The 61,444-nt window shown below is 42.6% G+C and overlaps 10 protein-coding genes across 13 annotated transcripts; 4 read left to right on the top strand and 6 right to left on the bottom strand.

The window, feature by feature from the left end:
- The first annotated feature begins 725 nt into the window (after positions 1 to 725).
- LOC127775458 (cryptochrome DASH, chloroplastic/mitochondrial) lies at positions 726 to 4,104 on the top strand. Its single transcript, XM_052301703.1, has 12 exons — positions 726 to 1,140; positions 1,277 to 1,416; positions 1,548 to 1,766; positions 1,850 to 1,994; positions 2,119 to 2,306; positions 2,377 to 2,423; positions 2,633 to 2,709; positions 2,881 to 2,956; positions 3,049 to 3,118; positions 3,225 to 3,348; positions 3,499 to 3,548; positions 3,751 to 4,104. Exons 1-12 carry the CDS (start codon positions 732 to 734, stop codon positions 3,952 to 3,954), a joined length of 1,749 nt encoding a protein of 582 aa, XP_052157663.1. The 5' UTR covers positions 726 to 731; the 3' UTR covers positions 3,955 to 4,104.
- Positions 4,105 to 4,371: 267 nt separating this feature from the next.
- On the bottom strand, positions 4,372 to 6,955 carry LOC127775459 (uncharacterized). Its single transcript, XM_052301704.1, has 5 exons — positions 6,730 to 6,955; positions 5,556 to 5,638; positions 5,343 to 5,463; positions 4,951 to 5,005; positions 4,372 to 4,861 (listed from the first exon to the last, which is right to left on the bottom strand). Exons 2-5 carry the CDS (start codon positions 5,596 to 5,598, stop codon positions 4,682 to 4,684), a joined length of 399 nt encoding a protein of 132 aa, XP_052157664.1. The 5' UTR covers positions 5,599 to 5,638; positions 6,730 to 6,955; the 3' UTR covers positions 4,372 to 4,681.
- A 2,793-nt stretch (positions 6,956 to 9,748) lies between these two features.
- LOC127775456 (uncharacterized) lies at positions 9,749 to 14,170 on the top strand. Its single transcript, XM_052301702.1, has 5 exons — positions 9,749 to 10,129; positions 10,546 to 10,649; positions 11,183 to 11,359; positions 11,716 to 13,388; positions 13,819 to 14,170. The coding sequence occupies exons 1-5, from the start codon at positions 9,993 to 9,995 to the stop codon at positions 13,963 to 13,965; spliced, it is 2,238 nt and encodes a 745-aa protein (XP_052157662.1). The 5' UTR covers positions 9,749 to 9,992; the 3' UTR covers positions 13,966 to 14,170.
- Positions 14,171 to 14,809: 639 nt separating this feature from the next.
- On the bottom strand, positions 14,810 to 16,759 carry LOC127775460 (diphthamide biosynthesis protein 3). 2 transcript variants are annotated; one of them, XM_052301705.1, is made up of 2 exons: positions 16,388 to 16,759; positions 14,810 to 14,977 (listed from the first exon to the last, which is right to left on the bottom strand). In XM_052301705.1, exon 1 carries the CDS (start codon positions 16,635 to 16,637, stop codon positions 16,392 to 16,394), a length of 246 nt encoding a protein of 81 aa, XP_052157665.1. In that variant the 5' UTR covers positions 16,638 to 16,759; the 3' UTR covers positions 14,810 to 14,977; positions 16,388 to 16,391. The 2 variants fall into 2 exon arrangements, with proteins under 2 accessions (XP_052157665.1, XP_052157667.1); XM_052301707.1 differs by having other exon boundaries at positions 14,810 to 14,974.
- Positions 16,760 to 16,938: 179 nt separating this feature from the next.
- Positions 16,939 to 18,267, top strand: LOC127777656 (uncharacterized). Its single transcript, XM_052304266.1, has 2 exons — positions 16,939 to 17,518; positions 17,963 to 18,267. The coding sequence occupies exons 1-2, from the start codon at positions 17,047 to 17,049 to the stop codon at positions 18,016 to 18,018; spliced, it is 528 nt and encodes a 175-aa protein (XP_052160226.1). The 5' UTR covers positions 16,939 to 17,046; the 3' UTR covers positions 18,019 to 18,267.
- Positions 18,268 to 18,305: 38 nt separating this feature from the next.
- Positions 18,306 to 22,502, bottom strand: LOC127777655 (putative clathrin assembly protein At5g57200). 2 transcript variants are annotated; one of them, XM_052304264.1, is made up of 15 exons: positions 22,016 to 22,502; positions 21,804 to 21,873; positions 21,576 to 21,673; positions 21,267 to 21,405; positions 21,049 to 21,176; positions 20,848 to 20,940; positions 20,714 to 20,764; positions 20,539 to 20,604; positions 20,379 to 20,444; positions 20,191 to 20,271; positions 19,789 to 19,866; positions 19,514 to 19,690; positions 19,363 to 19,441; positions 19,038 to 19,156; positions 18,306 to 18,879 (listed from the first exon to the last, which is right to left on the bottom strand). In XM_052304264.1, exons 1-15 carry the CDS (start codon positions 22,100 to 22,102, stop codon positions 18,478 to 18,480), a joined length of 1,734 nt encoding a protein of 577 aa, XP_052160224.1. In that variant the 5' UTR covers positions 22,103 to 22,502; the 3' UTR covers positions 18,306 to 18,477. The 2 variants fall into 2 exon arrangements, with proteins under 2 accessions (XP_052160224.1, XP_052160225.1); XM_052304265.1 differs by lacking the exons at positions 21,804 to 21,873; positions 22,016 to 22,502 and having other exon boundaries at positions 21,559 to 21,673.
- A 4,144-nt stretch (positions 22,503 to 26,646) lies between these two features.
- On the bottom strand, positions 26,647 to 27,824 carry LOC127777370 (B-box zinc finger protein 32-like). The gene has a single exon (XM_052303951.1). The coding sequence runs from the start codon at positions 27,616 to 27,618 to the stop codon at positions 26,893 to 26,895; it is 726 nt and encodes a 241-aa protein (XP_052159911.1). The 5' UTR covers positions 27,619 to 27,824; the 3' UTR covers positions 26,647 to 26,892.
- A 10,940-nt stretch (positions 27,825 to 38,764) lies between these two features.
- On the top strand, positions 38,765 to 40,007 carry LOC127777046 (uncharacterized). The gene is made up of 5 exons (XM_052303554.1): positions 38,765 to 38,821; positions 38,897 to 38,992; positions 39,067 to 39,480; positions 39,562 to 39,653; positions 39,929 to 40,007. The coding sequence occupies exons 1-5, from the start codon at positions 38,765 to 38,767 to the stop codon at positions 40,005 to 40,007; spliced, it is 738 nt and encodes a 245-aa protein (XP_052159514.1).
- Positions 40,008 to 47,638: 7,631 nt separating this feature from the next.
- LOC127777219 (protein STRUBBELIG-RECEPTOR FAMILY 3-like) lies at positions 47,639 to 54,267 on the bottom strand. Its single transcript, XM_052303778.1, has 16 exons — positions 53,891 to 54,267; positions 52,743 to 52,872; positions 52,598 to 52,666; positions 52,379 to 52,444; positions 52,227 to 52,298; positions 52,068 to 52,139; positions 51,917 to 51,988; positions 51,770 to 51,835; positions 50,740 to 50,805; positions 50,101 to 50,576; positions 49,658 to 50,016; positions 49,283 to 49,551; positions 49,062 to 49,200; positions 48,518 to 48,657; positions 48,212 to 48,368; positions 47,639 to 48,055 (listed from the first exon to the last, which is right to left on the bottom strand). Exons 1-16 carry the CDS (start codon positions 54,012 to 54,014, stop codon positions 47,972 to 47,974), a joined length of 2,361 nt encoding a protein of 786 aa, XP_052159738.1. The 5' UTR covers positions 54,015 to 54,267; the 3' UTR covers positions 47,639 to 47,971.
- A 3,369-nt stretch (positions 54,268 to 57,636) lies between these two features.
- LOC127777860 (ubiquitin-conjugating enzyme E2 22) lies at positions 57,637 to 61,108 on the bottom strand. Of its 2 annotated transcripts, none has more exons than XM_052304480.1 (7): positions 60,746 to 61,108; positions 59,255 to 59,342; positions 58,988 to 59,132; positions 58,759 to 58,836; positions 58,551 to 58,663; positions 58,345 to 58,448; positions 57,637 to 58,182 (listed from the first exon to the last, which is right to left on the bottom strand). In XM_052304480.1, exons 2-7 carry the CDS (start codon positions 59,255 to 59,257, stop codon positions 57,867 to 57,869), a joined length of 759 nt encoding a protein of 252 aa, XP_052160440.1. In that variant the 5' UTR covers positions 59,258 to 59,342; positions 60,746 to 61,108; the 3' UTR covers positions 57,637 to 57,866. The 2 variants fall into 2 exon arrangements, with proteins under 2 accessions (XP_052160440.1, XP_052160439.1); XM_052304479.1 differs by lacking the exon at positions 60,746 to 61,108 and adding an exon at positions 60,383 to 60,725.
- Positions 61,109 to 61,444: the final 336 nt, after the last annotated feature.

The raw sequence follows: 61,444 nt of genomic DNA, 5'->3' as shown, positions 1-61,444 counted from the left end.
TATCTAAGCTCTATATTTATACTCCCTTTGTCCGAAAATGAGTACACTTCTAGCAATTCTTATTAAGATTAGTAATATTAAGAAATGTCAGGATCTCTAATTAAAATAGGTTAGGTATAACAGCCTTAGAAACAGTGCCACATGCACGGCAGTTGCTGCAGCCGCAAAGACTGGCTACCAAACAGCCTCAACAAGTCAATGAGAGAAGGGTACTGGCTTGGGACAGGTATGGAATTAATGAGATAAGCCTCATCATGCTAGCTAAAAATATAGTCTCTGTAAGATAAATTTTGAACAAATGAACCTTTTTTGAGATGTAGTATATCATATCCTCTCATTAAAAAGGAGTACTATATCATGTTAGAGACAGTTGTTGTCTTAGACCCTATTTGAAATTTTAACTACCAATTTGATCCTATTTTCTCAACTTTATTTATTTTATCGTCTTTTTCAAATGTATCATATATCCTAGTGAAATTTCTTCCAATTTCCTGCGTAAATAAATATATCTCTACTATCCTTTATCCATTCCAAAATACTGTACATCGACCTTTGGGTAATTGGGTCCACCCCTCACGGGCCCACAGAATCCATTTAAACCCGTTTCCTCAGGCCCACGAGCGAGCCACGTAGCACCACTCACATCCCTCCACGTGGCACCCCTCCCCACTCTTCCCTCCACCTTTCCCTCCCTCCCGCCACGTCTCGCAAACCAACCTCCCATCTCAAAAATGCTCCACTTCCTCTCCTCTTCCTCCCCTCTCAATCCCCAATTCCTCCTCCCGAGGCAATCCGCGAGGCTGCGCGTCCTCCTATCCATCCCGGTCTCCGCCATGAGCTCCTCGTCGTCGTCGTCGTCGTCGCGGGGCGCGCTGGCGGCGGCGGCGGTGCCTTCCCTCTCCGCCGACGAGGCCGGCGCGGCGGCGGACGAGGCGTTCTTGAGGTACACCTCGCCGAGCATGCGGCGGAGCGGCGGCGGCGGGGTTGCCATCGTGTGGTTCAGGAACGACCTCCGGGTGCTCGACAACGAGGCGGTGGTGCGCGCGTGGGCCGCCTCCGATGCCGTCCTCCCCGTCTACTGCGTCGATCCCCGGATCTTCGCGGGGAGCACCCATTACTTCGGTTTCCCCAAGACTGGAGGTGAAAGAATTGGGCATCAATCTCTGACTGAAATTCAGTTTGCTTCGTGCAGATTACTTTGTGTTTTGGTGTGATTTTGGTTGCATCTTCGTTGGGTTCATGAGGGAAACGCGTTGATTTGATTGGTTTCTTTCAGCATTGAGGGCGCAATTCCTGATAGAGTGCTTGGAGGATTTGAAGCGCAACCTGATGAAAAAAGGTCTCGACCTTCTCATCCGGCATGGGAAACCTGAAGACATCCTCCCTTCAATTGCAAAGGCTGTCACTGCACATACGGTGAGTTCGTCCGCCTAATCGTGCCCGTGACGAATTCTTAGTAGATTTCGATGTGGGATTTCGGGCCTTGGAGACTTGGAATTCTGAATTCAGGAGGAGTTTTAAGGCAGTAATTTGTGGTGTATCTCCAGGTCTATGCTCATAAGGAAACCTGCAGCGAGGAACTCCTGGTTGAACACCTTGTGCGCAAAGGCTTGGAGCAAATTGTGATTCCTCAGGGAGGAGCATCTAACCAGAAGAAGCCTCGAAATCCCAAGTTGCAGCTCATCTGGGGAGCGACATTGTATCATGTCGATGATCTTCCATTCTCCGTGAACAATTTGCCTGACGTATATACACAGTTCAGAAAGGTGTATAAACTTTCTTTATCTAGGTTGTCTTGTCCCTTGTTTTATTGGCATGATAGTTACTGTCAATAAAATGTTTTTACCAGGCTGTTGAATCTAAGTCCTCGGTTCGGAATTGTAGCAAGTTGCCACCATCACTCGGGCCGCCTCCTAGTTCTGGACTGGATGAGATTGGAGGTTGGGGAACAGTGCCAACACTGGAGTCACTAGGCCTAAGCATGACAAAGGCAGGTTCAGTGATTTCAGTTAACTGTGTTGAGCTAATTTTCACTGATCAACTGTACGTTGGCAGATAAGCTTTGAAAACTTCACTTATAAGTTGTAACTGTCACTGTTTGCTTCTCTCTATAGTCAGAGAAGGGAATGCATTTCGTGGGAGGGGAGAGTGCAGCTCTGGGAAGAGTTCATGAGTACTTCTGGAAGAAAGACCAGCTGAAAGTCTACAAAGAGACCAGGAATGGCATGCTAGGTCCAGACTACTCCACCAAGTTCTCCCCTTGGCTTGCTTCTGGCAGTCTTTCGCCTCGTTATATTTGTGAAGAGGTAATGAATTCATGGTAATCTCTGGAGATCAGTACCTTTGTCTCATGCTGTATTTTTTGCCATGGCGCAGGTAAAGAGATATGAGAAGCAGAGAATAGCAAATGATTCTACATACTGGTATGCCTTCTCCAGAGTTTTATCACTTCTAAACTCTGGTTTTTCAGCTCTCGTTTATTATACTATTTTAGAAATGAGAGTTATTACATATGCTATAAAGTTTGTAAGGAATGTGAAATATTTATAAATTATTACAATTAAGGGTTTCCAACTTCCTTATAAGTCAATGGTGAAACTGAAATACTTTCTTGATATGACAATGTTTTCAGGGTTTTATTTGAGTTGATATGGAGAGATTACTTCCGGTTCATATCAGCAAAATATGGGAACTCCATTTTTCACCTAGGTAAAGATATAACTCTCTCTCATGTCCCTAGATAATACATGAAAAACAAGTATCACTCTGAAATTCACTTTTATTGTTTATCCTGAAAATACACAGTTATTTCAGCTAAATATATGTAGAATAGTTAGATTTGGCTGGAAAAAAGGTATAATCCTCTTTAAACTACTGTAGGGGGTCCAAGGAACGTAGAGTCCAAGTGGAGCCAGGATCAGGCACTGTTTGAATCTTGGAGAGATGGTCGAACTGGGTATGGAGTACTCCAAATTGTTCTAAAATTTTCTCAGATTAACTCATAATTCATCATGTAAACCTTCTGAATCTGTTGATGGTGACTTTCAGGTACCCTCTTATTGACGCCAACATGAAGGAGCTTTTAGCGACTGGTTTCATGTCCAACCGTGGCCGTCAGGTAACCATTGGCATCTTATCACATAAGCAGAAATGCAGAATGACCGCCCAAGGGTACACCCAAGGCCATTTGATCCAAGTATTCATCTCTCATTGCTTCTCTACAGATTGTCTGCTCATTTCTGGTCCGAGATATGGGTATTGATTGGCGAATGGGAGCTGAATGGTTTGAAACATGCCTATTGGATTATGACCCAGCTTCAAATTATGGTAATTGGACATATGGAGCAGGTTAGTGTTTATTTCCTCATATACAGTTACTTATTCTTGAAAGCATTTTATAATCATTAGTCAAAGCAAACAAATGACACAAAAGTGGGAGCTCATTTACATATCATGCCAGACTCTGAGACTGAACTGCTACTACTGTAATCTTGACAGGAGTTGGCAATGATCCAAGAGAAGACCGATACTTCAGTATACCTAAGCAAGTAAGCCCCAAAACTAAATATTGGACTCTTTCTTACCAGACTAAACACTTAAAAAGGAATCGTTCTATACTACTAGAAAGAATCATAGCTAGAGTTCTAATCTACTAGCAAGTGACACGGCAAGAAGAAATAATAAGTTTTTAGGCACCATTCTCACCTCGACATTTTCTGACCATGAGTGAAACTGTACATTCTTCTGCAGGCCAAGACATATGATCCTGATGGAGAGTATGTTGCCTACTGGTTGCCAGAGCTCCGATCAATTGCAAAGGAAAGAAGGAACTTCCCAGGAGCCTCGTACATCAAGCAGGTTGTCCCACTGAAATTTGATGGTGGACATCAGAAGAGAGATCAGCAGTTCAACAGGCAGAGAAAGCCAGGCCACATGTATAGAAGACAAAAATAATAAGATGCATATATGTATTTATAATTTACACCATATATCAATACGAATTGAAGCAGATTTACAACAGAAAGCTAGAGAGCAAACATCGGCGAGCCTTTGTATGTTCTTGTGCAAAATTTCAGTTTCAGGGGTGTAAGAGGTTGAGCATGATGTTGCGAAATGTTTAATTTGCGAGCTCAGAAGTTAGAAATACTGGCAAAATTTACGATAAGAATTAGAGCGCACCCTTTAACCTTTTAAAATGGAGATAAATCAAATTGTTGAACATGAAACATTGGAGAGAACATGACTGATGTAGCTCTCCTCAACAACAGTATAGGGGCCTTTCAAAACAAATGCAGCACTCAGAAATAGAAGGCCAAAACATTCAATCATCCACCAACAAATCCAGCACAGTTCAACATGGTAATCAGAAACTAAAGGAAAACAAATTCTCTTTCATTCAGGTTATCTCATTTCTCAGCAACATAGGTTTGACAGACTTTATTTGCCAAAACTAGCTTCACAGCCGACAAAACTGAACACAAAAGATATGTACACCACTGCCGATGACAACGATACAAAACTTGAACACGGCAGCTTCTAGAGGGTGATAACTCATATGTACAAATTGGCCTTGAAGAGGCAAGCAAAGTTACAACTACAACTAATGTCAAAAGCCGGAATGTTCACCAAGCATGTCCTCTTAGGTCTGGATGCCAGCGGCATGAAGCTCATAAATGTAGCTTCAAGCCTTTGTAATAGATCCTTCCCTCACACAGTAACGAACATTGCAACCCTTTGTTGGTATAGGAATGCTAAGCGACTGATCAACGTTTTGCAGCTTCCATGCACAGAACTGTGTATCATGTACAAGTGGATTGCTTGCTCGAACTGGTGGAGATCCCGTAAAATATGGAGGAGAAGCCTGTAGATTGCATTTCTAGCTTAATTTGGAAGCACATTTGAGCAACAGCCAAAAAAAATGTGGGGTAAAGAGAAAAGAGAGAAGCTAACCTTGCTCATAATGAAATCAGAAAGATCCTGTGTTAAATCATACTCCTTATATGACCTGAATAGCAAAATAAATCACAGATGCTATGCAGTTAAAATCAAAATACCCGAACTTATCTGAATATGAAAATTCCAGATGAGAAGTGAGTGTGTCAGTATAGTCAAATTGAACATGCAGAACACAAATGACAATGTACTCAGCCAAAGCAAGATGACTTAAGCAATCCGACGCAGCAATAGACAGTTAGACTATGATGGGATGAATTTGATAACATGTGATCTATTAGGATATTGAGGGTATTTGACAATGTTTGTTTATACCACAATTGTCTTGTGGACAAAGAAATTTAGATTTAGAATCATATTAAAACCAGTTAACCGGATTGTAAGTATACCTGCCACTCTTGCGTGGTACTGGACATCTGATCGCTCCAGCCCTGCTTGTTGTGCTTTGGCAGGATTTCATCATTGTTTCGGTTCTCAGCTTTTCTAGCTCCCTCATTTCCTCAATAAAGCCTTTTGGGTAAGATGTAACCAAAGTATGTGCAGTCAGGAGTGGTTTCTTGTACATTGAAACAATGCATACCAAGTTAAAGCATGGCTACAACCTGATGAAGGATTCGCGGTGTTCAGCAGATGTTCCATGCCCATGACAGTCAGTCAGGAATAAGATCTAAGATCAGCAAAGTCCCTGCACAATCAATAATTCCTCAAAATATAGAATAAATCAAGAGTAAAGAAATACTTTTGAGTCTAATTGCAGCATTAACATCAAATAATCAAAACGACTTAAGAAAATATTTTTCCACTGTATTTTTACATGCCAATAAAAATAATAAATCTCTGAAAGGAATAGTTCAATCCCAAGAGTTACATGTATTCCATACTAATATAAGAAATTTCATCTTACTTTATCGGGAGTTGTCATGAGAAATGCAAAAATCTTTAATGCAGCGTAGTCGCGCCCATTGCCCAATTAACCCAAAAATAAGCGCTCTTCTACAGAAGCAATTTGTAATACACATAGGTGAATTGGGAATTGATTGCCTATACCAATATGTAAGATTTTTTTTCACTCCAAATCTTGCTAATTTTGGACCATTCAATTGAGATCCAACGTTTCACCCCTACTGATTTCCCCACAGCAAACTCAACAGCGAACCCGCCGCCGCCGCTCCATGCGCCGCCATCTGTCTGCCTCATAGAGACACCAGTGAGGCCCTCGGGAGTATGGTTGCTTCGGACGCTGCTGGAGCAGCCTCACCGCCCCGTGTTCCCTCTTAGCGAGGGCTCCCACCACCCAGTAGCCACCCAGTAACCTTAATCTTGCTGGCCAATGGAGCAAAGGCGGATTTCGTCGAAGGTCACCAGCCCACGAATCATCATGGGATAGATCCAAAAAGATGAGAAATTTGTAAGATTCTGTGACAATATTCCGCAACCAATCCTCTGATAGGTCCAGATACACACACAGCAAAAGGCCCTAAAAGAAAATTCATACTTTTATACACAAAATCGTCAGTGCAAGATTCTTTAATCTGGCGATTTTGATTTGCACCGCAGAAACTGAACCTCGCGCCTTTCTCCCCCAACATATCCCTACAGATTTGAACCCCGTCAACCCAAAATACCTCAATCCTACGGCGACACAGCGATTAATCTACAGAAATCCACCGAACGCGCAACGCCTCCCCGCGCAAAGCACTAGATTGGTTACCAATCTCATCTCATATCCTACAAAGAAGTAGTCAAAAATCACCATAGGAGCGCAAGAGAACTGACCTGAACAGCGGGAATCGAGAGGAGGGCGGAGAAAGGGGAGAGGAGGGGAGAAGAGACACCGAGGCGCACAGGCCCCCGGCCTCCGGCTCGCCGCGCTCCCCGCTCGCTCGTCCGTTCGTTGGCTCGCTCGCGAGGCGAGAGAGAGGAGAGGCAAGGGCTATATTTATGCGGCGGACGGCGGCGAGGATAAGCGCAAACACGCAGCGCCCCGCGAGAGAGAAAGAGAGAGAGAGGGGGAAAGAACGGCAGGTAGGAGGCCTCGCGTGCGCGTGCGTGCGTGCGGTTGTGTGAATGTGTGTCATGTGCGGTTTGGTTTGGTTTGGTTTGGTTTGCGCGCGCGACGCGGGGTGGCTCTGGCTCTTGGCGGTCGGCATCAGCCGCGCGGCGCGAGACGACGGGCTTTTTTGCGGTTGCGTGCGTGCGTGCGCACGCGAAACCGGGGCCGTTGATAGTAAGATTGTTTACGGGACGCGAACCGGTGCACGGCGACGTCGAGATGCGGCTGCGTCACGGGTCGTGAAGGGGTGAACGAGATGTGCAGGATGCGGTGCGGGGTGCGGCGTGGGGTGGGGTGGCCCGGGGGCGCGGAGTCGTGGGCATTTTTTGCAGTTTTGCACGCACGTTTCCTTACCTCCCTCTGGCGGGGACCGGACCACACGTACGGAGGAGGATACACTCGTACACTGTACACCATACTCCCTCCGGAAAAAAAAAAAACAAACAAACAAACCCTAGGTCAGACTGTCCGTCTTATATTAAATTTTTTTATAATTAGTATTTTCATTGTTGTTAGATGATAAAACATGATTAATATTTTATGCGTGACTTGTCTTTTTAATTTTTTCAATTTTTTTTTAAAATAAGACGGACGATCAAACGTTGGACACGGAAACTCAGGGTTTGTCTTTTTTTGGACGGAGGGAGTACATCCATACCTGCGATAGTCACTGACTCATCCTGCTAATGCTGGTGGTTCTCTATCAATGTCAAACTTTGTGAAATGACATGTATCTTAATGGTTGCAGTGACATAAGTAGCATTCAAAGATCCTGAGTTTAAATTTTCATAGGAGCGAATTTCAGATTGGGTTATTTGAGGGCTAAGCTAAATTCCATGCTTGATAGGCTAAATTTCTAATTTAAAAAAGCTGCATATATCCAGTTGGATGTAGAAGCCGGGTAAAAAAATACCCTTCTAAAAATACAATTTAAAACACTAGAGTACCTTCTCTTTTTTTTGACATATGGGGAACCGATTTTCTTGATTCAAACCAAAATATAGTACTTACATATATTCATAATGAACATCTTTAAAGACTAGGGTGTCAAAATCATCGCACATTGATAACAAATGTTTTAAAGAGACACAACTTTCGAAAAATTATTGATTACAACATGGATAGCCCACTCCATGAAACGTTAAATCCCAACGATCGAAAAACATTACAAAATATGTAATCAAAACTTAAATAGATGCAATAGAGCGGAATTCAAATTTAATCATTTCATTCCTACACATGAATCACCGAATTTGGAATATTGGAATAAAAAAATACCCAAAAAATAATATGGGCCTTCACCCTCATACAACAAATAGCTTGTTCTAAAAGTATATCATCACAGGTGCCAAGCAAGCAGAAGAGAATGTTGGCAATAATGCAGTGAGAGTGAGATAGGAATCAACTCCATTCTAGAAGCAACGTGCGTTCAAATCTGACAATATATGTAGGAACCAGGATCAAACAACCGATAACAAGCGTTATAGTTCAACTACACTTTATTTTTTCAGAGTTTTCCTACAAATAAAAGAATGGTGGAATCTGATCCAATCATCCAAACTTCTTTGTTCTTTCTAAGTCTTCTTCTTGGCATTACATAGTGTCCGCATCCATTTGAAAACTTATAAACTTTATACAAATTGGTTTATTTTATCGACAAACGGAAAAATCATCTACACTTTAAATTCTCAGTGGGCCCATCAATCGACTGTAGTGGGAAATGGATCCTCTGATATAGCTGCTCGCTAAGTCAGAGGGACATCGGGTGCACCAGTAACATCCATTCCACATCGGTTGATACAATAAGCAAGACGGACGAACATGCTCGTGTTTGGCCTATACCAGCAAAATCAAGACGACCCATTTGAAGAAAGAGTTTATTGTAGAAGCCATAGCCACCGATTGCTTGTTGTCACTCACCGTCTCAGGTGAAGCTTGCAGAAGCCATGGCTACTGATAGTTCGTTGCTGCTCGGCGTTGGCGTGGTTGGAGCGGATCTCCGAGGAGGAGGCCCCTCCCCTCGATGGCGCCCTCCTTCCCATCCCTTGCACCCATGTCCCTTACTTGCGCCCTTCTCTCCATGCTTTCACCACCAACCACATCAGAGCTCTACCATTTGCCAAAGTGAAGGAGGCAAAGACTTATATACATTTCTGTTATTCAATCTTTTGTTTATTCTCTATGGTGGAGTTTGATCAATAAGTTAAGGCCCCGATCGAAAGTGAGGGAAGGGGAACAATTCCTCCGGCACGGAAAACGGAGCAGGCCATTAGCGTGCGATTAATTAAGTATTAGCTAATTTTTTTTCAAAAAATGGATCAATATGAATTTTTAAGCAACTTTTATATATAAACTTTTTTTAAAAAAAAAACGTACCGTTTAACAGCTTAAGAAGAGTGCGCGCGAAAAATGAGGTGGCGAGGGCTGTTGCCCGCGGGAACAAGCGCACCCTAAGACTTGCGCATATATTGGATTGCAGAAGTTCCGCCAAAACAGTGAGCCACAACGAGCTATCGACGATCATGACTTTTACGATAAGCTCTTTCATTGAATGGGACATCCCAATTTCACTGGTACGGCTCAAATACAAGCTCATTCAGCTGCCTTACTCGTTCTATCCATCTGATGTGAACAGACGTCGCTGGTATACGTAAGATGATCCAGTTCCACCGTAGGGGCACATGACGGTGAACATAACAGGAATTGAAGGCATCAATGCATCATCACAGCGACACAGCCATTTGGCCGATCGAGGGTAGGTCGTCGAACACAAGTCACCCAGAGAGACGAGACGCTTTCCGCCTTTCTTCTCCCAACGCTTTCCCTTCTTCCCTCCCTCCCTCCTTCCTCCCAAATCCCAATCCCACCTCCCAAGAACGCTCCCCCCTTGTCCTCCTGATCCCAATCCTCTCCTCGTGCTCGCGGATCGACCCACCCAACCCAGCTGATGATTTGTTAGGAGGCTGGAAGCCAAAAGGCAGCGGCAATGCCGGAGTGTCCAGCGAGGGAGCGGTTCTCCGCGCTCCGCGGCGCCCGGTGGCGCGCCGATCTCGGCGTCCTCCCCGACTGTGCCTCCGTGTCCACCGAGGAGTTCCGCCGAGCCGCCGCCGACTCCCGCCGGAGGTCAGGGCCCTTGGAGAATTCCGCTCCTGTTCTTGGAATGCTTTGGTGACCCGGCGATGCTTTCTTTGCTTGGAATGCTTAGCTATGCAGCGATTCTTTAATTCGTTTTGCGATGAATCGTTTCTTTAGATCATTACTCTTTTCTCTTATCCCCGTTAGTGTGTTGATTACGCTCAATGGTACTAATGAGCTGCTTAGCTATTTGGAGTGTGTATAATTGTACTGAAGATACAAACTTATGCTTTACATATGCCAATTTGATGTTTCATTTCTCTGGGCATTCGATGACGGTGAATGTTGTATGGTATTATACTGTTATGAATTAATCTACTTGTGTTAATATGGAGGCAAAATAATTCAGGTTTGTTAGGTTCGAAGGTTTTTACTCCTGGTTTTGTATTTTGTTTTTGTTGTAGGTATGCTAATTTGCGGCGGCGGCTGTTAGTAGATCCCCATCTCTCTAAGGATGAAGAAAACGCTCCTGACCTTGTTGTGGAGAATCCACTATCACAGAACCCAGGTGGGTTTGCTTTTGCCCTTCAGTAAATGTTACTTCTCTGAGTTGCCATTACTTGCATCACCAGGCATAAATACTTGTTGATTTAGTCTGTTACATAAGATGGTCAGTGGTGTTTTGTTAGTCCCACAGTGATTGCTGAAACAATACTGCCAAACATCCTGTTATTAACTGTTTGTTTATACAGTTGGTGCTAGAATAACATAGGAAGGTCAGGGTGGATGAGGGGAGGAGGTGGTAATATGTTAATTCAGATACTCTAAGCATAGGTGATTGTTTTAAGTCCGTTGAGCTGCCAGAAACCTTGTTTTGTTGCTACATCATCACAACTTCAGGTGATAAGTGATAACTGATTGCTCACAATTAGCAGAACTCATCAGTGGGACATTTTCTTGATTCAGCACTATCCTAGGTGATATAATAAAGTGGCGTCAGTCGCATGTTTGGTGGCTTCTTTCTTCACAAACTGATCACTATTTAGTTTCATTATATTGTGTTATTTGGTTCTAATCATTATGTATGTATTGTGAATGCAGAAAGCACTTGGGGCCAATATTTCAGAAATGCAGAACTAGAGAAAATGTTGAACCAAGATCTGTCCCGGCTCTACCCTGAATTGGGGAATTTCTTCCAAACAACCATATGTCAGTCCATGCTTGGACGTATACTGTTAGTTTGGAGCCTTAGGTACCCAGAGCTCGGTTACAAACAAGGTAAGCCATTGATGTGTACACTTCCCATGTGACCTAACAATCACAGATTCCATCTAAAGACACAATCTTGCAATATGATGTTCCTAAACCGAGGCAGCAGCTTTGAAATAGGACAAGTGAATTGGTTACTAGGTTTGGCAATTGGTAATGTAATATTGTTGAAGTCCATGGGCATAGCACGTTGAACATAAGTTTGTTTGGACTATAGAAGTAATAATAATAATTTCTTCCATATAGGAATATAAGTCTTCATCAATAATCAACATTTGAAACTAGGTACTAATGTTCTAATTGCACTAAAGATCCATCTGTCCTTTTAAATTTGTCGACATCAATCACATTCCTTCTTTCTGCAGGAATGCATGAGCTCTTAGCTCCTCTTCTCTATGTCCTCCATGCTGATGTGCATTACTTCAAACAAGTCAGGGAGCTTCATGATGAGCTTTTTAGTGATGATTTTGATGGCCAAACATTTCCAGATAGGATAAAACTGAACAGGAGTGACAGGACAAACACAATTGAGGGTAGTGCAGCTAAAATAAGAAGTTTGGAGGATCTTGATTCTGATACGAGGGACCTTTTCTTGATTAATGATGCTTATGGAGCAGAAGGGGAGCTGGGTATTATTTTGTCTGAAAAGTTCATGGAGCATGACGCTTATTGTATGTTTGAGAGTTTGATGCATGGTTCGATGAATGGTGCACAAGGTGTGGTTGCTATTACTGACTTCTATTCTCTCAGTCCTGCACCAGAATCAAGCACAGGTTTAACACCTGTAAGGGAGGCATCATCTGCAATATATCACTTGCTTGCTAGTGTGGATTCCCCTCTTCACAGTCATTTGGTGGAGTTGGGAGTAGAGCCTCAGTACTTTGCGCTACGATGGCTGAGAGTTCTATTCGGTCGTGAATTTTCACTTGACAATCTTCTGTTTATTTGGGATGAGATCTTCTCATCTCCTAACCATTCATATTGTGCAGACATAAAGAATCAATCAGACTATCAGTTTAAGATTTTATGTTCTCATCGTGGTGCCCTGATTTTGTCAATGGCAGTTTCAATGATGCTCCATCTCAGATCTTCCTTGCTAGGAAGTGAACATGCAACTTCATGCCTAGTAAGATTGTTAAATTTTCCTGGAGACACTGACTTAAAGAGCTTGATTGATAAAGCCAAATTATTGCAACCTTTTGCTCTTGAAGCAAATCTTCCTTCATCTCCTCTCAGAGGAAAATCTCCCTTGAATCCACCCAACTACTGGGAAGAGACATGGAAGATACTCCAGATGTCAGAAGAGAAAAGTAGTGGTGGTTCAATTAATAGGATGAAGGTAAGAGGTTTGTTCAGAAGAAGTTCCCCCAACACTGAATCAAATGTTTCGAGAACCAAGGATGCTAATTTTGAAGATAGCAATTCGACTTCAGGTACACAATCTACTGCTGATGAACATCACAGATCTGGTATAGTTCCAGTAAATTTGGTAAATGGTACACTTCACACGCCTATAAGAGAACGAACAAGTCATGTTGAACAATGTACTGCAGAGAATATGATCACCACCTCAAACAATGTATTGGAGGCAGGACAGCCTGAAGTTCACCGCTCCAGTTCTGTTGATGTTAGAGATGCTCTTGGAGTTGCATGTGGAAATTTATCAAGAGACAGCAGTACCTCGTTATCATGTGGTACGGAGTATGACCATGAGACTCATCATGCAGATGAGCCATGTGCTTCCCATGATGATAAGGTGGTTAGTGAGCCTGATCCACTCCCTGTGCATAATGATAAGATTGATGAAGTGACAATCGCAGCCATTCAAACATGTGCATTGGTCGATTATCAGCAATCACAACAGAATAAACCGTGTTCTGTTAATGGGAAATCAGAGGTAAAATATCAACAAAATTTTGCTGTGCATGAAGTTGGCCGCAAAGAAACATTTGAACTAGGTTCAAGCTCAGATGTGGCTGATAAAGAGCTACTTGGAACATTAAGGTTACTTGGGGAATCTATGGTTGAAAACATTGAGGTAACCATGCTTGACAGGAAGTTCTTGATTTTAAGATTTAAAGTACAAAAATGTTATTTCCACTTGAGAGTAATTTATTGCTATATACCCTACCACTTTCTGAACAAAGCACCGTGAGCATATATGTAATATAACTTAACATGGTTGATGCATTTTCATCTTAAGATCCTACTTTATGTTGGTTGCGTGTATAATAATCCCTATATTCTTCTACTTAACAATTGAGTTGGCAGTATAGTTCATAATCCCATATATAGATTCCTTTATTTCAGTACTGTCCTCCTGTTTTTTTCTAAAGAAAAAACAAAAGATTAAAAAAAAACATGGTGGTGTAACTTCAGACTATAAAACTATGCTCAGACCATGAGAATGTTATGCTATATACTTTCCCTTTTTTGTTTTATTTGTCTGATTTTCTGGCTTTTGTCAGGTTATTGACTTGTTGTTTCAACCAAATTTGCACTCTACCTCACTGGATAAATCAGAGGAAATTGTTCTTGGTAGTATGGAGCAAGCTAAAGCAAAAGTAGCTCTAGAAGGTCTCAAGAAGATTAGTGAACTTCTACGACGAATCTAACGTGTATATTTGTGGAAACTCACAAGAGTAGCTCTAACTACCTGTTCCATACTTCCATGATATATTTTCATTTTTTTTCACACAAGTTTTAACTTGACAACAGAATTGTACTGAACGAACAATGGATAAATGGTCCAATTGCTTTGTAGATATTTTGTACATGTTCCATGTAAGCTGATGAAATCATCACTGTATATTTGAACAACTCTTGGCTGATTTTGAAGTGCTGCTGGCCTTCCGATTTTATATGGCTTTGCTTTTAGCATTGGCAGACCCAATGATGGATAAGCAATGTTTGTTCATATCCTTTTTCCGGCCCCATTGTTTGGCAGCATATTTGCAAACTAGAAGTAATTTGTAAATAAAACTTTTATATACATGTTCTTAGTGACCTAAAAGCAAAGGCTGAAAAATAAACTTCGATGAAAAAAACTCAAAATCAGCTTCAAATTTAAGGTTGAAAATTTAAATGTTAGCTGATAAGCATAAACGAAAGAGATGGAGCCATTCATCTGTATGTTTTGATAACGAGGAAACACACATGATTGGTGTCCTCTCATGTGTTGAACTTTGTTTACAATATTATGCTCCTTTTATCCGGTTAGAATTTTGATCTTGATCGAGCAGCAATGTAAAGATCTATGCATTCAACATCAATAGAAGAGTTATACCGTGTCAGCATACTTGCACTGCATAAGCTTCATCAACCCCATTTTTTTCCCCTGAAGAAACCTTCATCAAGATTTTTTACATGGCACAGAGCCACAGACAGATCATGGAACCGTGACCGAGATTGTAAATCTGTAAGCGCAAGATCGTGTAAAAAATATGCAACAGCAAAATCTCCAAGCAATAGTTATTCATAATGCCCTGTCAACACGTTGTGGTTTTTTTTTTTTGTAACTCCGTACATAGTGAATTCAAAAGCCAAAGGTCGATATAACTACTTTCTCATCTTAGAAGTACAAAATGCTCCCGTTTGGTTTCCAGCTTTAAGCCTGATTCCATCCTGCTGCAAGCAATGAATGATGTCAGTCAACAATACCCAAATGACAGCAAGAAGAAACAAGCATTCTGAAACTTAAGTAGTGCTAGCAAATTGACACGAAAATACTACTAATGCAGCGAAGGTTACAAAAAAATGTACTCGAATATCATACAGTATGAATACTGAAATTTGGCGTTAACCAAATCGAGTAAAGATTTTCTAAGAAGTTCACAATACAGATCAAAGTACAAAGAACCATAGGCTCCCCTTGTAGCCTTGCCAATACTCTTGACAAGACAAGAAAAAACTTGCACACCTAAGACAAGCTCATCCTCCCAGTTAAAATGATGAATAAACAGCTATGAAGTCACTATAACCTAAACTTCAACAAGCTTCCTCACCATAGAAAAACTTAGTTGCCAATCTACATCATCAGTTACTCTAATTCTAAAATACTCTTTTGGAAAGCATGCCCATTGGCACAAACAAAACCTAATTTTTCCATCAACAAATAATCCAACAGGAGACCTATCACTCGCGAAAATAAAGAGAGAACCTATCATGCCACATTGCCACATCAATTAACAAATTTCTCCAATTAGTAAACAACCGAACCAAGTAAACACCCCCAAAGCTCACATTAACCAATCGACTGACAAAAATTCCTATTTACTTATTCAAGTTGCACAACCGTTACCCTATTTACTTTCTGGACCAATGCCATAAGAAGAGGCTGCCAAATTTCTTTGAGGTAGGCTCATGCCAAAACATAGCAGGTAATCAAATTGCACCTAATTGACCACCTAAATATGTCTTAGTACAAACAATGAAGTTAGGACAATCTCACACCTGTTACAATCAAAGCAATCAAGCCCATGCGCCATCATGTACGAGGAATTCAAAATACAAACATCTGTGGTTTCAGGTTGTACTCAATCCTGAGCATCAATATCCTACTCCATTTTACCTATCAATATTATCAGCCAACCACACTCTCAAAATTACATAGGTCTACTATACTATACATCAATTCCTAACTTTGCAAACCGCTGAATTGCTTGTACCAAGGCTGCATAATTTTTTCCCACTTTGTCCAAAATAAAACATACAACAGAGTTCAAAAGGCATCCAAAAGCTAAAAATTCAGAACTATTTATTGGATCCATAATCAGGAATACGAATCGCATGCTTGTACGAAGGCTGCATATTTTTTCCCACTTCGTAAAAAATTGAACATACATCAGAGTTCAGAAGGCATCCAAAAGCTAAAATTTCAGAACTATTTATTGAAACAAATCAGATATACAGCAGATCGATTAATTAATACTCCGAATTACACAGAAGCAATTCAAACTTATAACCTAACAAACGAGCACGCTTCACCGACAACGGATTCCAATTGCGCAAAAAAAAAAAAAAAAAAAAAAAACTCACCGCCTCAGGCGACGGCGACGGGGCGCGGGGCCGGCTTGTGCGGGGGCTCCTTGGCGTCGGCGAAGTCCTCCTCGTTGTAGACGACGGTGAGGAAGAGGGAGCAGGAGGGGCACCGCGCGATCTCCTCCCCGAGGCGGAGGTCGGCGAGCGTGATCTGGAACAGGTCGCCGCAGGGGCACGGGTACGTGTACGCCCCGAGCTCCGCGTTCCACTCCATGTCCTCGATCTCCACCTCGTCGTACGCCGACATCTCCCGCCGCTCGCCGCGCGCCCAACCACACACACAAACCCTAGCTCCTCCCCTCTCTTCCTCTCTCCCGCGAAAGCTTCGGATTTTTCGCGCCGCCGCCGCAAGTAGTAGGAGTCGCGTACACGACAAGGGTAAAGGCGGCGGGTAATTTTCACATAAACCCCTTGTAAATATTTTATTTACGGATAGGTCCCTAAGCCGACTTGGGGCAAAACCGGCGGAGGCAGCATGCAGTTTTCCGAAATCCGAACCGGATACCGTGCAATTTGCGGACAAGCCCTCGGATTACTGCTATATTTACCATCGGCTCCCACACTCTCCTCCTCTCAAACTTTCGCGACACCACCACGCGTCCGCGGCGAGCGCCACCGGTTTGCGAGCTCTCCGGCCACCGCCGCGTCGCGTGTCCATGTCGGCGTCGTCGCGCGCGCTCTCCCGGGCGGGGTTCCTGGCACGCCGCGTCGCGGCGCGGCGCGGCGGGGTCGGGATCCTCGCCGCCACCCGGTGCGGCTACCACACCCGGCGCCGGCTGCCTCTCACGGCGGCGGAGGTGGTCGAGGGCGGGGGCGCCGCCTCCGCGGCGGGGGGCGCGTCGACGTCGGAGGAAGCCGGGTCTTCGTCGAGCGCGATGGCGCGGCGGATGGAGGAGGCCATCGACGGCGCCATGGCGCGGATGTCGGAGCCCGAGTGGGCGCCGTTCCGGCCCGGGACGTCGTACTACGCGCCGCCGCGGCCCGCCGGCGCCGCCCGCGGGTTGCTGGCGCTCGTCAGCCACGCCGCAGCGAGGATGGGGCCGGTGCCCCGCGCGCTCTCCGCCGACGAGGCGCGCGCCGTCGACGCCGCCTCCCGCGGATTCCCCTGCACGACCTACTTCATCGATGGTAGAGTTCTTCAGAATCTAACCATTCTGGGATCTCGATTTCTCCCATATTGCTCATGCTGCCCAATCATGAAATTTTTCAACAAGCTCGCACAAGAACTACTCGAATTCAGAACAAATTTGTGACTATTGTCTATTCATCGTTTCCTTATCCCTTCGGCAATTCCTAATCATGAAATGCTTGAACAAACTCGCACAAGAACTGCTCGAATTCGGAACAAATTTGTGACTACTAATTGTTTTCCTTATCCATTCTGCAATTCCTAATCATGAAATGCTTCAACAAACGCGCACAAGAACTGAGCAGAACAAATTTGTGTATTTCATTGTTTTCCTTATCTCTTCTGCAATTCTAATTTGGCTTGCCTATTTAGTATCTACTCTACTGTTCTTGCACTTAATTTTGCACCCTTACTCATCTTTGGCTTACTTAATGATCATGCAGGACACTTTCCGGATGAAGTGGAGCGCTCGGATGTGATTCCAGCTGAAGATGAATGAGCGAAATTCCAGCTGAAGATGCATTAGTGGAAGCCAAATCAGCCGAAGATGAATTCAAGCTTTGCCTGTTTCATGTGCTAGTATTTGTTTTCTGCTGTTGTACAAATGTAGAATTCAGAAATTCATGAGCTACTGTGAGGGAATAAAAACGCAGGAATCCATGTAGCTCATCTGGTTATAATATGTAAGACTCATCAAACAAACTATAAAGAGATTAATAATTACCACCCTTTTCTTGGTATTATCTGAGTTGGTTGGTGAAATGAAGAGTGGAGCATAACATGTGATGATTTTGGTACATCGGCACTTGAATGATCATATCAGTTTCCAAATGTGAGTATTACATTGCATCGTCAGGATGCAGTATTGAAAATCGTCGGACTATACAAGCTGCTCCTCAAAATTGGAAAAGGATATACGATCAAAATCGGAGGGCGATACAGAAAAGAATGTGCAAATTCAGACTAAATTTGAATTGTTTTGCTTTGGAGGATTAGCCATCGCAACAAGGCCACCGAATGGATCACCAAATGGATTGGATAATCCATCATGAGAAGGAACAGCAGAATACTGTGTCTGCTGCTGCTGATGGTATGTTTGCGGCGGCAACGTCACCATTTGCTGCTGTTGCTGAATCTGATAATACTGCTGCTGCTGCTCCTGATAATACTGATGCTGCTGTTGCATCATGGCTAACTGAACATTCGACGGTGGCGCGAAGTTATTAGACATTGCAAATGGATCGTTGGGATCAAATGGGTTTCCTGCAACGCTGCCGGTGTAGGTTGCACTGGCTATTTGCTGCCTCCTTGCTTCATCTTCATACAGGCTGTCTAGCAGTAGCTTGTCAAATCCTCCAGCCTGTTGGGCAAATGCAGATAAGTTATTAGCTCTTGACTGATTTTAGTAGTAACTTGATATCAGCTGCAAATTATGATTATCCTTCTTACTAGTATTGAGCTATCTGAAATCCTGTATAGAGTGGTAAAAAATACAGCAACTAGAAAGAACATAATTACCAACTGATTGTCAACTGGTCGACTTGTGTGGGTACTTGGTGCGGTAACCAGTGCCAATTCCCACCCAGACTTGTCCAGCGCAAACAAATCTTGTGAAGCTGAGGCCTTGTTTTCATTCCCTGAACCATCCATAGTACAATATTTAGTAGCAGATACAATCTTTAGAAACTAAAAAACAGTATCCGCACATGAAAATAGGATCGACGATGATAAAATGCATTCAATGCTGAGGTGTTGTCCTTATCAGCTACTTAGCCAATTATCCTATATGACAAATATGAGTGAAAGTAGTATATCTGAACCAGAGATTGCATCTAGTATATACCTGGTGCCACAATTGCAAGAGCCAGTGCATTACTTTCTTCAATATTTGCAATCAGGGGGTTTACTTCTTCGTCGAAATTCTGCACGCAACATAGAAATCAGCGTGGAGGATGCGATGAAATAGGCACTGAGATGGAGGAGATGGAACTTACTAACAGATCCCCAGTAGTTGCTAGTGGTACCGGCTCTGTTTCTTCCACGGGCTCAGCTGTAGGCTGTGGCTCTTCTTCAGGCTCTGAAGGTTCTTGTTCCTCCTCATCCACTGGTTTCTCTGTTTCCTGTGGAGCTTCATCTTCGTTATCACTCGGTGAATTCTGCTCCTCGCTTTCCTGTTTCAGCAGCAGAAACAAATCAACAGAACTGCTGTGGAATCTTCTTTCTGCTATGACCTTCTCTTTGTAGTTATACCAACTGTTAACGCACTCACCAAACTTTTACTTGCTATGCTGACACGGGGTGCTTCTCTGATGTACTCTTCCATTGTTATAAGGAATGAAGGGGGAGGCTGCATATGGGTAATCCATCAAAACACCATGAAATCATTGTAACTGGAGATTTAGCAGATAGGAAGTAACTGAAGTGTAATATTTATACATAGGGATAGGCAAATAGCCAAGAAAAAAGTAAAGAAAACCGTAGGCCATTATCACGTAAATGTGATTTTGACAATGGGTACTAATTAGGAATGTTTGGTATATCAGGATATTCGTGCTTCTTTCCACGTCCGATAAAACTATTTCGTTTTATGTAGAAGTAATGAACCTACTGAAGTCAAGATTGGGAAGGATTCTTCAATTTAAAACAGGGAAGAATCACTGAATGAATGTACCTGCCTCAAAGTAGGAAACTGGAAAGTCCTTGCCAATTCAAGACGTTTGCAGTGCTCATAAAAAGCAGAAAGCTTTTCTGCCTGTTGAACAGGAAAAATCATACCATAGAGTTAAAAAAAAATAGTAAGTTGACGTAGCTATATGCTACACCTCGCTACAGAATATCACAAATGAGAGCTTTATGTACCTGATAGCCAGCTCGTTTATAAATTTCAAGTGCCTTGATAGCATCATATTTTTGCATATCGAAATACTACATGAGATCAGAAACCAAGCTTATGTTCACAAATTGTTGCTCCACATATGCAAAACACTTGGGAGGATATCAAGAAGAACTGTCAGTGTACCATATCAACAAGATTGATGATGCCATCATTGATCGAACAGTATATTTTGAAGCTCTCCTTCAAAACCTAAGGCCAATAAAAAAAACCTCCACAATAGTAGTAGGAATCACGCACTTGCAGTGAATTAAAATTGTAATGAAAAGGGGATATCTTTATGACAAAGTTTGAAACTTACAAGGGCCAATGCATATTGTACAAGATAATTTGTGCAGGCTGCACCTTCAGGCTGCAACAACAAAAATGATGGACTTGACGAGATAATAATATTGGAGAACAGGGTAAGTGCATGTGAGCTTAATAAAATTAAACCTGACAAGAAATGAGCCTGAGTAGTAGTCTCTGCAATGCAGGCAAGTGATCTAAAAGATCTCCACATGGTAGAGTTCTTGTTCTGCTGTGTGCCTGGAATTGATTTATCAAGATTTCAACATTACAACCATGAAATCAGCCAGTCAGAATTCTGTTAACGCTGTTCAACTATCTGTATCCAACTTAGAAATCTGATGTCACCTTGCCAGAAGCTTGGGGTAATTTCACCAGGCGATCTGCTTCAACATCATATTTTAGAATTCTAAAGCATTCGACCCGTTCATCTAGATAGGATGCATACGTGCGCACCCAAACAGAGCAATCCCAAGCTGACTTAAGTAGGGCGGAGAGCATCAGTTCAGATGTGAAACTAGGATAGAGAGATCTCTTATAGTTCAGAGAAAAAAAAAATCACAAACCTAAAGGGCTCGAATCATCCTTGAATTGTGGAATCTGCAAAATAGTTCCTCTATAAGAATAGTTCAAGAAGTCTTCTTTAAATGTCCCATCACCTTCTCTGAGCAATCTATGTATCACTATCAATGTTTTTAATGCGACCTACAAAAACAAGATAAATAGCTGTTAACATCTGAATTTTTTTTTCTCACCCTTATTTTGAAAATTCCAAACATGAGCAATTCTCAGTAGCTATTCATTGGAAAACAAAAGAATGAACAGAACCAAATGGAATATGCTTAAAAAATCAGGGACCATCAGCATAAACCCACAATCCAGTTCTTGGTCTTGGATAATCTCCTAGCCAATGTACATATTGAGTAACCAACATCGGATCGCGGGCGATTCGCCGAGGTCGCAAAGAGTATCTCTGCATCCAGCAATAAATAAATAAATAAATAAATAAAATAAAACCTAGCAACATTTGGTGAACCAGAATTGGATATGGCCATATGGGGAATTTGCTTGCATCCCACCCCCCAAGAACAGAAACCACTCACTCCTGAGGTATCGCTCCTTGGGCGGGCACTCTACGTGGTTGGTTGCCTTCACAATGGCGATATCCAAATCCTGCCAAAATTCCATCAAGAAAACAATGTAGGTATCAGATCGATCAGGGTAACAACCAAACAAATCTGAAATGCACATTACGCAGCAGTGTTGTGGCGGATCGATGGAGGGGATAGGATTTGGGGAGGGAAAGGGGGCTGACCTTGTACTCGCTGTTGAAGTTGGCAAGGCCGACCTTGGTGGAGTCCTTGAGCGCGCCGTAGGCCTTGCGCCAGGTTCCGGGCCCCATATGCTGCCCTCGCCGTCGCCGTCGCCGTCGCCGGCCGCCGCCGCCGCGCCCGCAGCCTCGCGCAGGGAGGGGAGGGGGGGTGGATCGAACGGTGTGCCAATTTTAGCTGGGAGACGAAGAGGAAGAGCGAGACGAGGGGAGGCGAGGCGCGCGCGCGATGGTGGTGGTGGTGGTGGAAGCTGGCCCGGCTACTTCGGCGGTTGCTAAAAATGAGAGAAATCCATCGGCGCACCGCGCCATGGGTGCACTCGATTCAGCACAAGCGAGCGCACGCGCGCACTGATCATGTCCTCCGGCGGCGGTGGCGATCGCCGTTGCTTGTGCCGAGATGATGCGCCGCCTGCGTCCGGCGAGTGAACCGGACGCGGAGAGCTTCCCAGTTCCAGTAATAAATCGAACACTATCGAACCAGAGTTCAATTTATTACTACTGCTTTTAATTTTATTAAATTTTGATGATATTATCGGTATCATCTTATCAAAATTTGGTAGTTTTGAAAATTTTCTCGCATAAAAACATTATCGAATTTTGTAAAGAAATCAAACTAAATTCATCCAAAACCAACAAGATTCAATAAAGAAATTTTGGTTGGGATGATTTTGGCCACAAAGTGAATAAGCCCGTAACAACCCAGAGTAGGGTCTTTTTGCAAATAATCCAGGTAAGGGCTCATTTCCAAATAGTCCTGACGAAGCAGGTAGTCATTTGCATAAATTCCAGGTACGTCAGGCCTATTGTTATTCCCGGCCCAGCCGATCATTGGGGGGATGCTGCCGGCGCGGGCGCCAGCGCGTCCCTACGCGTTTCTTTTTTTTTTTCTCTAGGTCTTCTATTTTAACGTCACTTTTTTTTCCTTTTTTAGATCGCTTCTTTTTTTCTAGATTTTTTAATCGCTTCTTTCTTTTCCACACGGGCGCATGAATTTTTTTACATTTTATAAATTCAATCTTTCACCTTCAATATCAGTTGAGAGTTTTGAATTTGAATCGAAATGTTTCTAAAATTTAAGTTGAATGTTTTGAATTTTAAGATGAATGTTTTCAAATTTTATCAAATATTTTGAATTTTGAGGTGAAAGGTTTTAAAGCTAAAAGTTTTCAAACCTGAGTTAAGTTTTCAAATCTTGACTTGAAATTTTTAAATTTGAATTGAGAGTTTCAAATCTTTAGTTTAAAGTTTTCAAGTCCGAGTTGAAAGTTTTCAAATCCGAGTTGAACGTTTTCAAATCCGAGTTGAAAGTTTTCAAATTTGAGTTGAAAGTTTTTAAATCTTGACTTGAAAGTTTTCAAATCTGAGTTAAAAGTTTTTAAATCTTGATCTGAAAGTTTTCAAATATTGACTCCTACTCTTAGACGTGTGTGGTAGTTAACGGCAAAAGAAAGAAAGAAACACAGTAGTTGCGCCTACCAAAAAAAGGGAAAACAAGAAAAAAGAAGCGCGCAGGCTCGGTCATAGGAGGACCGGCCACGTGGCACGCTCGCGACTTGGAGAAGTAACGCGTTGTTGACAAGAAAATCGAACACACCGGCCTGGGAGATCTGCTTAGCTCCTGTGCAGGTCCAAATCTTGATTAGATGTGAGCGTGCCAGTCAGTTTGATCCTGCAATTGACAAGATATGCAAATAGTAGATCAAAACAGCCGATCGGCTGACAAGCCGATGGAGTAGTTCCAGCCGATTGCCGATAATAGCCGATAATAGCCGATGCCGATACCAGCCGATAGCGATAGGGTTTAAGCAATCGGCTATATGTCCAACGTAGATAATGATATGAAGGCAATCGGCTGATGAGGATGTAATAAAATAACAATAATATAATCCGATAGAAACCAATCGGCTAGAAACAATATATAATAAGCACTGATCTGAAGGTTAAAGCATACATCGGCTGGAGGTCCGATGTCATTAAATCCACAAGATTAGATTAAACAGTGAAATCTATGTTGCGATCGGCTAAATCCAACTTATATGTATATGCAATCCTTATGAGCAGATGCAACGTCCAGATAACTCATCGGCTGAAACCCCGATGAAACCCTTATTGGCAGTCAAAAAGCAAGCTAGAGATTATGGTTCTAAGCACGACTTAGTAGATCAAACTTAACTGATGCAGCACTAAGTATAAAAAGAAACACAATATCTAGACAATCAAGCCGTTGACTGATTTTCAGGGTAGTAGATGTCTAGGCTAATCTAATCTAGCAAGGCGATTTAGCCGATACCGACAGAAACCCTAAAGCGAGAGACAGCCGATAGAGCTAAGTTGAGATGCTAGGACTAGATTAACATAGACATATGATAAATAGCCAGACAAATATATTATCCAAACCAGAGTAATCCAAGAGGTCGAATGTACTGATGCAGTCTTGAACGACGCCGACGTAGACGATACAATTGCCTGGACCGATGGAACATTGGACTTATCCCTTCGTCGGAGATCGAACACCGATGTAGCCCCGCGTCAAGTGCCAAGTCCCGCTGGACGATAAAATAAAGTAGAAAAGGTAAAAGGTAGCGATGCACCGAATTGTATTGATCGTGGAGATAGATTACATAGACCCCGGGTGTACATATTTATACCCATGGGTTGATACAAGTCCTTGTCGGACAAGAAAGAAACTAACCTAAAGATAAAAGGAAAACATAAAGTCCTTATCGGACACTAAACACACCTTCCTAAAGATAAAATGAAACTAACAAACTATTCCTAATTAATAGATAAACTGCCATGCCGCATCCTCTTTAAACTCGGTCACTTAGGGATAAGCTTCCTTTAGTAGATTGATTTCCTTAACCGAATATAGCAGGAATCCGACTATTGGCTACTTGATAACTTCCATCGGCTGATTCCGAGATACTGCAGCCGATAATGATTCTAAGCTGATGACGTCTTTGCCGATTACCAAATTTCACTATTAACACGCGTAGGCGCGAATTAGGATTTCTGCGATCATTAACAACGAAGCTGTCCGTCCCATGCGGTGGCCGTGTGTATTGGAGTGGGCCAAAACTGGATTGCGGTGTCCGCACAACCCATACTATTTGGGCCGGAAACGCGATTATGGCGTACGTGCGGCCTATAAAGTTGGGCCAGAACGAAATTACGTGGTAATTTATACTACTATATTATAAGTAGCGTTGATTTTTCTATGTTAAACTTCTTTAGTTTGATTAAGTTCATACAAAATATAGTAATATTTTTAACATAAAATAAATAAACTATCAAAAATACATTTATGCTAGATTTAAGAAAACTAGTTTTGCGCTATTAATGTTGGTATATTTTTCTATAAGAGAATCTAAAACATGTCATTGACAAGCACACAATTCTAAGAAATGCAATCGATGAGTACGAGTTCCATGAAATACCATTGTACAAGCGACTTTATCTTAGAAATGTCACCACTATTAGGTTTCCGTTAGTAGTCCTTCGTTAAAGTGCTATAGGATGAACAGTGTGCATTTTAACGACGTGGAATGGACATAATCCTATCGACGATGGTATTTCTAGGATAAAATTGTTTATATGATGGTTTTATGAAAGTTGCACTCGTTGATGGCATTTATTGAATTTGATGTTTGTCAATGGTATTTCTTAGATTTTTTTCTTTTTATAAACTTGATTAAACTTTCAAGAAGTTTATCTTTAAAAAGGCAAATCGATCGATAATATAAAACGAAGGGAGTATTATAGTGCTTGTCAAGACTCAAGAATGATTTATACACTTGTGCAGGTAACAACTAATAATATCTCTGCAGCAAACCTGTTTCTCTGAGAAGCATTGAGCAGTAGGACAATCCACTTATCTTGGAGGATACTTGAATCAGATGTATACGTGTGAATGATCGAGAATTCAAGATATGTGCTAGTTTAGTTTAGGGTTGGAAATTGGTTTGAGGTTGCATATTTGTACTCAGCGAGGACGATGAGCAGCCTCTTCTTCCATCTTACTGACGCAATGAACGAGAAAGCCGGTGCTTCGGTGGTACGGAAACTCTGAAAGTGATAGTCTGAACTTGATCAAGTCTTCAAGATCAGCACATTCACCCAGAAAAACACATACTCCTAGTACAGTACATTTCAACTACTAATAAGTAAATACTGCTGGAGATCCAATTCATGTTTAGTCATTGCTTAATCAGTACATATTCGTGTATTGTGTATTCCTTTATGTGAAAAAGATTTCTAGGAGCTGGAAGTGTGGGCAAACTCCTCTTTTAACTTCCAAGTCATAAACCCTATATCAATCCATCATGCTCTGATATCCAATACAGGAGGCAAATATAAAAATGTCAAATCTCAAATTACACAAGGTAGTGCAAACTGTAAGCTTCTGAATTAATCTCAAATTAAAGTCATCCATTGCTAACTTCTGCATGATGACATAAGCCACTAAGGCTGCATGCTGATCTCTGACTCCACAACATTAAACTTTGCAAACAGTTTATGACTTTCAGTTATTCTGTGTGCATGTGCTATGATCCACAACTCCAGATATTTTCCCCCACACGACCAAACAGCATGTGAATGATGTGAGCCACAAATTTGTTCACAAGTCTAATCAAATCACCAATAATTAATTAGACCAATGTATGGTTCCCTATAGCACTATCATCTAATCACATATTTGGAGTTACAGCATTGGTAGCCACCTCTTTTTTTTCAAACAGAAAGGGAAGAAAATCTACTACACCAATATTCTTGAGAGGCTAATCACGAGATTTAGCTCTACTTAACACTCTTTGTAATGGGAAAAGAAAAAGAGATCAAACAAAGCCTCTGCATAAGTATCATTTCTGACGAGCTGTGTCACTGACATGTGGGCCACCCAAGGCGTTGGGCGCTTCAGAACACGAGCACTCGTCCCAGCCCTCCTCGTTGTCCGCGGCGGCGCGCCGCCTGGCGCGCGCGCGGGCCATCGACGACGCCACCGCCGTGAGCAGCCTCGCCGGCACGTGCGCGCACGCCTCCAGCCGCCGCAGCGCGTCCGCATGGCCGGCGCCGGAGACGCCGGAGACGCGGTGGGCCGCCACCTCCCACCACAGCGCGGCCGCCATGGCGACGCGGAGCGGGACGCGCGCGGCGGCGACGTCCCCGCCGCACGCCCGGAGCGCGCGCCCGGCCGCCGCGGCGCGCCGCCGCGCCGCCCCCGCCGCGAGGCCCATCCGCTTGCCCCACCCCTCGAGAACCACCTCCGCGCGGGGCCGCGCCGCCGCCCTCGGCCTCCTCCTCCTCCCCCGCCTCGCCGCCGCCGACGCCGCCACGTCGGAGTCGGCCGTCGACACGCACGACGTGCTCGACGCCGCCGACGCCCCGGACTCATACCCCTCCTCCTCCTCCACCTCCACCACCACCACCGCCCCGGCCGCCACCCGCCTCCGGTGGTGCCGCGACGCGAGGAAGTTCGCCCCGTGCACCTTGGCGTCGCACGCCGCGCACAGGAACGCCGCGTCCGCCTCGCAGTGCACCGCCGCCGCCGCGCCACAGAGCGCGCACCGCTCCGCCTCGCCACCCATCCCCTCACCTCACCACACGACACGAGCTCTCTCTCTCTCTCTCTCTCTCTCTCTCTCTCTCTCTCTCCGATCGCGTCGCGCGCCGTGACGATGCCTAACCACCCCGCGTGGCGCGGCGCGCGTATTTAAAGCGCGCGACGAGCTTCAGCTCACCGCCTCACACACAAACACACAAAAAAGCAGCGATTTTTCTCTCGATCACACGTGCAGCAGCGGCGTACATGGAATGATGGGAAACGGAATGTGACGACGAAAATCTTTCGTAAGAGCAAGTTTAATAGGATAGCTAGCTACTAGCTTGAAATCATCTAAGGTCGATTTATACAATAGTTATATACAACACTACTAATACCTGATCTCACCTATCACATATAAATTACGTCTTTAGAGTCTTTGCTATATCTAGCTACAAATATGTAGTATGCTATTTTTCTCTCTACTCTTTTATTTTTTTAAAATATGTTTACAGTTGGTTTATAGTGTGCTGTTGTACCTGCTCTCTAACGAAACAGAATTCGCAACGTCGCTGTGGCTGTCACACACACATAAACGTACACCGTTGGATCGGTGGATCGATGGGTGGTCGACACTTGGAGGGATTTCCATGGAGGAGTTGGGATACTTTATTAGCAGGATCAAATCAGGCTCACACATTGACACAAGTGGTTATGGGGGGCTAATGGCCTAAAATTGGTTAATTGGAGCCGCTCGTTGGGAGATCGTAGAGGCGTTGGTGGCCACACAAACCTCGTATCGTCCCGGGTCGAATTCAGCGCCCACCGGCCGGTCACTTCCTCCCCTGGTCGTGGTTTTGTTTTTGTTGTCACGATTGGTTATTGTTTCTGGTGTTTAATTCGTCTTCTTCTTTCGCCTGTCCTGGATGGGAGCTGATCGACGGAATTGCTGTTTCCTTTCGGTTGGGGTTGGATTTGTTTAATTCCTAGTTGGGGGCATGGATTTATTTGTTTGAAATTTCGATCTGCCACTTGTGAGTTTGTTTAGCGTCTGACGATTCTAGACGCACGGTGTTATATATTAGGATCAAATTAAAAAATCCTTTCCATCCCCTTCTCGTCGCACTGCAAATTGCGGTTTAGTTTAGTAAAATATTGCCGTGGCTAGAGAGAACGATATGCTTGGGGTTCAGCTTGTTTGCTGACGAGCTGTTAAAAGATTTGGGCGATCGAATCTAGTCCCCTCGTTTGTTTATGCCAACACGAACGTCGTACGTTGCCACCACTGGTACTACTCGTCATCCTCTCCTGGCCTTGCAATTTTAATATGGTCACAATCGTAGAATATTATATACTCGTGGTATGAGAAGGAGATCGATCCGTATTGGTTGATGACCACATTGTGGGTATAAATCGCTGTGACTATCTCGTGGTTACGTCGCGGTAAAGCAACCCACCATCAACGGAGAGGAAAATATCCTAGTCCACTTTCGTTGAGGGGTGGAGATAGGCGACACCGCGCCACGCTTCGAGAGACCAATTGTAAATTGTTGATTAGTACTTAAAAAGAAGTGTTAGAATCGTCCTAGCCACCGTTTGGATTTAGACACGGCGCTTACCCAAAACATCTGAAGATGCTGAGCCCCACTACAATGCTATTTCCTGATACTTGAATATAATCTAAACCGTTAATCTTATTTAATCAAAAAGTTTAAATTTGTTTGTACTACTATCCCTGCTAATGAGAGTATAAATATAAAGGGCAATATGTAAAAAATAGTTATGGAAAGGTATAATCAGCATTTAGCAGTGGCTAAAACTTCCAACTTTTTTTTTTCGGAATATGAGTGATACCAGCAAAATGAATGACCACATATCGATCTAGAAAGAAAAAAGTATATGACAAAGTTATCCCTAATTAGTCTTAATAAATTACTTCCTCCATTTCAGGCTATAAAACGTTTTGACTTTAGATAAAGTCAAACTACTTTAAGTTTGACTAATTTTATAGATAAATATAGTTATATTTATAATACCAAATTAGTATCATTAAATCAATAATTGAATATATTTTCATAATAATTTGTCTTGTGTTGAAAACGTTATTATTTTTTTTCTATAAACTTAGTCAAACTTAAAGTAGTTTGATTTTGACCAATGTCAAAATGTCTTATAACCTGAAACGGAGGTAGTATTAATTTACTTTTAGTAACAAACGGTTCAGATCATATCTACTGGTAGTATAATACTACTGGTAGAGAGCACCGGAGTATCACTTCAAAAGACCAAAGGTGAAGTTAGGATAAAAGAACACTTTATTTATTACAGATTTGAAAATAGATTGATATGATATGTTATAGCAATTTCGATATAATTTTTTCCCAAGAAATACAACGTTTAACCGTATCAAAAACGAAAACCGGAATAAAATATGTATCTTTATTAGAATTGAACACCCCTATCAAACCATTTGAAAAAAGAAAACCAAGATAAAATATGTATCTTAAGCACGAAATAAATAGCCCTCACACCGTTTAAAAAGTGAAAATCGTGATAAAATATGTATCTTAATCGGAAACGATAAAACAGCCGTATCAAACATGTGTGCTGCTTGATCCCCGCGATGACGGCGTGGCCGGTGTTGGCGCCGCGCGCGCCCTGTCTATCAACGACGCGAGAGCGCGGGTGGCCACGTACGTGCGCTGCGAGCCAGCCAGCCGCGGGCGCGCGCGCGGGGAGTGTGCGCGTGGGCGTGGCGGGTTGGGTTGGGTTGGCGATCAGATCGCCGGGGGCGACGCGTCCCGTCCCGCGAGCCGCGAAGAGATTCTCTGCCGTTGCCGTGCCGTGCCGTGTGAGCTAGCGCCGCGCGCGCGTCGTCTCGCGCATCACCGCGTCCGCGTGCGTGTGGCCCTCGCGCGCGCGCGCGCGACACCGTGTGCGTGTGTGGTTGTGTGCGTGTGGTGGGCGATGTGTGTTGTGTTGATCGATCGGTAGGCCACCGTGGGAGATCGACACCGCATCGCCATCGCGCGCGTCGTGGGTTCTCTGGAGATCAGGTGATTCAGGTGCTTCGCTTCGCGAAGCTACCGCGCGCCCGCTCGATCGCCCGGGGGCCCGAGAAAAAAAGGAGTGACCACACGACGGTGTGTGTGGCGCGCAGGTATACGTAGAGCGAGCGGCGCGCTGCCGTCCACGGCACGAGCGGTCACACGTACGCGCGCGAGTCGCCCGGGCTCGTAAACTGCATTACTGTACGTAGATCAAAGATGTGGATTTGACTGCTGCCAACTAGTCTGGGTACGCAAGAATTCAGAAGCTTTGCAGCACACTGAGGAATTATTATTACTATATGCTGAATGTTGAATACTCCCTCCCTCCAAAAAAAAAAAAAAAGCAAACTCTAGATTTTCGTGTCCAACTTTGGCTGTCAGTTTTATATAAAATTTTTTTATAATTTGTATTTTCATTGTTGTTAGATAATAAAACATGATTAATATTTTATGCGTGATTTGTCTATTTATTTTTTTATAATTTTTTCAAATAAGACAGACAATCAAACGTTAAACACGGAAACCAGGGTTTTTCTTTTTTTTTGAACGGAGGGAGTAGATGGATACTCTCGTGGTAACTTTTCGAGGGTACAAATTAATTGATTAACTATTATAAAATAAAAAATAAATTTAAAATGATTATTAGAAACCAATTCACATATATTTTTTTATGAAAATTACACCGTTAGCCGTTTAGAAGCTCGGAGATTTGTGTTGCATTAATAAATCCACCATTTTATTGATCGGAGAAAGACACACCTAGTCAGATATAGGGTTAATCAATAAGCAAACACAAAACCAATAAGGCCTTATTTAGATTAAAAAAATTGGTTAAAAAGGTCACATCAAATATTTAGACACATGCATGAAGTATTAAATGTGGATGAAAAAAAACCAATTACACATTTTGCATGTAAATTGCGAGACGAATCTTTTGAGCCTAATTACACCATGATTTGACAATGTGATGCTACAGTAAATATTTGCTAATGATGAATTAATTAGGCTTAATAAATTTGTTTTGTAGTTTACTTGCGAAATTTGTAATTGGTTTTGTTATTAGTCTACGTTTAATACTTCAAATATGTCCGTATACTTTAAAAACTTTACACCCAAATAACAAACACACAAATTCCAGACCCTCGCAGGCTGGACCTCCAAAAGATTCGATGATTGTGCTGTTATAGTGTCAGGCTAGCTGCAATGTCCTGGTCCAGAAACTAAGGCATGGTTTAGGTGGTGTTTGGATCTAAGAAATTAATGTAGAGTATTAAATTTAGAGTATTAAATATAGACTACTTATATAAAACTAATTACATAAATGAAAGCTAATTTGCGAGATAAATTTGTTAAGCCTAATTAATCCATAATTAGAGAATGTTTACTGTAGCATTACATAGGCTAATCATGGATTAATTAGGCTCAATAGATTCGTCTCGCGAATTAGTTTAAGATTATGGATGAGTTTTATTAATAGTCTATGTTTAATATTTCTAATTAATATCCAAACATTCGATGTGATAGGGACTTAAAAGTTTTAGTCTCATCTAAATAGGGTCTTAGTTCCCAACTTTTTCTTCAAACTTCTAATTTTTCTATCACATCCAAACTTTTCTACACATATAAAGTTTTAACTTTTCTGTTACATCGTTTCAATTTGATTCCAATTTTGACATGAACTAAGACAGTTAATATTAATGGTACAGAGGCAGTTCTATCTTCATGGTTCTGAAGCTTCTGCCCAGTTAGTATTTATCAGTCTCTTAACATGGACAGGTGGATCACACAGCTGCACAAAGCAAACCTAGCTACATACTACTGAAATTTTTATGAAATTATACTGTTTATCGATTGATTGTGCAAAAATATACCGGATAGCGAACGATTTGCGGAAATAAACCATCGGTATCGCTTTTTGGAATAGCGATACCGATGTTCGCTCGTTGAAAGTGCGATAGTGTGGCGAAATCGCGATCTGACAGAGCGATAGTGAAGTTGAGCTGGCGCTCTCGTGCAAGCGAGACGCGAGACCGAAGCGGTATCGCTTTTCCCACGAGCGAGAGCGCCACGAGTACCTCGGGCGGAGCCATTGCTCTCGCACTTTCGTTACGCGAGACCGATGCCGGTTTCGTAATATGAAACCGCGAGACCGGTTATGACGCGACGGGGAAGACGTGGGCACGCGGTATCGCGCTTTGCGCGCGCGAGACTGCTGACGCGGCATGCGCGAGAGAGAGAAAGCCTGGGGGAGGGCAGTGGGCCCGCGGCGTCGTGCTTTGGGAGCGCGAGACCGAACACGGTGTCGCTATACGCGTGTGCGAGAGCGAGGAGCGAGGTGGGGCAGCGCTGTCGCGCTTTGAGGGCGCGAGACCGAGCGATGTCGCGGTTTGTGCGCGCGAGACCGTGGGCGAGAGCGAGTGCATGGAGGGCGCGGCAGCAGGCTCGGTATCGCGGTATGCACGCGCGAGACCGCCCTCGGTATCGCGCTCTGCATGCGCGAGAGCGTCGCCGCTTTTCTCCACCGACACCTTTGTTTCCCATCTCTATTTCTTTTTTGCTTTTTGCACGGGTTGTAGCCATCTACCTTAGCTTTTTAGGGAGAGGTGGAAGAGCTCTGTGCATTCTCTTATCAGTTTACTGTTGCAGTCACATCATGCCGGCCATTTGTAACTGCTAGCGTTAGAATCCAATGCGCTCACGGGCTTAAATTGAGAGGAGAGGAGATGGTCCTCACAGAGGAAGACAGAAGGGAGTGAACTGAGGAGAGGAAGAGCAAGAGAAGAGAGGAGGCAGTGCATGCAGTGGAGAGAAGGAAAAAAAGACACGTAAGTTGATTAGTTTTCTATTAGCACAAATTCGTACGATGAGGATTTAGAAAATATTAGTTCACGTAGTTAATATTTGTTTGTAATTATGTCAGAGAAAAATTTAGGTATGTATTAGTTACAACTACATTATATTTTGTTAGGTCGTATGTAAAAATAGAAATGTAGAAAGTTAATAGAGTCGATTCGGGTTAAAAGATAGATAGACATAATTAATTTATAAGGTACATAAGTATAATATAAGTTAGAATTAATTTGTACGTAGTAGTAATTATAAGTTATAATTAATTAGTAGTTCATGTGATGTTTAATTTTATATATACGACCAATATTATATGTAAGAAATGAAAAAAAATATTAATAGTTATATTTGTAGTTATTGATCATTGATATTAATAGTATTGATAATTATTAAATGTGGTACAAAAAATTAAATTAAAGTTGTAATTAATTTGTAGTAAATTTAAGGTACAATTACTTAGTAGTTCATGCATTTATTTATTTTGTAAGAAATGGAAAAGGTATAAATATTCGTTAAGTAGCGGGAAATATATATGGTGTGCTTAAACATGTGCTTTACATTGTAGGTTGTTACGAACGAACAAATAAATGCAGTAGTACGAAGAACTTTGAAATTGGGACTTTTATATGAGCAAATTGGTTGAAAAGAAGAAGGCAAGACAAGGTATGGTACTATAATGGAAGACAGTTTGTAATTAATAGACAGTCTATAATTTATTTGGTATTGTAATTAAAGTGCAGTTAAATAAATTTATGTCGCTGCAAATAGTTTTATACTATAATAAATTGGTAGTTATGATTAATTTGATTAAGTAATTAATCAAGTGAAGTTAAACTTAGTTCTATTAATTTATCATGTTATGATAAATTTATAGATAATTTTGTACTAACTGATAGTTACAAATATTTTGTATTTAAGTAAAGTTACGGTCCGTTAGATAATTTATAGTTAAAGTAGTAATATATTAAATGTACTCATCCAAATTTGCAATAGTAGTATTGTTTCGGAGGTCATATCTAAGTAGGTACAAACAGTCCGTAGCAAAGAACATGATGCGGCTCAATGAGTGTCATTGTCCTAGATAAAGAATAGAAAGAGCTAACCAAAATGATTTTTAACTTAGCTTCCGTCAATGTTTCTTCAGTGCAAGTAGTCATTTGTTGTATTAAAATTAATTGATATGTATAATTAATTTGTTAGTTAAACATATGGATTAGCAGTGAACTAAACTTTGAGGCAGCAATTGTTAAACATATGGATTATGCAGTGAACTAAACTTTGAGGCAGCAATTGTTATACGAGAAAGCTGGTTAAAAAGGAGTAGACGGTATCTGATAAACGCAGGTAAATATTTTGTCATCATATTTATGTACGATATGGTATGGTTGTGTTGTTTTAAGTATTACATACTCTTTTACTTAAATTAATTGCCATAGTTATGTTTAATTACGTTTTTTAATTAATTAATATGTATTAATTTTACTGTCATGTGTATATTTTGTATGTCAAAGTTGTAGTAAAATTATAAATAATGAATTGCATTGTCATGTATTCGTAAGTAAATAATTTATGTTCACGTAATTATTTATTTATAAATTTTTTATTACAAGTACATGATTTTTTTATAAATAATATGGAAATATAAATAAGTAGTTATTGATAAAGAATTTTTTATCAAAAAAAAAACAGTATGCGTGTAAACTAATTTTGGTCGCGAATAGGACACATTTGTTCTGTTAGACTTCCTTACGGACTAGTCCGTGTTGTCTGCAATGGCAGGAATGTCGGCATTTAGAGTGTATTTCGGTGAAGGTGAAATTATGGAAAATGAAAGTGGTGTCGATCTGAGCAACTTTAGGCAATGCACACTATACCATCCAAATCCTGACACCCTTACCATGCCCGAAGTTTGGTACTGGCTAACATGCACATTTTCTTTAGATCCGGGTATATATAGTGTTAACGTGAGGGTTATGTGGAGCCGATCGGCCAACAACATAAGATGGGAGTTAAAAAATGTGACACGGAGTAAGGCCTGGCAGGATTGGCTCGCTGGTTGTAGGAGACGGGGATATGAATATGTCATGCTGGTGCAAGCATGTCAAGGAAGAGTCCCCACGGAGAGCGCAGCGGGGCAATCCAGGAACCGTGAGGAGTTGGGGTCTAGTTCACACGAAGAAGATGAAGTTGTAGCTCCCCATCATGGTGGCGATGTTGGTCCTGACATTCAAAATCTGTCCATACAAGGAGATGAAGTGGTCAACTGCCATCCTACTGGTGAAGCCGATGAAGGGGAGGACATACCTGCTATAGTTGAAGAAATTGAGAGGGTGGACCGACATGCAATCGAAGATGAGGAAAACCTCGCTGCTGAAGAGAATGATGACGAGGATGAACAAGAAGTTGAGGAAGTTCCTATGCCTGCTTCGTGGAACCTTGAAGACCCTGGTTATATTGCAGAAAACTCTTGTCATGATTCAATATGGTTCTACGGGGATGGCCAAATCAATCTGGGTGCAATGTTTCGTGACAAAACGGGGTTGCAAGACGCAGTGAAGTCATGGTCATTCAAGACGCAAAGGCAGTTCAGGGTTGTGAAGTCTAACAAGACTGAGTACACGGTCGTCTGTGAGACGGAAGGTTGCACCTTCCGTCTTCATGGTCACGTGCCAAAGTACGAGTCTTACTGGATTGTGTCCAAACTGCAGGAACACTCCTGTCTGATTCGGAACACTAGGGAGTCACACCGCAACCTGACCGCGGCATACGTTGTGAACAAGTACTACAAGGAAATTATTGAAGGTAATGACCTGCCTGTGCGACACATAATAAAACTGGTGGAGAAAGGTGAACAATACACAATTAGTTACCACAAGGCTTGGAGGGCGAAACAGAAGGCCATGGAGAAAAAGATATGGGACATTTGAGGAAGCATACGACACTCTGCCACAGATGCTTAACATTCTAAAGAGTAGGAACCCTGGGACCTATGTTGTTGTGCAGGATCGGGAGTCAATTCGTCCTCCAAATTATCTTGTGATGCAACGGGCATTCTTTGCATTCGGAGCATGCATTCTTGCGTTCCAGTGCTCGAGGCCGGTGCTATGTGTCGATGGTACTTTCCTAACTGGGAAGTACCGAGGCCAGATATTAACAGCCGTTGGTGCGGATGCGAACAACCAGATAATTCCAGTAGCTTTTACTTTTGTTGAAAGCGAGAATTACGAAAGCTGGTTGTGGTTCTTGCAACATCTAAAGTGGGGAGTGGTGCAAAAACGCACATCGATATGCATCATCCATGACCGGAATGCCGGTCTGTTGAAGGCAATCAAAGAGCTCCAGGAGGATGGTGATGGTGCATACTACTGGCCTGACATGCATAGCCATTGGTGCATGCGGCACATAGGAGCCAATTTTTTCAAACAATTCAACAGCCGGCGTCTGATGAACATGTTCAAGCGGTTGTGGAAGGCAAATCGGTCCACAAAGTTCGATAAGCTTTGGAAACAACTTGACGAGGCGATAAGGACACATATCCGGTCAAAGCAGACCAACATCAACTTGCTGGATGTACATGTCCCCCAGGCCTTGGAACCAATGGATGATCTTATTCCATCAAATGGAAAGAAGCGTAGGTCATCAAAGAATATCAAATGTTTTACCCATTGGATTGAGTGCGAGCCGAATGATAAGTGGGCACTCCTGCATGACACTAATGGGGCTAGGCATGGAATAATGACCACTAATCTTGCAGAGGCGTACAATGCGGTTCTTAGCAAATTAAGGCCTTTACCTCTGACTGCTATTGTTGAAGGCATTATGCACAGGACAACGATGTGGATGAGGACGAGGCGGGCCGCGGCGTTGCAACAAATGTCTAACGCACAAATACCTTTCTGCAAAAAGATGGCAGAGTACCTCCAAGAGAAGGCTAACAAGGCCAGATTTCACACGGTCATTACCACTAGGAACGTAAGATGAAGGTGGGAAGTCACATGTCGCACTAAGGGGGGTTTTGGATCTTCTACTGGGGTCATCACTCATGAAGTTACTCTGGGCACGAATCTGATAATACATGTTCGTGCTCTTGCAATAAGCCGAAGCTTCTTCATAAGCCATGTAGCCATGTCCTGGCCGCGTGCGCTAAAATTAAGCTTGATTCAACATCATACGTGTCGACGTTCTGCCTAAAGGATAGAGTTCTGAATGCATGGAGTGCTGAGATCCTCGGGTGGAGGTCCCTCCAACACCTAGTCGAAACTGGGGGTGATAACAGGATCTATGTGCCAGACTTGGATTTGTTGAAGGCTGGTAAGGGTAGAAGACAAACACGGCACTTAAGAAATGATATGGATGCATCCGAAGCGGGAGGGCCTGTGAGGCGATGTGAGGACTGTCTTCAGTACGGGCACCACACTAGAGATTGCAAGAATAACAAGGAGGGTACATCTTCAACCATGGAACCTAGGCAACAACGTGCGAGGAGGAATAGAAGGGGCTCTCAGGGTGCTCACGATAGGGAGGAAGGAAACCTGCAATAGTTATAACCTACACTATCCAGTTATTTATGTTCGGTCATGATATGTTCGCTGCATGACGTTGTATTTCAATAAGTTTGTAATATGTTAGTAAATAAGTATGTGTAATATTTATTTTATTATGGTAATGTTGTAAGATTTTATTGTAAGGTGTTACCAAGTTTGTAACGTTTGTAATCCTATTGTTGTACTATTTATTTCAATGATATTGCTCGAGTTTGTACTTGTACTATGAGAAAATTTTATTCCTTAATTTAATGCATTATGTACTTTTCCGTATGTGCACTTGATGAAATTTCTAATTTACCCTTCATGATGTACATGCAGATATGGAAGAGGAGTGGCCTTACTCGTTGCTTAGCAAAGAGATCGATGCACGACATCGTGCAAAGAAGATATCTGATGGAAATTCTTGCTCTAGTCTAGCTGTCCTGATACCGCGTACAGCCGGATGGTGGGGGATTGATCGACGATGGAAGGCGAGGTGCATAAATGGTTAAAGTTTGCAACATCATGATATCGTACTATAACATTGCCTAATGTGACTAATAAATTTCCTCATAGGTTGTCAGCTGCAGGTCTTCTTACCTTCGTGCAGATGACGCAGGCAAGGATGCATTACGACGCTAGAGAACCTAAACAAAAACAAATGGGGGCACATAGCAAACGACGACAAAATATCGACAAGTCCCTACTTATGGCACTGGTTGATAGGTGGAGGCCAGAGACACATACATTTCATCTACCGTGCGGAGAAATGACCATAACTTTGCAAGATGTGTCCATGCTCACGAGGCTGCCACTAGCCGGCCAGGCAATTGTACTTCCAGACCCTCCGAAAGATTGGAGAGATGATATTGTATCACGATATGTCTGTATTTTGCCACAGTACGCTACCGGTGATACAGACGATGATGAGGACAAAATATTTTTCTCTGAAAAAGAAACTCATGGCCCCACATTGAAGTGGTTGTCACAGTTTGAGGTAATTGAATATTTTTAATTAAGGCATATTCCGTTCACATTCACATATCTGACAACACATTGTTTTTTTGTTAGGTGCGATATATGCCCGACAATGTCCAGGAGTACCAACTGATGTTGTACCTTGAGGCTTATCTACTTTGGCTGTTTGGTTGGGTCATGTTCACCGGGTCGCACGGGAACACTGTGGACGCCAGGCTAATCCCCCTTGCTCGCCAAATTGCTGAAGGTAATATATCGCCTTCTGCACAGTTTAGCTGGGGATCAGCCGTCCTTGCAGCCACATACCGTGGTTTCTGCGACGCTTGTATTAAGACCGGGCAAAGGGAGGCGATTTTCACGGGGTGTCCACTTTTGGTCACGTTGTGGTCGTACGAGCGCTTCTCGTTCGGACGTCCATACATGAGCGTGGCCGTGGCCCACAAGGACGATTACACTGACGCAGTTGATGATCGTCCTACCTTCGGTACTCGCTGGTGCTACGGACCGGTACGTATGCTTGCATTAAAGGAATATTTGTGTCATTTCAATGGTACTGCATAACTAAATCTACAATCTCTGATCGTGCAGCCACAGTGGGCGAGAATCCAGGTGCACAATGTGTACGAGTACTTTACCGAGGCGTTCGAAAGCCTTAGGGAAAACAAAGTTCGGTGGACTCCGTACACGAACGAAGAGGCCATTTTGCGTGCACCACATGGAGTAAGCATCTTATGCTACCGCGATGAAGCGTACTGGATGACATGAAAAATGCTGGTGTACGACATATTCGTCGAGGGGTATAATGTTCAAAGGGTAATGCGTCAGATGGGACTGTACCAACAAGTCCCAGTTCCTGTTGGACTTCACCTTCCACCAGATGTGCACACGTATGTTGTTATTTCAATCCTGTCTAATTTCTGTGCACTAACAGCTAATTGTTGTATTTTTGTTGCAGGCAAAAGAGGCAAGTTGACAACAGGTATCGTCGATCTATGCACTCAAGGATGACCCCATGGATAGAGGCGTGGTCATAGGCCTTGAATGATGTCGTCCAGGAGACCAGGGCATACGACCACAACACTTACGAACAATACATGGCCTGGTACTCATCGCAGACTCGCATCCGGCTGCTTGCACCGGAGGATCTCGACGAGCGAGGTCCACCAACAATTGATCAAATATATGATATGCAGCTAGCACCCCCCCCCCCCGCCGCTCACTTGATGGTACTACTAGCATTTAAATATTTTGTTGCATCGATGTGTCCTTATACATGGGGTTCCACTTTCTAACAATTGTTGCTACGCTCCATGCAGACCGACATTGCAGGGGAGTTAGTAAGGGATGCGAAAACATTGTGGGAGAAGCTTAGAGATGGAATGGCGGGTACCAACCAGGAAGTTATGGCTGCGGTCGACTCCCTCCGTTGAAAAGGAAAGCGAATCATGCGGCTCGCATCGTGTCGACATTCCTCGGACGTCTATAATTCGGCAACATCAAGAAGGACGTTCGAGCCAATGCCGGAGCGTCCCTCTACCTCTTCCCGGCCGTCCACCTCAGCCCGCCCTTCAGCATCCGCGCGACGATCCAGTGATGGTCGTGCAGGAGTAAGGTCAACTTCGTTTCGTGAGCCACCCACTATTCCGACTATCCCAGAAATCACTGAAATTTCGGAACGCCTAGGAGGCTTTGGTTCAACTCAAGGTAAAATACGTTATTGCAGAATGCTAAAATAAATGCCATTTGTATTAAAGACTAATTTATACGTTCGCAGCACAACTGGAACGGGTACCCCCACATAGCTCTACGCCCATCACCTCTCAATGGCAGGGTGGGTTTGCGTCGTTTGCTGGTACGGGATAGCTCATCAATATGCTATTTTTTTCCCAATTGTTTATGTGAACTGACTAAATGATGTTTTCCAATTGATGACAGAGGGAACGCGAATGGTCCGTCCCGTGCCTCATATGCCTCCTGCTAGGCCACAAATGATTCCTCAAATGGCTCTCGATGTGCCAACCTCACACTGGCAAGGAGGATTTGCACCATTTGCATGTCCGTGTACATTCAGTACCATATTGGCATGCATATGTCCACTCGTAATTTTACTTTTTACTAATTAATTGCACATACAGGGACTAGCCAAGGTATCCCTACCATACCCCAAATGTCTGCAGATTTTATCAGTCAAGGAGGGTTTACATCGTTAGGCGGTCAATCTCCCCTTACATCTAATTTCATATTTTTATTATTTCAATTTATTAATTTTTCATGTATATGAATCTTATTGACTATTTACTTCCTGATATTAACAGGGCCTACTCAGTCGGTTCCACTGCATGCACCTACATATGGCACCAACCCATGGCAAGGACAATCCATGGATTACGGTGGTACGCACAGCCATCATTCTCCATACACATATATCGATGGCACTTTCATGCCATACATGATTCCCACTTCAACTTAAGACAATAACTCCGTGACATTTTATATGGATGCAAGGCACGTCATTTGGTGGTAGAGTACAGGGTTATATGGACTTGTTGCAACAAGTTGATTGGCTATTTGGTCAATATTCCTCGCATCCAAATGAAATTCCATATATGCAAGCACCGTCAACAGGTTTGGATTTTTTTTTTGTGTTATTGTTGTTTGCTCCAGCTTTGATAATTTCATTGATATCTAAACCTTGCTGTGATTTTGGCTTATTCTTCATGTTATTTGTACTGCAATAAACATTATTTATTTGTACTGCTTATTCTTCATGTTTTGTACGATGTTTCGTAGTTCATAAATATCTCATATTTTTATGCCCTATTTTGTAGCCAGTTAACACATATGATTTTTGGTTAACTATTAATTTTTCATACGAGAGCTAACAAAAATAATAGTCTCACAAACTAAATTAATAGTGCAGTTTCTATGTTACTCGTACGGTTAAAATTACATATTACTTTTACTTTTTACTACTATGACTTAAATTGCCCACTAATTTCTTTTCACAGAGATGCAATGATACGCACCTAAAATGGCATCCTCTCTTTCCAATCACGAGACATGCGCCAGAGCATCAAATCATTCACAATTAAATTTTCAAGATTCTGCTGCGCTGCGCCGAAAGTGACTTCGTCGCTTTGTGATTAATAAAGCAAACAGTTATGCAGCATGTGCCGCCGAAAGTGACGGTGTCGCTTTGCAATTATTGTCATCATGAGTGAAACAGTCTGACGCTATTGAATTGATTAGTGAAACAGTCCGATGCACCATCGTCTCTTTCCAATAATTGAAACTGCGTAGCTTCTTGCCATCCCCTATAAATAACAACCAAACCTAGCACACAACTACATCTCTTCTTCATAAACATTCTGCTGGTTCCAACTTTGTGTTGCATATTCTTAGGCCCGGTCTTGAGGCAGGAACTGAGTAGTTGGTGAACTCGCTCTATGTTGTTCGTTCACTCGCGATACGGTTCCTGTCCCAAGACTAAGTCTGTGAATATACAAATGTGATTTTTTTAATAAATTCTAACACCCACTCTTTTTTTCAAGTTCCAGCATCCGTTTGTAAATATGACCTACTCCTGCAAATTCATAAACTCGGTGCTGCAGAGTAGTTCGTTAACTCGCTAAGCGGTTATTGTCACAAGACCGAGCCTGTGAATATGCAAAGGTGGTTTTCTCTGTGAATATGACATATTCTAAATTCCTATTCTTTGTCAACTTTGTAAAAATTGCTCCCGAATGATCTCTCTACTCCTTTATATATTTTTAATAAATATATATTCAATTTCTGTTTTTCTATAGGTAATATATGTTTTCTTTCTCTGATATCATTATTTTGCAAATTCCAAGATATTTATTTTTCTTCTCGTAGCCGCGTACATAATCTATGCCTATTTTCAATATAAACATGTTTCTCATGTTCATTTATGTATATATATGTTGCACACATAATAAAAAAAATATGAAAAAAAATTATCCTTTCTACTCCCTCCGTCTCGAAAAAAACGAATATAGTACTACGTTGGTATTTTTTGGGACGGTGGGAAAAAATTATACTTTTTACTCTCTCAGTCCCAAAAAAAAAAATCTAGTACTACTTTGGTTTTTTATGGGACGGAGGAAGTACGTACGGTGACATGAAATATTAGCAATTTGTAAAGTGTAATTAGCTAATCGCTCTCGCGCACGGGGAGAGCGATATCGCTCGCGGTCTCGCTCTTTCAAAGAGCGAGACCGAAGCCGTCGCTGTTGCACTGCCGCCTCCCAGGATTAGCAGATGGATTAGGGGCGTGGACCACGCGGCAACGGTATCATGGTTTTAAAGGGCGATACCGCCGGCGCTCTCGCGCGCGCGTACCGCGAGACCGACACGCTCTCGCTGAGCGGTAGCGCGAGACAGCTCCGGTCATTTCTCGGACCCCACAGGCGTCAGTCGGCCCACGCTGCTACGCTCTTGTGCATCCCGGCCGCGATACCGCACGCGCTATCGCGCTTTCAAAGCGCTAGACCGCTTCGTTTCCCACGTGCGTCAGGCGGCATCATACGGACGCGCTATCGCTTTACAAAAGCGCGACACCGCCTCGCTCTCGCGCTTTACGACCGCGAGACCGATGCATTAGCGCTCCCTCACTCCCAATTAGCGATAGCGCCGGCGCTTTCGCGCACGCATAGCGCGATATCGCGCTATCGCTGTTTCAAACCGCGACGCCAGTATATTTCCGCAAATCCGCCCCTAATCAGCTTAATCTTGCAATTCCGGTCAATAACACGATTAATTTTAAATTTTTTTTCCATACCACTCAAATAATCTCGACGCAAATCACCAGCAACCACAAAACCAAAACAACATGAACACACACATGTGGTAATAATACCAATATACCATCGAATGGTTCCATGGCACAACACATCTTAATACAATCAACCCCAAACAATGCTTTTCTACCAAACAAGGAGAGCCACAGAAACCGGCCTAAACAATTCTCATCAATTCTAGAGATTATTGCAAAGATAAATTAAAAAAACAAGGGGAAAATCAATCGAAGGGTCCATATATCATGTATCGATCGGTCCCATGCCTAAGCATCCATCCAACATCATTAAAACGGAAGATACTATATGCAACAAGCTGTGGCCAACCACATGGCATGATCGGATCAACTGTTCTTCTAGATCTAAAACCGACGTCACAACAATTCTCTTCACAGACTCGTGTGATCACCATGCATTTGGCGATTTTTTTTTTGTGGCCGGAGAGAGGTCTTGTCACTGTCCTGAAGCAGTTTGCAGCTAGCTCTCGTGGTTGTGAAGTTACAGGGTGGTTCAGTTTTCAGGTTGAGCATGTCAGTCTCGCACGAAATTGGAGTAGTTCCAAGAGAGTTTTTCATAGAAAATAATTTACTGCCTTTTAAATTTTGCATCATTTAAGTTTTGGATTGTCGTATGGACTGCCTTAGGTATTGCTTGAGGTTCAAGAGGAAACGATTTGAAGCTCTAAACACAGGTCTGTAGCCAAGATTGAACACATTTAAAACAATTTCTACCAGCCGAATTCATATCTGAGTACAAGAGAAACGTATATCCCGTCTGTGTAAAGTACTGAAGTGTGGTGCCTGCACATTGTGGTGCATGTGCATCTTTCATGTAATATGAAAAGAAAAGGTATAGTGGAAGTCCAAAATAATAATTTAAAAAAGAAAAGGAATGCAAAATTAACCTAACAAGAAAGGGTGCATCTTGACAAGCACGTTCCGAAATATTTGTACACCAACTAATGACATTTAGATCGAATCTAACAAAAATAAGTTATAAAATTGTATGATAGCCATAAACATCACAATTAACAACCAGGGTATGGTGTGGGGGAAGGACACGGGTAGAGGATTGTTGGCCATGCTTCTGCCCCACGATCCAAAGTAGTAGTACAAACCTTCATAGTTAGACATTATTTGGAACACATGAATCTCGGGGGAGAAAACATTATGACGAGTTCAGTTCCTGTAGGAGCAGATCAAGTTCGTTTAAACATACTAAACATGCCGACATCTGTATTAGGCCTTAGGAATACAAACCCTATCCCCGCAAAACAATATAAGATAAACCCTATTAATAGAAAAGAATACGCAAGGTGCGCATAGCTCAACTGGTTAAGTTCCTTATGATGGAACCAACTCACCTAAGTTCATATCTAGATTTGACGCAGGTATTCATATTTACAGCTATATATGCCGGCCCATTCCTTTGGAGATGCACATTAGGGGTAGAGCGTGCGTGTGTTATTCGTTAATCTCAAGATATATGCCGGCCCGGTTATTTAGAGATGCACATTAAGGATAGAGTGTGCGTTAATAAGGGTGAGTGTGCATGTGTTTATAGAGAGAAAAATACCTTGAGGAGAAATAGAAGAATTGGCTGGCACTTATTTTTCAAAATACAATTATGCAAATGGCCTGGCCTGAACCTAAGGAAAAAAAATTGAAAATATACCGTTTAATTTTTTTCTCTCAAAAATATTCAGGTTATAATTTTATTTGCATAAATATACCGTTGATATTACGATCTCGCACAATAAAAACGCGAGACCGCTCGGTGTCGTGCAGCAAGTTCGCGAGAGTGAGCGGTCTCGCAAACTCAACCAGAGAGAGCGAGCGGTCTCGCAGACTCAAGTAGCGATACCGATCCTTGCCGCTATTAATTAGTGATTAATTAATTATTAATTAATTTCTAATTAGGATAATTAATCACTAATTATTATTAATTAATCATTCTCGCACCTCTGCCGCGTGACACTGCGCGGTCTCGCATCCTCTTCATGCGAGACCGCCCGTATCGTCAGCCCATGTCAGTTTCGCGCAGCGGTTTAGCGATACCGGTGATATATTTGTGCCAAAAAGTTTATATCAAGACTATTTCTGAGAAAAAAAATATGAACAGTATATTTTCAAATTTAAGTCTGAACCTAAGCGGCTAAGCCTAATCCAGGCCAAGTGGCCAACCCAGTAATACCTTTGTGGAATAAGTTCACTTTGACTCCCTTAAAAGTGACTCGAATCTAATCCATGACCCTAAACCACAAAACCGGATATCTCGACCCCCGAACTATTGAAACCGGTGCAATTTGACTCTCTATGTGGTTTTGGAGGGCGGTTTCGCTGACATGGTGGTGTTGACCTAATCTGTGGGGTTGACGTGGCGCTTAGGTGGCATTTAAATTAAAAAGTATCCGTGGGACCCGTTTATCATTCACACACTAAAAAATTGTGGAGCCAACTGACATGTGGGCCCCACATGTCATCCTCTCTCTTTCTTCTTCCTCCCCTCTTCCTCCCTTCTCTCTTTCCTTTTCTCTCCCCTTCCACCGGCCGCGGGGAGCACGGGCTGGAGCAGCGGCGGGAGCTGAGCTCGCCACCGCCACGAAGGTCGGCGCCGGCACCGCTGGAGGCGAGATCGACCGGACATGCAAGTGCGTGAACCCTGGGCCTGGGAGCCCGACGGGATTGGACCGCCACGGAGCTCCGCTTTGGCTGCGGCCCGGGCGCCCTAGCCGAATGCTTCATGCCGCAGCTCGTCAGCATCATGCACGTAGCCGCCGAGAGGGTCAGTGTCATGACTCGTGACCCACCAATAAAATCAAAAAAAAAAAAAAGAAAATCAGCCATCCAGTGCAAATTCACCACAAAAGCACGGTGAAAACCACCTGTTAATTATGAAATCTCCACCGCGATGCAGGAGATGGGAAAGAGCATGTCTCGGAGTTCTCTTTATATAGGCCGGAGGGGAGGAGGTCGACCGCACGGACGGAAAACAGCGCCGGCGACAGTGGAGCTCCCTGTTGAAGACACCGGTTTAAGAAATCGATTGGGGGCGATTTAGTGCGGGATTAAGTGGGATTTGTTGGGGAAATTGATGCCCACTACACAAGGAATCGATTTTTGCAATTAATTTGGAGGAGAAACAATAGGGCAGGGAGATCAACGGAGGTGGCAGTACTTGAGTTCCACGGGAGAGATGAACAAATGACGGACAGAGGTGGAAGAAGCTCCTGGCGAGCTGGGCCCGCCTGCCAGCGCATGGACAGCGAATGGAAGAGAAAGAGAGGGGGGAGGATGAGGAGAGGATGATTTATGTGGGCCCCACCTGTCAGTGGTCCCACCCATACTTTTGGTGAATGACAAATGGGTCCCACACATATTTTTTTATTTCTAATGCCACTTAAGCACCACATCAACGCCACGTGGAAATGAGACCGAGTCAACATTGCCACGTAGACGCCACATCAACGAAACCGCCGAGGGAGTCAAATTACACTGGTTTTGAGAGTTGGGGGGTCGAGATATCCGGTTTTGTGGTTTAGGGTCACGGATTAGATTTCGATCACTTTTGAGGGTCAGAAAGTGAACTTATTCCTACCTTTGCAAGGTCAGAAATGGACCGTAATTAACTTCCACAAGCCCATAACATACCTTGTGCCAGCCCAGCTCGGCCCATAGCTCAGGTCCACGACACTAGATACTCCTTGCCAGAGATTTTACCGGTGTCCAGATTCCTGAATCCAACATAAACTTCTGATCTTGCAGCAAATAAAACAGATCATTACAGAATATGAAGGCCGGGCCACTTTTTCCCCAGGTCTACAGACGATATACATAACATGAAACACAAGCAAGAAAGTAGCCCTATGGCACAAAATTGAACCAAATCATGAATGTTGGTTACAAGAAGGGGGTAATGATATAATATCATGTCTGCAAAAGAATACATCAATTTCAAATTTGCAACAACTAAGTACATGTTGGCTGTACCTCCAGTATCCTTTCCTGTGTAAATGTGGCTCCAAGTTGACACACGTTATGGTGTTAGTGTATACTGCTCTAGGGAAAATAATGTTCTTTGCCAGAATTCTCCCCAGAATGTGCCGAAAGAATTTCCTCCCAGTATCTACAGGCAACTCAGCAGGCGCTCGAGATCTGTATGTCCTTGATTTTTGTTTTGTGTTACTCCGATTCCTCACCAGTTTCATTTACCATTCTAGCTAGGTCTTGGACAACTTCAGACATTGGTGGCCTGAATTGTGGTTCCTGCTCCATTAGGAAAGTTTCAGATTTTACACATGATCCCTAGTACTCAAAACGCTTTGTGCAAAGAATGTAAAGCATCGGAACATGTGCATGCGTAATACTAGTATGCTTGCAAATGCAGTTCCAGTACGAATGAAGAAAATACACATCAATTACCCGGATACACCCGCTGATTATGTCAGCAAAGCGTGACAGTGCTTTCTCAGAACATTGCCCTTGTATAGAAGGGTCCACCATCCTGGACAGTGATTCTATGTCATGAAGCTGAGAATTGGCCCATCTAACAAGATGTTGCTCAGCACGTGGGAGTGAACTGAAATTTTTTTTGAGGATAAAACAGGCATGTTAATCAAATAGTTCTTTCCTCGTTTCGCACTAAAATTTTGATCTAAAACAATTACGGACAGCTCTTGAACTCCTGATCAAACATCATGAGAGAATGATACTTTAAATTTTTCTTACCTGTCGTATGGTTTACGCCCAGTAAGAATTTCTAGCATCACTACTCCAAAACTGTAAACATCACCTTGTTCTGTAACTATCCCAGATTCCCGGGATTCCGGTGGTTCATAGTTCAACAGTGAATGCATTCGATCTGCCAACTGGAACAAGAACATACAATCTGTAAGTGCACCAGCTGTCATTTCCATCAACATAACAAGATGATTTCTTCACTGCCTAGCAAAATTAAATTAGCTAAATCTACTCATTTGTGATCAAACAACAAAGCATGGCATCAACTAGTCTAGCAGCATAGTAAAAGTAATTGCCAGTGAATCAAAATTTAATTATTTCCAACCAACGGGTAGAGAAGAATTCTCTAGTAAGGTTTATTTAAGGAAATTTCCAATAAGCTTAGTCACACCTAAGGACCTGTTTGTACCTCCTCAAGGACTATAAAATGTAAATCACTCTTTACATGTTCTAAATTTAAATGCTTCAGCTATGGCAACTTCAGCACTTCAATAAATACATGGAACAACTTATCACACATATTGTATCTTACCTGAGTGACAGAACTTGATGCCAACAATTTTTCTAGTCCACATTCAGCAACACGCACTGAAAATTTATTATCAAGGAGTACATTAGCCGGTTCAAAGTTCTGATGCACAATTGGAGGCTGGAAGCTTTCATGGAGATACCTACAGGAAAGGAAGTACAAAGGTTGAAAAAATGAAAGCCATACATGGATTACATTAAACATAGAACCATAATTTTACTCACTCTAAGGCCTTTCCTGAACCAAGAGCAACCTGGAGGCGAGCATTCCATGAGAGTGTACTATCAACTCCCTCTCTATCATGAAGTGCATCATCTAGTGTTTTTGTACTAAAGTGATTGTACACAAGTAACCGCTGCCCATATTCAGCACAATATCCAACTAACTCATGGATGTTAGGATGCCTGATATCCGAGACAAGCTGAACCAGGTCTAGAAATTCATCTACTGATATTCTTCCATTAGTATTGTCAATCTTCATTACTTCCAAAAACTACACAGAATAGCAGGAATCATGGTTAATATTTTAACTGCACACTGAATATAATGCATCACACTTCTCATTAGGATAGGTAATACTTAGTGGTTAGCACACACACCTTTCCTTCAGGAAACTCTGCTAGGTATACCTTTCCTAGTCTACTCTTTCTTATCAAATTCTCCTCTCTGAAACTGCTTGTATATTGCTGAAGAGATGCCACAGAGAATGAAGTGGCAGAAGTTGGTTTATTTATCCTTGGTGGAGATATGTATCTCTTTTCTGGAGGAACAACAGGATTTACAGTAACTTTTTCAACAGGGAATGATGGCAGGAAAGGAGGGGGTGGTGGGGGTGGTGGATCAACTGCAAAAAGTTCTGAATTTGTGCGCGCCAAATTATTTGGGTGCTCCAAATCAATTATGTGTTCTCTTTGGCTTTCAAGAGGCTTCTTAGGGACAGCTGCCAAACTTTGCTGATCTGAACATGTCAAATAACACTTCATATGAATGCCAAAAGTAACCGAAATCTATATTATGCTACTGGGAATTCAACATAAGTTACCTTTTTTAGCATCATCCCTTGGTTGCACTATAGACGGGTTGATTCTGTGTTCAACTGTATGATGCACCCTTGCCAATTGACTTCTGTTATAATCATATCTTGACCTTCTCTCTTGGTACTTGGACAAACAAAATATCACCAGCAGGACTGTAACTATGAACAGCACTACTCCAAGAAAAACAAATCCGACAATTTTGAGGGTTGATGAATTCTGTTTCTTAGATGATGAAATGTTGTCTCGAGTAGTTGGCCCATCAGAAGAGTTTGAGGGTGTTCTAGATGGTGGAGGGGCTGAAGAGGATGGAGGTGGTGGTGATGGTTCTAGATTTGGATTGGTTGGTGATGGTGTTGGAGGTCCTGTTGGTGACGGACTTGGTGCTGGTCTCGTTGGTGTTGGAGTTGGTGCTGGTCCTCCGGGTGTTGATGGTGGTGATGCAGAAGGAGCTATACTGGTATTAAATGGATTCCCATCCTTTCTGCATTTGTACAATGTTAGTCACTTAACAAGCCATACAGAATTGTTGTGATTAGTTTTTTTAGCTTGTATTAGATAAAATAACGTCAAGGTAGACAAGATAATGATTATAATTGAACTGGCTGACATCAAAAGGAAATTGAATACAAGAAAAAAAATCTTACTTGAAGTTTGGTATGCTCTGCAACTTTGGAGGCACCGGTCCAGAAAACAAATTATTCTCTATATTCCTGATCAGAGTAAACATGTTAAAGGATATGAGATCAACTATTCAATAAGAACATAGTTGTTTGAACAAAAATGGTCAAGGTATTGAAGCAGCATTGCTAGGGAGTGCTTATCAGAACAATAGTAAAAAGGGAAGCATTCGTTTTTCAAGTGAAACATTCAGTTGCGTCAAAAAAAAAAACATTCAGTTAATGGTTTTTGTAAAGACACTGTCTCCACCTTTTTTTTTTTTGATCAAGAGGCGTGAAAGCCTCCCATTTCCATTACTAGAAATGACACTGTAAAGTCTATCATTTCTGTCTACACCTACTCTCTCTGATTTCTGTTACAAGTCAGTTTAGTCTTTTCAGTTTTATTCTAAATATAAGCCAATTATGAACTTGTATGCATTTGTTTCTTTTGTTACTGCTATGTCATTGCTTAAATGAATGGATTTTCATCAACAAATGGTTTGCCTTTCCCATGTATCTCCTACCCCATGTCTACATGCACGGATGCACCAAATTCCCCAAACACCATAGAACAGAGAAGTTAGATGTTAGCTTAAATTTATCTAAGAAAAAGTAATAATATAGAATGATAATGGTTAACATATTGTCATTTCATAGACTACCTTAATTCCTATGTGCAAATCTGAAGGGACTTATAAGTACGTATGACATCAGTGATGGAAATTGCAGTGTATAGATTGCAAACACTGTAGATCTGTATGTCCCATATGTTATCTTTAAAGATTCCATAACAAAGTTAAGCACAGAATATATACTTTATACTGTATAGAAGCCAAAAGTTATTATCATACCACAGTCACATGCACTCTTTAAAGATACCATAGGCTTTAGGAAAAAAAAATGTACAGATCAGCCAAATTAAAGAATCTAAAATTAGCATGCCTGCAAATTTTTAGATCATAACATGCTAGAGAAACTGAATGAACATGGTGATAATGGAGAAGAGAGGGAATACAAGTCTTTAAGAGGGAGATCCTGCAAGACGTTAAGAGTCCCAGACAAGCGATTGCCTTGCATGTGCCTATGATATAGCAGATGAGGAATTAAGTTGAAAGATAGGAAATGTAATAGGAATTAAGTTGAAACATAGGTGTACACTTACAATGTAGTCAAAGATGACAGATTTTTCATAGATGGTGGTAACACACCAGTCAAGTTGTTAGAAGAAATATCCCTGCAAGAAACTGACCATCAGCAAACTAAGACAACAACCAAACACCAAGGCATAAAAACGTACAGAAATGGTATCTTACAAATTTACAAGTCCAGTGAGTGAACCAAAAGCATCTGGCAGTTGCCCATTTAGTTGGTTGTCATTGAGTGACCTGGGAAAACAAGGAAAATGATATATGTGATTTACAACACAAACTAGCCTGTATATAAACTTTCTGCGGAAAGAAGCGAGAATATACATGTCTGCCAAATTTTTAAGTTTTGCCAATGAACTTGGGATGCTTCCAGTGAGCTGATTAGCTGAAAGAAAACTGTACCAGTGCAAAGATCACAGGATCAATTGAATAATACCAAAGACTGATAAACTATAGATAAGATCAATCGTACATACATATGCTGCAATGTAACCGGTAGGTCTTCTGGTATAGTTCCACCAATTTTATTGTTACTAAGATTTCTACATCAAACATATAAATAATTCAATGAGAAATTTAACCAGGACATAAAAAAAGAGTTAATTCAACCAGACAAAAAAGAAATCCTAGAATCTTCTAGTTTTGACAGACACTACGATGGTTGTGGAAAAACTTTACAACTTCAACTCCCTTACATGGTGACGATGGAGGTGAAGTTCCCTAAGCCACCAAGCTGACCCCCCAAGTTTGCAGCATTCATCGTACTACAAACGGTGAGTTAATATGAGAACAAAACAAAGGATTTCCATGAGATAAAAGAAAACGCAATGAAGAACATACACTGAGGTTATACTTGAGCCGGTGCATACAACACCCTGCCAAAGCTCGCTGCAGGGGTCTCCGCCATTCCCCGACCATCCAGGAAGTTTTGGCGACCCCAGTGAAATGTACAATCCATTTATAGCAGAGACTACACAAGTTAAGGCAAACATAAAGAAGTCATTATTACAAAGAAAAACAGTGTGCACCTTTCTACGAGGACCACAAAATCACCTAAATTGCAGGACACATGAAGAACAATTGCAGGAATAACATGTGCACATCACGAAAAGAAATTGCTCAGTCCCTGATTTTAGAGCATAAACCTAACTAAATTGAGTAATGTGCACATCACAATGACTCAATGAGAACAACATACACCTATCACTTACATTATTCCCTTCCTATGATCATATCCTACCCCCTTCATTATGTTCAGTTGTTCATCAGTATGGCAATTAAAGGTGTCCATTCTGCTATTACTTGCATAGCCAATACAAATGTTTTCTCCTGCATGTTATCCTGTTTCCACCAATCCAGAATGCGAACAATCCATCTCTTTCAGTCTTTCTCCCATTTCTATTGAGGATGATAAGACATGAAGCACACGACACCACATCATCACAGGCCTCAAAAGTTCCTTTCGTTATCCCAGACGAAAGGGACAGCCAGATTGCTTTATCAAGCAAGAGAACATCAATTAATCCGAATTAGAACATGCCACAACCGCCTTGCCAAATGGCATTTGTGCTGAACTCAAGACAAAAACTAATCAATCCCAATGATGGAGTCGAACCGGGCCAATTCACAGAACCGATGATCCATTCCCACGACGCCCGCGCCGCCACCGACACAATCTCACCACGCACAGTTAATTGCAGCGGCTAAAAAAAATAACAGCGAAAACAACACGAACCATGGACTCATCTCGAAGCAGTTGCAAACTTGCAAGCAGCTGCAGCGGCGGAGCACAACGAGAACGAACCAATCCCCCTGCTCCCCCTGCTCATCTCGACGAAACTGAAACCCACGGACCCCACGCACGCACGCGAGCACGCACCACACGAACAGCACGAGCAGCGAGGAATCCGAGTCGTCTCCCCGTATCGACACCAACCGAACAAAACCAAAAAAAAAAAAAACCCAAGTCAAAGCACGAACCAACTTACCGTCAGCGGCGGCGGTGTCCGCGCGCGCCACCACCAATGCAGCGGCGGCGACGGCGGCGACGGCGACGACGACCAGCGCCCGCAACCCAACCCCACCTCCACGCCGCACCGTACCTCCCCGCATCGATCGCCGCCTCCCCCGATCACACCATCCGCCGCGCAGCGCAAGCCTCCGCCTCGATCAGATCGAGACCGCCGGATCCAAGCCACGCCACGCAATGCTCCCCGCTCGGAGCGCGAGCGGCGGGGCGCGGCAGCAGCAGAGCGAGCGAGAGCGATGTGTGCGAGCGCGAGAGCGAGTCAGCGAGCGAAGAGGTGGTGGTGGAGAAGTGGACGGAAGCGAGGAAGGAGATGAGGCTGGCTGGCAACGCAGACGCAGCTAAGAAGAGAACCCCGGGCACGCAACGACGCCGTAGAAAAGGTGGGCGCCCCCCCGCGCCTCGCGACGGCAACGGCAGCGACAAGGAGGAAAAAATAAAGGAAGAAAAGAGAAATGCGAAAAATGCTATGCGCTGGATGGATGGATGAATAACGAGTTACTACATATACAGCGATAACGAGTTAAGTATTTAAAAAGTGTGGAAATTATATTTAAAAGTTTTCTAAATTTATGAAAAAAATTATTATAGATAGATGTATATGTGAAATATATTCTCATCACCAAATATCAAGTTCAAACTTCACTTTGTATCAGAGTGAAACAAAAAAATAAATTTGATATGAATAGTAAACACGTCTAAAATTTACCATTTTTTCTCTCAAATAAAATTGAGTTTGGATTACAAATTTAATGAGAATGTATTTCATATCTATTTTTCGGAGTGTAAAACAAAACTTTTAAAGTTTCTAATAATTAGCTCGTTTTACATGATATTTACCCGAGTAATAACTGCTTCCAATGATTGGGGATTTATGGCGGCCGCGGCGTCGTCTCGTCCGAGTCGTCTCATCTCACGTTGGCAGGTGGGGCCCCGGTTGACGTGGCGCGGGCTCGCGTCGTCGCCGTGGCGCGGCTGGTCCACTTCGTGCACAGTGCTGCGTGGACCGGAGGAAGCACGTGCTGAGGAGGATCTTTCCCTCTCTGTGATGTGGGTGCGGCCTGTGTTGGCATTGGCTGTTTTTGCCGGGGGTTTTGGGTCTTTCTTCTTCTCTTCTCTCGTAGTGTCACACTAACACTAACATGTGTGGTTCTTTCCATCTTCATGTTTTTTTTATGACTTGCAAAGCTTGCAATTCCAAGTCGTCTAGCTCCAAAACAAAAAATTCAGGGGTCATCGATCCCAATATGTGTGACAGTGTGAGCGAGTCAAGGCACCAGTAAAATTTCGACACGGTAATGGCGTAATAATGTTTTAATTTATTTTTTAATAAGTGCGGACGTTTACTCGATAGTACGAAATGTTGACATCTAAAGGTAGTGTAGACACGCTCGACCTCGTTTGCACTATTAGTCGATCGTGATGACATATATACTAGTAGGACATCGATAGTGATATGTCTTTTGATAGGTAAAATCCGCTGGTAATTGTTGTTTTTGACCGAGTGGATCATCCGGTACATCTTGACTTAAACAGCATGCACATGTAATTGATTTGTACTGCAATTAATATCATTTTCTCTTACCTAATGCAATGGGTGGTGTACTTTGAGATGGAGAAACGCAATTCACAAGTGGCATATCTTTACGAAATTTTATTGCAGAGTGCTGTGTCGAAGTAGTATTTAATTGCAAGTGCTATAGACCATGACAAACCAGCAGACCCAGATCTCCAGAGGCAATCAATCCTTATCCTCCTCCTAGGGTTGACTAATCAAATCAACCAACCAGGTAATTAATATTGGGATTGAGTACTTAAGTACGAGTAAGATGCAGGCCTAATTAAACAACCACAGCACGCAGTAGTTTTGTCACATGCATGCAAATATGAAGCAGACATTCGTCGAATGATATCGCAAGTGACAGGTTTCATAATTTGATTAGTGCTATAGATAGGAAAAACTAACTTCGCAGCACGCAATTATTTTTGTAATTATTTTTAGAAAAAGGAATCTGAAGCACCAACTCCTGATGTTGCCCACTGTGCCGACTGTCAAACTATGGAAATATAGGAGGTTCATACATTAATTAATTTATTGCAATCATCATCTTGCAAATGAAAATTTTTTAATTGCTTTGTCATGTCGTCCACACAAAAAATTTGTCTAGAGCAAAATTGTTATTTTTCATCAAGAACAGTCTATTCAATTTCAGCTCAACCGTGTGTGACTCAGAGGGGTAGTAGACACTAACGTATAGCTCACGAATATGTACTGATGTTTAGTCTTAAAAAATCACCAACTGGCCTTTCTTTAAACTCTAATTAAAACGAAGTTTACCAAACCTTAACGCCTCATCAGATTATTTAAAAAATGCCACCTGACCTCTCAGAGAAAACGAGTCTGCACGGTTCGGATTTTTTCTGCTCCTCTACGTGGCATTAGAGATTCTCCTTTCGTCGATATATAATCATAATCTTGTGGACTTTGGACTCGTTTCAATGCTATCTTTTACATGAGCATTTTGGATAATCCAAAATTTAATCACCAAGTTGGTGGCTCAGAAATCGCCTCGACTTTATTCAAGTGATTGGATCACTTGCAGACGAAGCCATGATGATTGCGTGCGTCTACGGAGCAAAGCAAAAGACGTCACCGACGATGGAAAACGCCCCTGGTTCCAAACTGCAAATGCCATTTAGCATCTACGCTTTCCTTTTCTTCTTTGGGCCCATTTGATCCGGAATTTTTCACTCTCCGGGTCAAAGTAATCTATCAGATAAGAAATCAAAAGCGAAAAAGGCGTAAAGCCTAGTGCATGCAGTGCTCAGCAACTCCCTGTGAAAGTTCCTGAATCCTCTTTGGGTCACGAGAACTTTGGACAGTGGATCATGATGGGCTTGGCTGGCTAGTTGCTTTTGCAAATTGCAATTCACTCACAGATGAAGTGGAAGACGTACTTTGAAAAGATGATTTTAACACGAATCAAATCTTGCAATGAAATTAGTAGACATGAGTTAGTGCTTGAGCAAAGGAGTGTTGGTAGATGTCCTGTGTGATGACTATGGATGTGTTTGAGGAGAAGGGGATTGAGGAGATTGGGGAGATACGTAAAACGAGGTGAGCCATTAGCTCATAATTAATTGAGTATTAACTATTTTAAATTTAAAAAATGGATTAATATGATTTTTTTAAAGCAACTTTCCTATAGAATTTTTTTTGCAAAAAACACACCGTTTAGTAGTTTGAAAAGCGTGCACGCAGAAAACGGGAATCAATCTCCCATATCTTCCCAGAACGAACAGAGCCTATATGTAGTAGCTGAAGAATCAAGGTGGCCCAAGAATTGCAGTTAAAAAGGAGATTTGGTACAAGAACCTTTACCTGAAAACTTCATGATGGCTTCCGATATAAAATAACCCAGGCCTACTTCCAGAAGGATGAGATTTATAGCTGAATAAATCATCATGATAGGGACTCATGTCAGGCCTTTCAGCAGCTTGTTGGTCACACTGCACAAAATGGTACGAATCTTAGACAGGTAGTGTCAACAGTCCATTGGTTCATTTCAGCAGACAACTTAATTGCGAATGTAAGCTTCAGCACCACTGAACAACTAACTACTCCTGGTCCCTGGAGACATGAATCTACTACATGATATAATACATAAACATTAGCACTAACAAAAAGAGCTCACAGGGGCAATCAACGACAGAAAAGACAAGTATTCTTCCGAACAATTGATATTGCACAGACAGTATGGTACACCAACAGTCACAACACACATTCTTCTCTGTTTAACCCAAACGCCGTTTCATATTGCATCAGATGCCCCCACATTATTATCGATTTTACTATGCATCTGGTGATCTGGAACTTATGAAGAAATCTAGATTATTAGCTACAACTAACAGCCTCAGTTTTTCCAAGGCTGTTTTACTTATAGTCTCTTCAAGCTCTTCTTCCTCGCATCAATCTTCTTCTTCTCAACCGGAGCTTTCACAGCATGTAGCCCATCCTTCTTGGGTACTGCTGATGCTCCCAAGGCAGGATCAGAAGGAGCAGCATTCTGATCCTGCAAATTAGAGCCAAATGCTTTATTTGCAGTGGAGGTAGATAATGCTGCTGGACCCAATGGTGTGTTCTTGCTGACAGCATTGTTTGACTGATCCACATTTAGAGCTGTGGTTGATTCAGAAATAGTCCCGCTCTTGGTCTTATTCTTGGGTTTAAGTGCATGGATGCTAGTGTATAGCCTGGATATGAAGCAACATGAAATAATCAGTAACTAATTACAGAACCACATGAAACTTTAGCAAGTGAAACAACATAGCATGCTACAGTGGCAATCCTAATATGGCATTCTTTGACCAGTAGAGCTCTAATCAAGGTTTGATATTACAACGCTAAAAGCTGACCTTGCATGCCGTGCATACTCCTCATAGTTCTCAAGCAACAATTTCCCAGCTTGCTCATTAAGGGCAGATTCAGGAAATGGTTCTATCAGAAGGCATCTCACTACCTGTCACATGCCAAGAAAGAACTCTTACTCGCTGTTGTGCTAAATCATAGCTCAGCAACTGCTTACAAAGTAACATTACTGGAATAATATGATTCTGGTTACCAGCAGAACATGTCTTAATCCAAGGCTAGGATTCCAATCCTTCTTCAGTGTGTTAACACATATTTCACCACTAGTTGCTATATTTGGATGGAAAATTTTTGTCAAGAAGAATCCTGCAAATCAAAAGGGAAGGTCAAAGACTTACAACCAAATGCCTCACTTGAAGAACTAAAGAAGAACATTACTGAAAGTTTTGAGGGATAGCTACCTTTAGGAGGAGACTGAGGGAAGTCACGAGACAACAATAGCTTCATACGGAATACTCCATTCTCATATGGAGTTCCAGCTGCACCAAGTCAAGATTCAGATTTTCAGAATATGGTGTAAGAAGTACAACAGGAAAAATAATACGGGTTCTATTATGCACTGCAAGCAGCAGAACAATGTGCTAGAATGGTGCAAAGCAAGCACAAGAGCATATATTGATATATCATTACCAGGTCCCTCAATATCAGCAAAAATGGTGGTGAAGTCATCGTCATTAACAATAACTTTAATCCCTTCTGGAGGTGACTCATCAAGACTCTTCAGTTCCTTAGCCAATTGCCTAACGACATTTGGTGGGAGGTTCTCGTTGGTTGCCTTGGTAATGCAGACATACAATTAGAAGTTAGAATCATGAAAGAGAGAATAGCTACTTTGAAGTGGTGTTCTCTTGAAAATGAATGAGGTCCCAAAATTATTAAATACTTCTGATGGCTTACCATGGAAGCAATAACAGCAGATAGGTAATTGTTTGGCAACTTCACTTGGAATTTGATTTCTACAGTGTGATCAATCGCCAAAACAAGCCTACAAGAAAATAAATAGATAATAGTTAGGGATGTGTGATTGGATTGATATAGAATGTTTGAACAAAAAAATTAGCAGAAAAAAAACAGTACAGCACTCAAAATATTTCAATTGATATCTACGGAGCAGCAAAATGAAGACTGTATCAGGTAACCAAAAATTAAAACGTGGCTTGCAAAACTAGAAACTATTGTTGCAGTAATATGCAATTGTGCATGCACCAAGCAAATATTATATCCAATACACTACAAATGAACAACTACTATATGTGCTAGGGGTCACTTAATGGTTCTAGATTATACTGCTATGAATGATACATACAATGAATATTTTAAAAAACAGTAAGTGGTTTCGTGCGGTCATCCCACGTTTTAGCATTTTGTGCAGCATAATCGGTCGCTTATCCGGTATAATTGGCCACTTGTGTGGCTTTAGCGGTACAAGGCTGGGGCACCTGTTTTTTAGAAATAAAAACTCACGATGAATGCAAAAGTGACTGGATAGCAACACATTGCATATGCCATGCAGGAGAGATCGATGTTATCATACATTGCATTTGTCGTGTTATCGCACAATAATCTTAACCTAAAAGCCATTTCTGTGTACTGATATACCAACTCGACAATTTAACATCACTTCCTACTGATATACCAACTCTTTCCCTCTCCACAAGTCCCCTCACGCATGCAAGTGCATGTGCACACTCACACCAAGTAAATTTAAGTGCTAAATTAGTAATTTAATCCCACTAGGAAGCAATGTTCTACTTAGTAACACTTGCAAACATGGAGTACTTCAACATAGTATCTGCAACATCGAGAAGCTAATAACACTGGAACAATGCACTAAGACCACAGACCAGAATTGGCGGTTTGCGTAAATAGGCTACGTACATTATCACATGCTACTGCAATATTGCAAATATGGTAATGAGCCATCTCCAAGCGCTTATTTATTACTAACTTGACCAATCAAGCGTATAAATAGTAACTACTACTAAAGTGCCAATTAACTTTTATAGCCTCGCTCCCTCCACTTACAGAGAGTTTTCGCGCGTGCAATCGCGCACTCCCGCCACACCATGCAAATACAATTCCTGCATATTTATTCAGGGCAAGTATATTCAGGGGCCAGTGCCCTGCACCCATGCATCATGTGTGAACAGAAAATTTAACAGGAACAACACGGAGTGCTTCTCGCTCTAGTGAACAGAAACCTAATCAACAATAGTCCTCTTAGAATTCACAAACATGTCCTGTCCCCCCTGCTCAGAGATGAGATTGGGCGCAATGTACTTCCGGATTAATAGATCGACCGATCGATCACACTCGCCTCCACTATCAACATAAAACGAGTCTTAACAAGATCTCATCTCCATCAACAGGACGAAACAGACGCCTTACCTGCGCTAAAAGGGCAAAGGGAAGCGTACCACGCGGAGCCCCGCCCGCCCGCCCACTCCCGCCGCTAAAATGCCGCCTCCGGGTGACCCGCCCACGAGATCGACGCAGCAGCACGCAACCAGCCAACGGTACGACGATCGGGGGGGAACGGCGGCGCCGGGCGATTCCCTTGCAGCAGCGGCGGAGGCGGCGGCCGGGCAATTGGGGCGGGCGGCGGGCAGGATGAGGAAGCTCCGCGCCGGAGAGAGGATCCCCGGAGGTGGGCGGCCGCCGGCGAGAGGCCGCGAGGGGGGAGGGGGAGGAAACCCTAGGTGCGTGGAGGAGGCGCTCTTCGATTTGGGGGGAGAAGGGGGGGAGGAGGAGGAGGAAGAGGGGTAATTAGGATTTGAGGGCGACTCGAGAACCTACGGAAATAAAAACGAGATCCGCGCGGTGCGCGGTGGTGCGCCGAGCGCGAGATCCGACCGTTGACGTCGGGGTGGGCCCCACGTGCACGGCGCGTGTTGGGGGGTGGGTCCCGCTTTGCCGTCTCGCCGACGCGCTCGGTTAGTTAGCCGTTGGGGGGTGGGGGAGAGGGGGCTTTGGTTGGGCCTTGGGCCGGGCCGTTTTCACGAGTTCGAAATCGTCCCGGCGAGCGTCGCCGGGGAGCGGTTGGAATGAGAGAAACCAACGGTAAAATTAGTAGAGGGCTCGAGGCTA

The sequence above is a fragment of the Oryza glaberrima genome, chromosome 6, assembly GCF_000147395.1.
Source record: "Oryza glaberrima chromosome 6, OglaRS2, whole genome shotgun sequence".
In the NCBI taxonomy this organism is placed as follows: Eukaryota; Viridiplantae; Streptophyta; class Magnoliopsida; order Poales; family Poaceae; genus Oryza; species Oryza glaberrima.
The sequence above is the reverse complement of the archived record's forward strand: the minus strand, read 5'-3'. Positions and strand labels throughout refer to the sequence as shown.

Excerpts from the sequence above, each read along its gene's own strand:
- LOC127775458 (XM_052301703.1), top strand. The coding sequence starts at position 732 with ATGCTCCACTTCCTCTCCTCTTCCTCCCCTCTCAATCCCCAATTCCTC. Across the intron at positions 1,417-1,547 it reads AGGCTGTCACTGCACATACG|GTCTATGCTCATAAGGAAAC; the intron begins GTGAGTTCGTCC and ends GTGTATCTCCAG. Across the intron at positions 2,710-2,880 it reads GAACTCCATTTTTCACCTAG|GGGGTCCAAGGAACGTAGAG; the intron begins GTAAAGATATAA and ends AAACTACTGTAG.
- LOC127775459 (XM_052301704.1), bottom strand. The coding sequence starts at position 5,598 with ATGGGCATGGAACATCTGCTGAACACCGCGAATCCTTCATCAG. Across the intron at positions 5,464-5,555 it reads CACCGCGAATCCTTCATCAG|GCTTTATTGAGGAAATGAGG; the intron begins GTTGTAGCCATG and ends CTTACCCAAAAG. Across the intron at positions 5,006-5,342 it reads GTACCACGCAAGAGTGGCAG|GTCATATAAGGAGTATGATT; the intron begins GTATACTTACAA and ends TTTGCTATTCAG.
- LOC127775456 (XM_052301702.1), top strand. The coding sequence starts at position 9,993 with ATGCCGGAGTGTCCAGCGAGGGAGCGGTTCTCCGCGCTCCGCGGCGCC. Across the intron at positions 10,130-10,545 it reads GCCGCCGACTCCCGCCGGAG|GTATGCTAATTTGCGGCGGC; the intron begins GTCAGGGCCCTT and ends TTTTTGTTGTAG. Across the intron at positions 13,389-13,818 it reads CTATGGTTGAAAACATTGAG|GTTATTGACTTGTTGTTTCA; the intron begins GTAACCATGCTT and ends GGCTTTTGTCAG.
- LOC127775460 (XM_052301705.1), bottom strand. The coding sequence starts at position 16,637 with ATGTCGGCGTACGACGAGGTGGAGATCGAGGACATGGAGTGGAACGCG.
- LOC127777656 (XM_052304266.1), top strand. The coding sequence starts at position 17,047 with ATGTCGGCGTCGTCGCGCGCGCTCTCCCGGGCGGGGTTCCTGGCACGC. Across the intron at positions 17,519-17,962 it reads CACGACCTACTTCATCGATG|GACACTTTCCGGATGAAGTG; the intron begins GTAGAGTTCTTC and ends ATGATCATGCAG.
- LOC127777655 (XM_052304264.1), bottom strand. The coding sequence starts at position 22,102 with ATGGGGCCCGGAACCTGGCGCAAGGCCTACGGCGCGCTCAAGGACTCC. Across the intron at positions 20,272-20,378 it reads ATAAACGAGCTGGCTATCAG|GCAGAAAAGCTTTCTGCTTT; the intron begins GTACATAAAGCT and ends CCTGTTCAACAG. Across the intron at positions 19,867-20,190 it reads AGTTTCCTACTTTGAGGCAG|CCTCCCCCTTCATTCCTTAT; the intron begins GTACATTCATTC and ends ACCCATATGCAG.
- LOC127777370 (XM_052303951.1), bottom strand. The coding sequence starts at position 27,618 with ATGGGTGGCGAGGCGGAGCGGTGCGCGCTCTGTGGCGCGGCGGCGGCG.
- LOC127777046 (XM_052303554.1), top strand. The coding sequence starts at position 38,765 with ATGACCATAACTTTGCAAGATGTGTCCATGCTCACGAGGCTGCCACTA. Across the intron at positions 39,481-39,561 it reads CTCGCTGGTGCTACGGACCG|CCACAGTGGGCGAGAATCCA; the intron begins GTACGTATGCTT and ends CTGATCGTGCAG. Across the intron at positions 39,654-39,928 it reads AACAAAGTTCGGTGGACTCC|GCAAAAGAGGCAAGTTGACA; the intron begins GTACACGAACGA and ends TTTTTGTTGCAG.
- LOC127777219 (XM_052303778.1), bottom strand. The coding sequence starts at position 54,014 with ATGCGGGGAGGTACGGTGCGGCGTGGAGGTGGGGTTGGGTTGCGGGCG. Across the intron at positions 51,836-51,916 it reads CTGTCATCTTTGACTACATT|GCACATGCAAGGCAATCGCT; the intron begins GTAAGTGTACAC and ends GCTATATCATAG. Across the intron at positions 49,552-49,657 it reads CAGAGTTTCCTGAAGGAAAG|TTTTTGGAAGTAATGAAGAT; the intron begins GTGTGTGTGCTA and ends TATTCTGTGTAG.
- LOC127777860 (XM_052304479.1), bottom strand. The coding sequence starts at position 60,444 with ATGCAGGAATTGTATTTGCATGGTGTGGCGGGAGTGCGCGATTGCACG. Across the intron at positions 59,343-60,382 it reads TGCACGCGCGAAAACTCTCT|GCTTGTTTTGGCGATTGATC; the intron begins GTAAGTGGAGGG and ends ATTTTCTTGTAG. Across the intron at positions 58,664-58,758 it reads CCCTCAGTCTCCTCCTAAAG|GATTCTTCTTGACAAAAATT; the intron begins GTAGCTATCCCT and ends TTTGATTTGCAG.